Source organism: Ochotona princeps, chromosome X (assembly GCF_030435755.1).
Source record: "Ochotona princeps isolate mOchPri1 chromosome X, mOchPri1.hap1, whole genome shotgun sequence".
Lineage (NCBI taxonomy): Eukaryota > Metazoa > Chordata > Mammalia > Lagomorpha > Ochotonidae > Ochotona > Ochotona princeps.
In genome coordinates, this window is record NC_080865.1 from 9375755 (window position 1) to 9439050 (window position 63296).

The 63296-nt window shown below is 46.0% G+C and overlaps 2 protein-coding genes and 1 pseudogene across 6 annotated transcripts; 1 reads left to right on the forward strand and 2 right to left on the reverse strand.

Annotated features, from left to right (window-relative positions):
- Nucleotides 1–6282: 6282 nt before the first annotated feature.
- Nucleotides 6283–8756, reverse strand: LOC101531102 (sperm acrosome-associated protein 5). Its single transcript, XM_004587886.3, has 4 exons — nucleotides 8552–8756; nucleotides 7989–8147; nucleotides 6533–6611; nucleotides 6283–6444 (listed from the first exon to the last, which is right to left on the reverse strand). The coding sequence occupies exons 1-4, from the start codon at nucleotides 8694–8696 to the stop codon at nucleotides 6345–6347; spliced, it is 483 nt and encodes a 160-aa protein (XP_004587943.2). The 5' UTR covers nucleotides 8697–8756; the 3' UTR covers nucleotides 6283–6344.
- Nucleotides 8757–9385: 629 nt separating this feature from the next.
- Nucleotides 9386–9576, reverse strand: LOC101530859 (DNA-directed RNA polymerases I, II, and III subunit RPABC4-like; annotated as a pseudogene).
- A 4098-nt stretch (nucleotides 9577–13674) lies between these two features.
- On the forward strand, nucleotides 13675–47245 carry ZNF182 (zinc finger protein 182). Of its 5 annotated transcripts, none has more exons than XM_058658510.1 (6): nucleotides 13675–13791; nucleotides 14025–14209; nucleotides 15628–15686; nucleotides 42918–43044; nucleotides 43294–43386; nucleotides 45532–47245. In XM_058658510.1, exons 3-6 carry the CDS (start codon nucleotides 15672–15674, stop codon nucleotides 47163–47165), a joined length of 1869 nt encoding a protein of 622 aa, XP_058514493.1. In that variant the 5' UTR covers nucleotides 13675–13791; nucleotides 14025–14209; nucleotides 15628–15671; the 3' UTR covers nucleotides 47166–47245. The 5 variants fall into 5 exon arrangements, with proteins under 5 accessions (XP_058514493.1, XP_058514494.1, XP_058514495.1 ...); XM_058658511.1 differs by lacking the exon at nucleotides 13675–13791 and adding an exon at nucleotides 40412–40543 and having other exon boundaries at nucleotides 13895–14209; XM_058658512.1 differs by lacking the exon at nucleotides 13675–13791 and adding an exon at nucleotides 40451–40543 and having other exon boundaries at nucleotides 13895–14209.
- Nucleotides 47246–63296: the final 16051 nt, after the last annotated feature.

The following is a 63296-nucleotide window of genomic DNA, read 5'->3' on the forward strand; positions in this document are numbered from 1 at the left end:
GGCCAGATCATCTTTGGTGGGCTAGGAAGTTAAAGTGTAAGATAGTCTGTGAATCACATGGTTCTAAGGAGGGACTACAAAGAAAGATCATCTGCCTACTGAGCATATTGCTGGGGTGCAAAGACAGAAAGGGAAGGTGGAGGAAGGCAATCTAGCGGGTATCAGGAGGGATAGGTGGCAGCAAACGAAGGTGGTGGCTATCTCAGCAGGTGTCAGGAAGCAGAGGTGGCAGGGACATGATCATCTGGACCAAAAACAGGCTCAAATGTAAGATGCTCTGAGGTTAGAAGGCTGATCTTCTCCCTCGGGAAGAGAATCTGACAGGTAGTCCAAAATTGGCAGAATGAAGGGTGATTATAGAGAAAGAACAATGTGTGACCACATGGAACCACAGACTGTTCTCCACCATGATTGATGAGGCTATCTAAGGGTTGGAGCATTAGGGGTCAAAGGCCCCATTTTGGGGTGGCTGACTATCATGCCTTGGTTTATATTATGGCCACACCGAACTGCAGAAATGGATGAATGTCTTCGATTTACTTTCTCTTTGTGGCTATGGAGTCTTAAGGTTATAGTTATATATGACTATGGAGTCATCTAAGGGGTGAGTCCTTAGGAGGTCACGAGGGCGAGTTTCCCATGAGGAAAGGGGCTCAGATGTGAGTCCTGGAGAGTCACAAAACGAAGAGAGGAGGCAGCCAGCGGCAGGCACCCCAAAATGTTCATCTCTAAGGACCTTGAGCTGGCACTAGGGTTTTTAGAAACTCAGCAAGGTTCAGCTGAACTTAGAAGAACAAACCTTGTTTCCCAGGACTGTGACCAGCGTGGCGCATTTGAGGAATGGCAAGAGGTGGGGCTTCCCACAGACAGGCTGTCTGGAGGCCCCCTTCATGGTTTAAATATTGGTCCAAAGAAGGCACAGAAAGGACCAACCAAAGGAACAAAAGATTTCCTTTTAGGGAGGACAGCACTGTGAAGTAGGCTTTCAACTCTCCCAGGCAGCAGGGGAGTGGGAGTTTGGAAGTGTGGGAGGGACTGCTTAAGTAAGACTCCAGCCTACCTAGCCAGTAGGCCTGAGGGGAGAGAGGGTGCTGGGGTGGTCAGCTTTGAAGCTACTGGCCAGAAAGAGGTGGATCTGAGAAAGAGGGTGCCAGCTTGTTGAGAAACCAGGTCACAATGAGGGGGTACAGGGAGAGAGGAGTTTCACCCCTAGCTACTGACCATGATGATAAGCAGGAACAGAAAGGGCAAAGCTAGTCATTTACAATGTATTGTGTTTGGGAGCTGCAGTGTTCTTGTCAGAGTGCTTGTAGAAGTTACTGCTGGGTCAGGTTATCTTACCATATTTGGGGTTAACTATTTGCACCTGCAGCCTTATGGACCTCCCCCCCAACAGCATTCTCTCCTCTCTTCTCCTCTCCTCTCCTCTCTTCTCCTTTCTTCTCCTCTCTTCTCCTTTCCTCTTCTCTTCTCTCCTCTCTTGACCTCCCCTCCCCTCAAAATATTATAGGGAAAGAGGCAGAAAGACAGAAAGAATGAGAGCTTCCACCCACTGTTTCTCTCCCTAAGTTGCCACAACAAATGGGATTTGGTCAGGCCAAACGGGAGCTGAAACTTTTAATTTGGGTCTCTCAAGTGGGTACAGCGGCCCAAGCACTTGGGCCATCCTCTGCTGCTTTTTCAGACATATTAGGAGGGAGCTAGAGCAACTGGAACTTGAACCAGTGTTCATACAGGATGGCAGTATCACAAGCGGCAACTTAAGCTACCACACTGCAGCATGGATCCTCCTGATAGGGTTGCTGGAAAGGAAAAGAAAAAGTCTACAAGGTGTAAAACTGCAGAAACCCTGAGAGAGGGAGAGATGTATACATTGGACTTTCAGATGTTGTTGCATGTGTCGAAAGTCTTGCCAGTCTTGGACCTGACTGCTATGCAAAAGAGCCTACTCTGAGCTCAGGCCTCTGATTGGCCCATGTTTGATGCTTCATTAGCATTTATCTCTGTGACTCAAACTTTGTCATTGAGAAACACCTAATAGCCTCTGGCTCAAGCCCTTTGCCGGCAACCCCTTTAGGGTCAGGAGCTTTCCCTTGATAGCGTCCTTTGCTTTGCTCGTTTGTCATTGTGCATGCCTCAGTCAGACAGAGGACCTGACCAGCAGCTGGGGTACAGCAGCTGTGACCCTGAGAGCTGCAACATTTCCAGTGAGTTTGGGAAATGCGCATTCTGCAGCATGTCTTGGGTAGCAGACGGAGCCCCAGCCTCCTCGGTATCCTCTGCTCCTTCCTTCCCTGGATTCCTGTGCTGGGTCCTCAGAGACAGAGGGGCCCTGCAGTGGGAGAGAGGTCACACGATGGCCTCACCTTCCTGCTCCTCCCCTGCCCTGGTGGCTCGCTCATCTTCATCCGCTCCTCTAGAGGACGCCAGGCCTCCCTAGGGTCCTCTCCCACCTGGTCTCTGGGGAGCTGTGCTCTGCCTCCTCTCTGGAAAGAGTCTTGGTGAGGAGTAGCTGAAACAGGTGTCTGCCTGTACCCCATGGTTGGGTTCAGTAGGATGTTCTCTCTGCCGGAATCTCAGAAGTGGGAAATGGCCGCTTCCCCGTCTCTGTTGAGTCACTCCCATTAGCACTTCAGCCACCTTATAGTGCAAATCTGGGGCTTTGATGCCATCCTATGGAGCCAGGAGAATACTGCCATGTGTCACAGCAGATCCAACTTTGGCCCCAACAGGAGCACAAGCTGGTAGTCATAGCATCCCCTGCAACTGTGCATAGAGACCCCATGGCAGCCCTACTGCTGCCCTTGCCCTGTTGTCATCTTTACCTGCTATGCTTGTCTCAGAGTGCCCCCATAACGAGCCCAGGCTCATGACTGCTTCCACCGTAGCTGCTCCTGCGGTCAGGATGGCCTTCCAGAGGCCGGTGTGTCTGTATGCAGGCACGTTGTCTTCACTGTGTCCAGTGTCTGCCTGCTGGTGCTTCAGGGGAAAGGCTGACTCCCTTCCTCACGCACCTTAGCCCCTGTGACTGCACAGGTCAGCTCTTTTGGCTCGGGTTCACTCAGATACTAGGTTTCCTGGCTGGCCATGCTAGTGCAGCACAAGAAGAGGAGGATGTCATACATAATACAGCATAGAGCAACCGCAGCAGTGCTGAACAACCTCACCTGAAGGCGATGCAGTTTTGAGCCTTACCTTCTGTAGCTATCTGGCAGGAATATGGAAATTTGCTATCCTACTGACTGGGCACATTCTTGGCATTTTCATGATCATTTCTGCAATTCCTCTTTGCCACTTGTGCAAACTTTGATCATTTCGGCCCCATGAAGGTAAGACCTATGACCACAAGGTGGCAGCAGCACACTCTGTTTTATTATATGATGCTCTCACAGGTTTGCATGCAGAGGTCTGAACTATCATTTGACTCATTATGACTTCCAAAGGCCCTGTGTCCAAATACTATCATGTTGGATGCTAGGCTTCAACATATGAAGTTGGCTGGTGGGGAATGTGCTCAGAATTGAGTCCATAGGAGTTCACAACGCATTTTTAAAATTCTGAAGTCAAAAGAGGAGACAGAAGGGGCTACAGTTAGGTGAATAGAGAGAGGCAGAACTTTCAGAAAGAAAAATTGAGTGTAAAAAACTGTGTGCCAGGCTGTTCCTTGGAAAAGCCACTAGGAACCCATAGGGGCTCACTTCTGAAAAAGTAGACAGATATTAGCAAAGGTCCAAGCCAGCAGAAGTTTAGCGCTTCCCTTAGCTGAGGAAAGCATGTGGCTTAAAGCGAGAGAGTCCCGTTTTGTTTGTTTGTAAAAAATCAAGAAGAGTTGGCGACAGCTAGTCAAACAGATGATTAACTGTTAACTCTTAGGATTGACATCTTGGCCAAAAAAAAAAAAAAAAACCCTCCCCATTTGCCAGGTTAAAACTATATCCAAGTTAGCCAACTTTTTTGTCTTTTGCTCTGTCAATAAATCTGCATTTATTCCTTTCTTCCTTTCTGTATCCTTCATTCTTCATCATTGTTGGACAAGACCCCGACTGGGTACCCACATCAGAATTCCTGAGTCATTAAGGCCTGTCTCCATCCTTCTTCATGACTCAAGCCTGATTCTTTCATTGACTCACCTTTGTAAAATCTCAGGTCCCCTTCTTAAGCAAACCAGGGGGGTTTGCAGTTTTTCAGGGGTGAACCCACATATCCCCACACAGAATTTGCTCCCAGATCCAGTTCTCTCATGAGCTGATTAGTGTCGTGGCCCCGCGTTACATAGTCCATACCCTGTCCCAACACTCACTGGTGGGTACTGTGGTATAGCCCTGCCAGGTAGGCCTGCAGCCCTAGCTTTTGTGTGCACTAATGGACAATGGTCAATACCAACAAGCTTAGCTGAGGTCTCCCACGTGGATGGGTGTACTGGTTTGGCCCTGAAAGGTCCTCCAGTTTCTGTCCTCCAAACTGCCCAGTCTCAGTCTCCTCATTTACCCGCAAGTGCAGTAGCCCTGTGGGTGAAAGTCCCCCCAGAAGTCATTTCTCACCTGTACCATTCTTCCTCAGTGGTCCTCCCTCCCACATACAATCTCCCCTTAGCAATCCACAGCCTCCTTGCCTGTGAGTGAGCGTGTTCCTAAACCCGGTCTTCTGTCAGTGTGTGGTACCGGTCTGGGGCCCTGCCTGCCTGCCCAGGTCCCATGCACACTCACATGCGGGTCCCTAGACTCTGTCTGCCAGCATGCTGGCACCTGCCTCCCACCTCTCTCTTTAAAAAAAAAATATATATATATATATATATATATATATGTATATATATGTATATAAAACTATGCTGGCACACTGGTATAGTTAACACAAATTGGCCATTAACCAGGCCCAAAATGCCCATCATCTATTAGCTGTTTTTCTCCCAGCACTCTAACACTTGCCTAGGTACAAGGCAACCTAGACATTTGCCTACAGCTAGGGAACAATTCATGTTTTGTTTTTGTTTTTGCAGATATGTTTTCTTTTTATTTGAAAAGCAGAGTTGCAGAGTGAAGGAAAGAGAAAGCGAGAGCATGAGCCTGCACTTGATAGTTCACTTCCCAAATGGCTTCAACAGCCAGAAATGAGCTGATCCAAAGCCAGGAGCCAGGAGCGTCTTCCAGGTTTCCCACATGGATGCAGGGGCCCAAGGACCTGAACCATCCTACATTGCTTTCCCAGGCTACAAGCAGACAGCTGGGTTGGAATTAGAGCAACCAAAACACAAGCCAGAGCCCATATTGGATGCTAATACCAAAGGTGGATGATTAGTGTATTATGCCATGGTACCAGCCCACTTCATTTTTTTTTTAAGATTTGTTGATTTCTATTGGAAAGTCAGATATACAGAGAGGAGGAGAGACAGAGAAGATCTTTTGTCTGCTGAGTGACTTTTCAAGTGACCACGACAGCCAGAGCTGAGCTGATCCGAAGCCAGGAACCAGGAGCTTCTACTGGGTCTTCCACACACAGGTGCAGGGTCCCAAGGCTTTGGGCCATCCTCGACTGCTTTCCCAGGCCACAAGTAGGGAGCTGGATGGGAAGTGGAGCTGCCAGGACATGAATCAGTGAGCATATGGTATCCCAGCACATGCAAGGCGAGGACTTTGTTTTACAAGTGTTAATTTATTTAATCCCACTGAGAAGTTTGCATCATTATAGCCCTTATTTTATGGTTGAGGAAACTACGAAACAAGAGCAGTTAAGTGTGTGAAGAGAACATAGCTAGTAAGTAATGGAGGTGGTATCTGAACCAAGGTGAATCTATTCTCTCTTTTTATTTATTTATTTATTTTTTGAAAGTCAGATTTACACAGAGAAGGAGAGACAAAGATCTTCCATCTGCTGGTTCACTCCCCAAGTGGCTGCAATGACCGGAGCTGAGCTGATCTGAAGCCAGGAGCCAGGAGTTTCTTCTGGGTCTCACATGCAGGTGCAGGATTCCAAGGCTTTTGGGCTGTCCTCAACTGCCTCCCAGGCCTCAAGCAGGGAGCTGAAGGGAAGTGGATCACCCAGGATTCGAACCAGTACCCTTATGGGATCCCAGGCACATGCAAGGCAACAACTTTAGCCACTAGGCTACTGCACTGGGCCTGAATCTATACTCTTAATCATTATACTCTGCTCCTCTTCTCCCCTTGAAATGACTGGGCATCTTTTGATTAAAGCTTTGAATATATGGAGGAAGTGATTGGGGTATCTCTAGGCTTCAGAAATGAAAATTACGCATCAGACCAATTTTAAGTTTGTTTTTCTATGCCATCCTTTATTATTTCACAAAAGAAAAAGAAAAGGAATATCTATATTCCTGGTAGTTGGAGTCATGGATGAATTCTCCTTGGGTCAGTTTTCACAAGCACGCTACACCCCTTGATCCATTCAGATAAATCATGGCCAGCGCAGTGATGGTTCCAAGAATCCCTAGGAAGGAAGAGAGGGAAGATGATGTAGGCAGGTTAGTAAGATTCTCCCTGGATGCCTAATGTCCAGGCCATTCCTGGGAACTTACCAGGCACGCATGCCGTTCCGTGTGGACACAACCCGCTTGGCACACAAGATGTCATCTAGAATGTGGCGATTGAGCAGATCTAAAGGGAAGAGAGGGACATGGTGATCTGGTGCACTGGGGACAGGATGAGAGTGTAGGGAGGACCCAAGTGTTATAGATTTCTGGAGGGCCTGAATAATCTCAACCTTACTTTGGCCAATTGTGAGCAGCCTTGACTGTTGTGTCAGCTGATAATCAATCACCCCAAGTGCTATGTTGGCTAATTCTATGCAAACATAACTCATGCCGACTGGTCCTGTTTGATTTTGACTGAATAACCCCAACCACCATATTGGTTGATCCTGGACCTTGTCAAGCTCTACACTGGCCAGCTTTGGATTACTTCAGTTGTCATTATGTCTGGTTGTAAATGATCTCAACCTTAATGCTGGTTAATCTGACATCATCTACCATGATGCCTGATTGGAAAGATACTCAACTACTATGTTAATTCAGTCTTGATGACCTAAAATACAAATGTTGTCAGGTCTTGGATAACATTAGTCTTGATGTAGGCCACTATTGTTCAAACTTAACCACTGACCACCATTGGTGACTTTAATTACCATTTTGCTATTTACTAAGGGTTTTAACCAGTTTGATGACCAATCCTGGACAATCTCAACTTCCATGTAGATTGACCCAGAACCTCAACTTTCATTTTAGCTAATCCTGGACTATTTCATTTCCATGTTGAAAATTAGCCACCCTAACTAGCTAATCATTATAGCTAGTCTCGAAAAGAAAGTCATTAATGATGCAATCCTGTCTTAGAGAATGTCAGTGCCTGTGGTGGCCAGTACTGAATGACCTCAGCCTCCATTTTGTCCAGTCCTGGGTGAACTCTTGCATCATGTTCACAGGATTTGGGCAACATCCATGTCTATTTGGGCTGGCCCCAAATAATCTCAATTTCCATTTTGGCCTGTCTTGGACAAACTTCTCTACCATTTTGGACATTCCTGAACAACTTCAATTGGCATTGTTTTGTCTTCAAACAAAACAGCACCACACTCTTGCCTGGAAGGTTCTATCATTTCTGCAAGGAGATGCTTTACTTGTATTCCTACAGTCAGAATTCTGCCTGTCTTAGAACTTGGACAAACTCACTCCAAATCAGGACAGTCCCTGATACTGCACATGCATCTAAGTTTCCTGTTTCCTGAGTCTCAGATAACTGTAGCTTCCATTCTGTTTCAGGTCTGGAGGCCTGAGCTTTCCTGACTTGCACAACATCCCAGTGTAGTCTGGGTAAAGATGTAGGGTGGTATCTCTAATAGTCCAAACAATTTTCATCTTTTCTCTGTCACTTTTTTTCTGCTGTGGCAGGAAATGCTGACTTAAACTATCTTGGTCTCTATGTTTGGGAGAGTGGGGGAGACAGGCAAAATTTTCTTGTGTCCCAGTGCTGTATTACCACGACAGTCCATGTGGCAGAGATTCTCAGTGGGTGTGACCCCGTTGTTACACCACCAGGCAGAATTCAGTTGGAAAATGCCATATTCGCTGCTGCCATCAGGATTGTGATCCACGAAAGAGGTGTCATATCCACTCTCATAGTGTGCCATGCACAGCCCTGGGGAAGGAAGAGGAGAGACAAGAGGTAGACTTAGGGTCTTAGGAATAGGAAATGGATGATGGGTGCTAGGATGATTGTCATCTCAGCTGTAAGGGTGATGATTTTGGTTTTGTGATGACATGTTGGTGATTCTGGTGAGGTATAGGGATGGTGATGGTGTTCATTGTAGTATTATCAGTGTTGATACAGATGATAGTGATGGTGTTGTTGATGGAGATGGAGGTAATGATTGTGAAGGCAAGGATGGTGATAATGAAATTATTTAAGACATTCATCATAGGAAATTGCCCGAGAGGATCATTCCCTGGCCCGGAGAAGTAAAAAATGACAAGGTGAGGGGGCTGGGGCTATGCCTGGGGATAGTGGACTAGCTTGGGGACTTGGGGTAAGTGGAATCTCACAGTCTCCAATGCCGTAGCCTCTGTAGCCATTGAGGCCTGCCTTCTGCAACTTCATTGCCAGCTCGCAGCGTTCATAGATCTTGGCATCCGCCATAGAAATCATCACTGTGGCCAAAATGAACATCACAGAGCCCCAGGCCTGCATGGTGCTCTCCAGAGCCGTCTCCCCTGTCTCCTTGGCCAGAGTCACCCTACACTGTTCAGAGCTAGGGCATTCTAGAACTCTGGGCCCTATGAAGGATGGATTCTGGAACACAGAAGAGGTCTGGGCACCTCACTGCTTTCTAGTGCCAGCTCTGTTAGAGACAAACAGACACATACCAGGAAATGAAAAGATATTGACATATACACATAGATGGAAGGAGACAAAGTTAGGGAGAAACCCCTAAATGTCAAAGAGATGCAGGGAGATGGGCTGGGGACACAGGAAAGGACAAATAATTGTCAGGTCTTAGGCCTAACACTGAGCCTATGTTATCTGATTTTTTTTTAAAGATTCATCTATTTTTTTCCAAGTAACTGATTTTATTAGGCTTTCAGAGGGTTCTGCACATATGCATGTTTCCCAAGGACCCCAGGTGGTTCTAGGTTGTGATTGTAAGCAGAGTGTAAGAAAGTAATTTTAACATACCTCACAAAAAATTAAATTATAAGTTATGTATTTGAATGATTTCCTTATATTAAAAGATACCTAAATATAATGTGGTTTTTAAATGAAATCATATACAGGTAAAAAAAATCACATGCAGTTCAAAAAGATAAGTATGCTACATTAAAAGCTATACAACAAGGAGAAACATGTACAGCAAATCCAAGTACAAATAGGACATTCCTATCAACTGCCAGGTTTTATCAAGCATCTAAAACCACCAATCTTTTTGTCCTCTTCTTGTTCATGATTCTGTATCCACACTCCCTGCATCTGATTGGCTCCCTGGATTTTATCTCATTTTCCGTGTGATATTCTCCACAAATGTAAATGATTGGCTGCTGCTTGGGGGTTGAACGTCCTTCTGGGTGCCCATTGTCCCTGTGGGACAAGAATTAACCCGGCATCTCACATAGGACTCACCGCGTCTCAAGGTCCTGCTCCCCTTCCAAGATTCATCTATTTTTGTTTGGAAGGCGGAGTTATAGAGAGGAGAGGCACAGCGAGAGATCTTGCATCTGCTGTTTCACTTCCAAGATGGCCATAACAGGTGAAACAGCCAATCTGAAACCAGGAGCCAAGAAACTCTCCCAGGTGTCCCACATGAATGTAGGGACCCGAGGACTTGGGCCATCTTCCACTGGTTTCCCAGGCCATAAGCAGGGAACTGGGTTGAAAGTGGAGCAAGCAGGACTTGAATCAGCGCCCATATGGAGTGTCAGCACCACAGGCAGAAGCTTAGATTGTTATGACATGGCATTCCCCCACCCGCTCCACTCCGAAAATTGTTGCTACTATTCTGCTTGGTTGTATCTGCTCCCACTATGTCCCTCGTTAGTTCCATTCCTCCCTTAGACAGAGCGCTAAGTGCTGTTCACTGCCTGGTGCCTACTAACACCTCTGATTCCTCACGTTTTGCGGATGATGACCACTTTGGCTTTTTCCTTGACTCCTCGGTTCTTCATTTATTTAATTTCTTGGTTTGTTTGTATTCCTCTCACAGAATACTTGCAACCGCCAAATTTAGAAAGAATACAGTGTATTTTCTCATGGTTCAAGGAACTGGGAAGTCCAAGATCAAGTTATCTAGCCCCCACTGGGGACTTTATTCTGCATCATCACATGACAGAAGGCAGAAGGGCAAGAGTGAGCCCATTCTCACAAGCCCTTCTTTCCTGTGGCAGCATTACTCCCTTTCCATGAGGATGGGATCTTCATGGTTTAAGAAGCCTGCAACAAAGGCTCTGGATCCAGATGTTTGTTGCACTGGGGGCTAAGTTTCCAATCCCTTAATTTTGAGGGGGATGCATTTAAATCACGGTACCTCCTTGGCACCCTGTTGCTTCTCTGTACTTGCTGTGCTCTCCCACCGCAATTTGCATGTTCTGTCCACACGTTGGCCCACACTACACATTATAAATGGCACTACATATGTGTACTCATCTTCATTCTCATTCTGCCTTTTGTCTCCCTGTTCACTTATACTGCCTCTCATTCATTTCTATTCACTCATAATGGGTCTCATGCTACCACAATTCCCTTACCCCCTGCTTATCCTTAGCTCAACCCTCTCACAATATTTTTCTTCCTCACCTCTCTTCACTGTCATTCAAACTCATTTCCAATATTCACCTCTACTTCCTGACACTCTGTCAAGTGACTCTTAGTCACTCTCACGTGGACCATGCTACAGCTCTGTTCATTGACTTGGCCTTACGATCTCCCCATTCACTCCCTTTCTACCTCTTCTTCATCTCTATCTTTGTTGCCATTCCTGATTGCCATCATCTCCAGAATCCTATTCTGTATCACTTCCAGATACTAGTTAAGGTTACCCACATACATACTCAATCTGTGTTTGGCCACCTCCATTATTTCCATTATTTCTCAATTCTCTCTCTCTCTTTCTCTCTCTCTCCCTTATATGACATCATTCATTTAAATTCATCCCCCAATGCAATCTCTGTTTTTCTCACTTCCCACTCGTAAGTACTTTGGATCCACATCCAGTTGTTGTCCCATAGGACACCCATTCAATTCACAGTTTGCTTTGAGTTAGTCATTTTTTTACTCACATTAGGGCCCATGTTTCCCCACTTTACTCACCTTGGGCCACCTTCCCTGTTTTCCTCTCAAGACCAACACCTACTCAGCTTTTGCTGGCCATTGACATACACACTTGCCAGCTTAGTTGCATCTGTTGATTCACACTGGGATCCATACACTGCTGGATCCTTGGATCACTACCCTGCGTTGTCCCTACTAAATCCCACTCTGTCCCTGTTCACCTCTACTCATTCTCCTCCCTGACAGTTCTGCTCCACCTTGACCTGGTTAATCTGGCCCAATTCATGTTTATCTCTATACTGCGAGCTGCACACCCTGTTCTTCACTCTATGTCCCACATAACTCCCATTCACTCCTGTTTTTCCCCTAAAGTCACCCCCTCACAACTCCTGTTTTGCCTCATAAATCACCATTCATTCACCTCAAGTCCATTCACATTTACTTCATTCATATTCAATGCCTTATTCATTCAAAGTTAGCTCCCACTTTTACCTTTTTTCACTTAGATTGTGCCTCATTTCACCATTATCTCCTCAGGCTCATCAGTAACCTAGAATGAGTTGAAACTTTAATGTCTGATCACTTACTCTGCCTCACATCCTTTTCACGTTCATTCACCTCCAGTCCATTGCCATGTGCCTCTCGTCGCCTCCATTCATTATCCGTTTGCCTTTCATTCACCATTATTTCCTGTGTGACCCATGTGCCCCTGTTTACCACCACATCTGTGCTTCATAGACCAACAGAACAAGAATAAACAGTGGCAGCAGGAGGACCAAGATGGATTTTTTTTTCTTCAAGGCAGGCACTTCAGGCTCAGTCTGGTGACTCCAAGGTCAGTTTCATGCTGTGTGTGTATGGTGTGATCAGCTTCCTGAAGGGACTGATGGTAGAGGATTTGTAGGACAAGAGTGTTGAAGTAGTGGCTTCACAGGGGGAAAGCTAGCCTCACATGGCTTGTGCATGTGCTTTGTGGGCTCTGGCATACTTTCTGCATCACTGGCTCAAGATCATTTCCAAAGCTGATAATCACTGCTCTCTACTTTCACCAACCCTAAAGGATTCCCCCTTCTGCATAGGTAGGAGTATATGTGTGTGCAAAGAGGTTGGGGCAAATAAAGGTCTATTTTCACATCCTAATTCATTGAGAAAGCAGATAGTTTTCAGTGAGGAACAGGAGGTGCTGATCCTTTCGAAAGCAAAGGATATGAGTCTCTCTCCCTGCTTGTTTGCTTTCTTTGGCTTGCCTTCTAGGAGGTCCCATTTTTTGGTTAGTTTTAATGATTCTAGAATGAGGCTGCTCAGATACTTTCTGGAAACGATGTGTGATGTTGAATACACAAGAGTATTGTGTGGAAATTATGGATCAAACCTTGAGAACCTGTGTGTGACTTTGGGCAAATTATTGACTTCTCTGGAACTCAGTTTCCTTATCTGAGACGTGATGGTCATAGCACTGATGTGGTGACGTTTGAAGCAAGGCATGTCATGTGTTTCACTTGTGCCTGTTGACAGGAGCCTCCTCCCTGGTCTCCCCCTCCCCCACACTACGCCTTGTCCTATGTAGCCTGTTTTCCACAAAGTACCCTACAAATCATCTCTTCAGATTTTCTTTTCCCTCGTTATTAAAATTTCAAAAAAAAAGACTTGCAATGTTAATCATCACCGTTGCAATCAACAGTTACATAGCACCCACTATGTGCTAGGCATAGTTCTAAATCCTTTACACTAATCAAATCACTTGTTATGACAACTCTAGTGAGGTGTGGGCACTGTCATTCTTCATTTATAGAGGAGGAAACTTGGCACAGAGAAGGTGGGAAGTACCCTATATTACACAGCTGATACGGAGGTTGGGGTTTGAACTCAAGCTGTCTCCCTCATGCTTGTTTGGGTTTATTTTCTGATTTGCTATATTCCTAATATCCAGGATACTGTCTGGCATACAGGAAATACTTACATAACCTTTGTAGAAGTCATACTTTAGCGGGGGCAAGATAGATAATTAATAAGTCAAATATGTGTGTTTTAATGTTAGCATATAACGCTAGATTGCCTCATACTGGCCTGTTAAAAATATGATCCTTGTTATAGCCTCCTATTATGATGGCCAGAATGAAATAAGAGTTTCTTCCTTGTCAGAGGTGCCAGGGCACCTAGCTGTGTTGTAAAAGTGGAAGCGTTTGAAACGCCGGCCCCTAGAGAACGAAGTGAACACCTGTTCTGCACTGCCGCCCTCTAGCGGCAGAAATAAAATGGTCACGACTATTTCGGCTCCAAACAGTGACGTCACCGTCACGGACATCTTTCGTCTGCGCCTGCGCTACGGCCCCTTCACCTTTGTGGCCCTAGGTTGACTCGGCGTAGGCGGCCTGAAAGGCGCTTCTGAGCGTGCGCAGAACCGGTTGCCGCCGCGCTTTAATGGGCGGTGCTAGCGTCTCTAGGACCGGAAGTGCTTGCCTGAGCCAGTTCTAACGGTCTTGTTCAGCAGCGAGCGAAAACCTGTTATCAAGAAAGAGTGGAGGTTGAGGGGGCAAGGCCTGGGATTTGTGGGCTTGAATGACGGAGAGTTTGCGGGAGTGGGAGGTTGGGTGGACGGGGCGTGTCTGAAAGTCTTTGGTCGGGGGGTGGAAGGTTGAATAATGGGGGACCGAGAGGTCCCTAAATGAGGGTCTCCGGCAATTGCTGGAAAAAGTTATGGGGCAGATGAAGACTGGGTAAGACTCTTTAAACTTTGACGTTCACACGTTTTTCCAGCACCGTGACCAACACAACAAGTTCACGGGCACCCCATAGACCCTTCTTTAAATGAAACACGCCTCGCCCAGCCTCCCTCCCGTTCCCGAAGTCCGAAGTTCGCAGGGTCGTGGAAATGTTCCCGGTGAACTTGATCTACTCCTGAAGGCGTCTTTCCGGCTCCCGAGCCAGACGGTCCCGGTGAGGTGAGGAGAAGGAAGAAGAGACACCTGAGCAGGCACCTGTCTACAGGCCTCGCCCAGACTTTGGAACCTGGGGAGGGTGGGAAGGCGCCTTTTGGAAGGGTGCACGGGGCGGGGGAGGGACTCTAAACGTCATGAAAATGATGCTTTTAATGGTCCATGTTTTGGCGTGCAAAAAAAACAGATTATAGATTAATTAGAAAATCGTAAGGGAAATTGACTTTTCCCCCTTCACATTTTTTTAGACATTTTTTAGTGTGCATAAAAGTGCGTCTTTTAAAACGTTTAGCACATCATTTTTTTGTGTTTTTTTTTTTTAAGATTTATTTTTTATTTGAAAGGCTGAGTTTGAGGCCAGAGCTGTGCGATCCAAGAGCTTCGCTGCCGTCTCCTCTGTGGGAACAGGGATCCAAGCATTTGGTCTATCTTCTATTGCTTTTCCAGGCACACTATCAGAGAGCTGGATCAGAAGTTTAGCACCTCGGACTCAATCTGGTGCCCATATGAGATGCCAGCATTAAAGGTGGTGGTTTTACCCACAATGCCACAGTGCCAGCCCCAGAATTTGAGTTTCCATGGCTTGCTTTAGGGGTAAAAGCAGATCATGGAAAGATAGTAGCATTGCAGGTGCCAGCCCCCCAGCACATTGTTGTTGTTGTTTAATCATAAAGTGCATGAATACTAAGTGCGTGGTTCCACCTTGCCTCTTTAGGAGTCGCGTGGTGTTTTCTCCCTTACATTTCTTTATGAATCTTTTTTTGTGGGTCATTTGGGGCCGTTTATGTCTTGTGGCATTAAAATCAAGGCTGGGATAAAAGCATCTACAGGGAAAGTATATAGCATGATAAGCAATTTTCTTAAATAAGGTTACAAGAAACACACTTTCTATGTCAGTACTAGTTACATAGCATGCATATCCTTGTGTTTTCTTTCTCTTTTTTGAGATTTATATATTTTTATTTGAAAGATTTTAGAGAGAGAGAGAAAGATCTTCCATCCAGTAGTTCACTTACTCACCAAGTAGCCACAACAGCTAGAGTGAGCCGATCTGAAGCCAGGAGCCAGTAACTTCTTCCAGGTCTCCCACATGGGTGCAGGGTCCCAAGACTTTGGGCCATCCTCCACTGCTTTCCCAGGCCATGGGCAGGGAGCTGGACATAAACTAGCACCCTGTGGGATGCCGACATTTACAGAAGGTTTTTCCTGTTTGAGCCATTGTGCTACCCCCTATCATTGTGTGTTCAGTGTTAATGTAAGGAAAGCAGTCATGGCTACACGGGCTGTTGGGAAGATTGCAGGTTGCCCAGACTTCCCACAGGGCAGCCCTGTGGCCAGCTCATGTGAGGGATTTCAAATCAGGGAATTCTTGGCACTGAGGGCCTGTTGGGGCCCACTGATATCTTCTTGTCCATTTGTTCCAGCTTAGCCTTCGCATATCCCTGGCTTTTCCAAAGAAGAGCAGGAAATGGCCAAACCCCAGGTAAGTGTGTGTTGCCTGTCTGTGACGGTGGATGTGATGAGATACATCACTATGTAAAAGAAAAAAATCATTTGCAAAGTAGGCTCAGGGTCAGGGTAAATGAGATGGTGGAACAAGACTAATTTAGAATGTGGATACCTGGAGGAGGTTGGGTGTAGCAGGGCTTTGGGGCTGCAGTTGGCTAAACCTGTGACAGGATGCAAATGCTGTGAGTTAAATGTGCATTTGATACGCCAAAGCTGCACACTCTAGCACAGCAGCATAACATACAGCAGAGGGCCAGTGGTTTGCCTTGCATCCCACTTCCCTGTGCCCAGCACCGCCAGAGAGGATCCTAATGCATGTTGGGGTCCTGGAAAAAGACTCATATTCAAAAATGAAGGTATGAATGTGTGTGCCTTCTGCACTATGATAAAGGTGACAGATTTGAAGTTGAACTATTGTTAAGTCAGGCATGATCTTATTAATATTCAACTGCTGGCTCCTCTGTGAATCCCTGGCAGTTGAGGGGAGGTCAAGGTTTTCTGGAATTGCATACGTGCTGGCTCTTCATGTGGATGGTGCAATTGTTTTTTCAGCTTCAGCCTTGTGATAAACGCAGTTCCTGTTTTCCCACAGATAACATTCTGCAGCATTCCTCAGGGAGCTGCGGACATCAGGTCAAAATGTAGTTGCAGAACAAAATCTCTTAGGGAATCTTCTTGTGTTTCAATTGATTGCCTCAGTTCAACTTTCAGTTTTCAACTGATTTTCTCAGTTGGACTTTTCAATTCTCTCTTGGCCAAGAAACAAAGTCCCACAGACACCTATACCTCTCCATCTTTTTTCTTTCCCTTAAAAAGGTTGTGTTATTAGTTTGCATACAGTAAAAGTGATTTGCTGTTGTGCCTGTTGGTATGTTGACACAGGTAGACGATGTAACTAATCTAAAGGATGGTTTTATCATCATAAAAACAAGTTCATGGTACCCTGTTTTTAAGATTTATTTTTACTTGAAACTCAGAATTACAGAGAGAGGGAGAAAGAGCTCTTCCATCTGCTGGTTCACTCCCCAAGTGGTTACAGTGGCCAGCATTGACCTGGTCTAAAGGCAGAAGTCAGGAGCTTTTTCTGGGTCTCCCACTTGGGTGCAGGGTCCCAAGGCCTTGGGCCGTCCTCGACTACTTTCAGGGCCACAAGGAGGGAGCTGGATCAGAAGTAGAGCAGCTGAGACACGAACTGATGCCCACATGCAGTGCTTGCTCCACAAGAAGATTGACTTGCTACCATTGGCCCTATGGTAGCCTTTTGTAGTCGTGTCCTCCCCCACCTGTGACCTCAGGCAACCACACATCTGTTCCGGGTTAAGAATGTCATGTAATTGGGGTTTCTTTTAGAATGAAGACTTCCTCTTGGCATGATTCACTTATAGGCAGTTGTAACAATAACACACAGAGATTCTGCGTGACCTTTCCCCAGTTTCCACCAATGATAATATCTTGCATAACTGAAAACAGTGTCACAATCAGGACATTGACATTGATAAGGCCAAGTGCAGACTAGTTGCATCACCTCATCGATACTGCAGGTTGGCCTTTAATAGCCGCATTCACTGTCTGCTCCCCCATACTCATTCCTAGACTCTTGGAAACTAGTAATTCTCCCTTTTGGGAATGTCATTTCAGGACTGTAATAAAAAATGAATAAGATTTTTAAAGTATGTAATCTAGATGAGATCACAGTATCTATCTAGTTTTTGCTTCTGGATTTTTTGTCACTTAGCAGAGTTCCCTGGAGATTGATTCAAATTGTGTGTTAATTTTTTGACAGTAACATTTATTTAATTTTTAATGTTACATAGATGAGGGGTTTACAGACCAAGGCCAACCACCAAGTAGGGTGGAGATGGGTCGGAGGAGGTGGGTAGGGAAAAGATCCCGCCCTCCTGTGACCACGGTAGTGGTGGTGGTGGTGGTGGAGGAGGAGGAGGAGGTGTTGCGCCACTGCTTGCTGCTAGTTCACATCAGTGCTAGGGGAAAGAGATAGTTCAACTGATGTTGTCTCAGGGACTCTGATGGGGGGAAGAATGTCTTAAGGTTGTTCCTTGCATAGTCTCAGTTGTTCTGAGATGTTGTTGACTTTGTTACGCTAGGTGTGAGATACCACATCAAATGCCTATTAGTTGTCCATGTCTATTTCAGCATTTCCACAACCTTGGGTACTTTCTGGAGAACTTGTTGTGTAGTGTTGTTCATCTGCTTTTCTTTACACCATTTGATGAGGTACTTGAGGTCTTCTGTTGAATTAGAGGGGCTGGCTGTTTAGTCTTGTGTGTGTATTTGGGTATGTGATTTATCTTTCCATGGGAGTTAGCAACGGTGATATGAGTTCAGTTTATTTCCTATTTTGTTTTTATTCAAAAATTAAGATAAATTATTACAGACTGAGAGAGCAAGACAGAGAGAGAGGTGGAGGGTACATAAGGATGGGTGAAGGAAGGGACAAAGTTAGAAGCTGGGAGCCCAATCCAGGCCTCCCAGATTGGGGGAATGAACCCACCCACTTGAGCCATCACTGCTGCCTCCTAGAGTATGCATGAGGAGGAAGCTGGAATCGGGAGATGGGGCCGGGGTGCAACGAGTCATCTCACGTGGGAGAAAGGTGTCCTAACTGCTCTCTTCATTGCTAGGGTCAATGTCCATGCCAATGTTTTCTAACAGTTTTTAAAAAGGATTTATTTTTTTGAAAGGCAGATTTACAGAGACAAATGGCTGCAATGATCCAAGCTAAGCTGATCTGAAGCCAGGAGCCCAAGAGCTTCTTCAAGGTCTCCCACACGGGTGCAGGGTCCCAAGGCTTTGGGCCGTCCTCGACTGCTTTTCCAGGCCACAAGCAGAGTTGGATGGGAAGTGGGGCTGCCAGGACATGAACTGCCATCCATATGGGATGCCAACACTTGCAGGTGGCAGATTAGCACCGACCAGCTCCTACTTTTTTAACAAATTAAAAACATTGTTTTGGTTAACATTTAATGTGCATTTTTAAAAAGATTTATCTATTTTTATTGGAAAGACAAATTTACAGAGAAAGGAGATAGAAAGAAAGCTCTTCCAACTGCTGGTTGATTCAGCAAGGGCTGGAGCTGAGCAGATCCAATGCCAGGAGCCAGGAGCTTCTTCTGGGTCTCCCATGTGGGTGCAGGGTCCCAAGGTTTTGGGCCATCCTCGACTGCTTTTCCAGGCCACAAACAGGGAGCTGGATGGGAAGTGGAGCAGCTGGGATACAAACCGGTGCCTATATGGGATTCCAGAGGATGTGAGGTGAGCATTTTAGCCACTAGGCCATCACACCGGGCCCGTTTTAGGTGCATTTTTATGAGGCACAGTATACGTATGCAATGTGTTTCAGCATATGTATATAATGTAAAGTGATTTAATTAGACAACTACCTTTTATATATGTGTGGAGTCTCCCCCTTACTTTTGTCTTCCAGCTCTTTCAGTGTTATATGGAGCACATGGCATGTTATTGGGAATTCTAGCCATCCAATCGCCCCACTGTGTTACTGCTATTATGTTTTTGTACACATGATCCAGCCTTCTCTCCTTCCTCTTCCCCCAACCCTCCCCAACCTCCAGTAATCAGTGTTCTAAGTTAAAATTGACATTTTAGAATTTCCATGCATGACAGAATGTGCAGCGTTTGCCTTTGTTTCTAGCTTATTGTATTTAACATTCGTGACCTCTAGCCTTACTCCTCTTGTCAGAAATGTCGGGGTTTTCAATGGCTAAAAATATTCCATTGTGTAATATATAGCACACTAGGCTGTTAGGGAAAGTGTTGCAGTGCGTACAAGAGTGCAGGTGCCTCTTTCCTATGCTTGCTTCATCTTGCCAGATCCATGCGTAGCTGGGTCATTAGATAAATCTGCTCGTAGGTTTTTGAGGAACCTTCGTATTCTCTAGCAGCTGTATTAATTTGTGTTGCTCTCAGCAATGTGTTAGGGTTCTCTTTTCCTTACAGGTTGACAGCATTTGTTTCTGGTTTGTCTTTTTCATAACAGCCAGTTTAACTGGAATGAAATGATTAGTTTGGTGGTTTGTATTCCAGATGTAAGATGGAAAATGTGGCAACATTTGGTTGTAAATGATAGAATTTTTGAAGGCTGCATCATTGCATTTCCATTCATACTCCATTTTTTCAATATGAACACTTAGGTTGATTTCATAGCTTGACTGATGCATATTATTATGCAGCAGTAAACATAAGAGAGCTGGTATCTGTGATATACTTGTTTCATAACCTTTGCATATATGTTCAGTAGTAGGATTGCTGAATGATGCAGTAATTCTATTTTTAGTTTTTCAAGGACCTTCTATAATGTTTTCTGTAATGGCTGTTAATTTCTGTTCCCATCGATAGTGTATGAAACTTACCTTTTATCCTCATCCTTGTTGATTTTTTTAAACTATTTTTGTAATTTGAAAGGCAGATTTTACACAGAGAGAAGGAGAGATAGAGAGAAGCTCTTCCATCCACTGGTTCACTCCCCAAATGGCTACAACAGCCAGAGGTGAGCTGAGCTGATCTGAAGCCAGGAGCTTCTTCCAGGTCTCCCATGTGGATGTAGGGTCCCAAGAACTTGGGCCGTCCTTTGCTGCTTTCCTGGGCCGCAGGCAGGGAGCTGGATCAGAAGTGGAGCAGCTGGAACAAACTGGTGCTCACACGGGATGCTGGTGTCCCAGGGAAGAGGATTACCCTGCAGCACTGTCATGCCGGCCCCTGATGCTTTTATCTTGCTGCTAATATCCATTCTGACAGGTATGAGGTGACAGCTCACTGTAACTTTAATTTGTACTTTCCTCTTATTAGTTTTAGGTGCTTTTTTTTCGTACACTTGTTAGCTCTTGTTTCAAGAAATCTCTGCTTAGGTGCTGACATGTGCTACAGTGGGTCAAGCTTTCGCTTACAGTGCCAACATGTCATATTTGAATGCTGATTTGAGTTGCTGCTGCGGATTCTTTCCCCAAATGCCTGCAACAGCCAGGGACAAGCTAAAGCCATGAGCATAGAACTCAGTCTAGGTTTCCGTATCGGTGCCAAGGACCCAGATTCTCGAGCTATCAGTTACTGACTCCCGGAGTGCCTTTAGCAGGAAGCTGGAATTGGGAGAAGAGCTAGGATGCAAACTCTGGTAATCTAGTGTGGGAAGCAGGCATCCTAACCAGTACCTTAATTGCTGTGCCAAATGCTCACCCTGCCCATTCTTTTGAGTTGTCTTCTTTATATGTTTTTTGTTTGTTTTTTAAAGATTTATTTATTTTTATTACAAAGTCAGATATACAGAGAGGAGGAGAGACAGAGGAAGATCTTCCATCCGGTGTGATTCACTCCCCAAGTGACCGCAACAGCCGGTGCTACGCTGATCCAAAGCCAGGAGGCAGAAACTTCCTCCAGATCTTCCACGTGGGTGCAGGGTCCCAAGGCTTTGGGTTGTCCTGGACTGCTTTCCCAGGCCACAAGCAGGGAACTGGATGGGAAGTGGAGCTGCCGGGATCAGAACCGGCATCCATATGGGATTCTGGCATACTCAAGGTGAGGACTTTAGCCACCAGGCCACACCGCCGGGCCTGAGTTGTCTTTCTTATATGTTTTAAATATTAATTCTTTATCAGAAGTATGGCTTGCAAATATTTTCTACCAACCTGTAGGCTGCCTCTTAACTGTTTATTATTTCTTTTGATATGCAGAACCTTTTTAAAAAAAATACTTATTTCTATTGGAAAGGCAGGTTTACAGAGAGGAGAGACAGAGATCTTCCATCTGCTGAGTAACTGCCCAAATGGCCGCAGTGACCAGAGCTGGGCTGATACAACGCCAGGAGCCTGGATCTTCTGTGTCTCCCATGTGGGTTCAGGATCCCAAGGCATTGGGCATCCTCTGCTGCTTTCTCTGGCTGTAAGTAGGAAGCTAGATGGGAAGTGGAACAGCTGGGAATTATACCAGCTCCCATATGGGATGCTGGCATTACAGGTAGAGGGTTAAGCCACTATGCCACGGTTTTGGCCCCTGCAGAACCTTTTTAATTTGATGTAATTCTATTTGTGTGCTTAAAACCATCACTGCCCAGATCAATGTCATATGCTTCCCCCTCGTTTTTTGTTTGCTGTTTTTTCCTAGCTTTGCCACTTCTTTGTTCTGTTCTGGTGATTTTTATATATCTGTCACCAATGCCATGTTTTCTTGATTATTGCAGCTTTACATACTGAGTCATAAAATTGAGCAGTGTGAGTTTTTTCTACCTCTATTCTCCTTTTCCTAAAATTGTCTGGCTATTTTGCTTTGCTTTTGTTCTTCTGGGTAAATTCTAGAAAAATCTTGTCATTGTAGCTTAAAATTCTTCTACTAGGATTTTGATAGAAATTGAGTTAAACCTATAGCAGAATCTAGAAGAATTGAAATCTTTGCTATGTTGAGTCTGTATTTCAGTTTTTAAATTTCTTATTTACTTCATCAGCATCAGGTAATTTGCAGTGTACAGATCCTGTGTGCCTAAGAAAGTGCTGTATTTACTGTAGTACTCCTTCTGTTAGCCAAGAAATGGAAACACCGAAGTGTCCGTCGGCTGATCAGTGGATAAAGAAATTGCAGTAACTATATATGTTGGAATACTATTCGGCCATGAAAATGATGAAAACCTGATAGTTGTGATGACATGACATGGATGGAACTGGAAGTTATTAGTGTAAGTGAAATGAGCGGAGCACAAAAAGACAAGTACTGGATGATATCATTTGTATAGAATCTTTTTTTAAAATTGTTATTTTGTTAATCTTTATGTAGTTGATTAGGGCACAGAGAGTCAAGGGCTATAGGAAAGTGGTTAAGACCATTGTTTCCACATTCTCTGTCTCTCTCTCTCTGTCTCTCTCTTTTTTCTGTATCTAGGTTAAGGAAGGAGACAAAGGGAGAAGCCCCACCTATCCTCCCACCCATCCCAGGGTCCCCGATATGGGGCATGCTCTGAGGGCACTGTTCAAGTGGTTTTGATAGTTCAGCAGTTCTGAATTGCTGCCAGTCTCGCCATTCCAAGCACGATGAAATCTCTCCAGAATCCACTGGCTGACATAGTCCACCTTAGAGTCTGTCCATATTTTCACTGCTAACACATGGCTGGGGTAGATGATGGATTTGTTCTGTCCTCCATCCTCTGTTGTGGTACCAGGTGTCCTCTGCAGGTTCCAGTGGACTGCCATATCCTCCATGTGCACCTGGATATGCTGCCCACTGCTCTGACTGAGCCTCTGAGGAAGCTCAGCTTTGACACATGCACTTCATGGTCAGACCATGGAACCTACACTTCTCTTCATGGCTCGGGTTCTGAGATCAGCAGTTCAGTTGGAGGGATCCCCAAAGAAACTTGTCTGAGGTGATTGCAGCCCTGATTCTTGTATGTGCCTGCCTATACAGGGCCTGGCACAGTCTGTCGCCCCAATCAGCTTATGCACATGCTGTTGGTGTCAATTGCTGGGTCAGTTCTGTCTCCAGCCCTGTCTTCCACATGAACTCATGGGTGTTGGAGCCCAACCCAATCCTACCCACTGCACACTCGGACCCAACGCAAACCAGTGGGAGCTGCAGCCTAGTCAGAGCAACCTGCAATAACCCCCCCAAGCCCACCCCCTGCTCTGGTTCCTGTGCTTGCCAGTATGTACAATAGATTGGTCCAGTCTGTCCCACATCCCGTTCGGCTCTCTTACATGTCAGTGGGCATTGACGCCTAGTTCAACCCAACCAGCCTTGTATAGAATCTTAAGAAAAAGAAGATTTTGTGGAAGTTCAGAGTAGAATGGTGGTTATCAAAGACTGAAGAGACTGGGGAGAGGGCGAGACGGGGTTGTACTAAGCTGTGGTTAGGCAAGAGAGAGAGGTTCTGGGATTCTCTTGGTATAGTTGAATGACTATCAATACTATTAATGTACTGTGTGAATCTGTTTTTGAAAGAAAGGATTTTCAATGTTTCTACTATTAAAAATACTTGAGATAGATATGATTTGAATATTATATAATGTATACATGCATTAAAACATCAGATGATACCCCATACACATATGTGCAATGTTATGTATAGTTTGAAATGTAAACAGGAAAATACCACAGACTAGCTGGCTTGAAGTACAAGGACAGCAGGTCTTAATTGCTTCTTTAAAGTATTTCTCTCCAGATGGCAGTCACCTTGCAGGTTAGGACTTTAACATGAGCAATGAGGAGGGCATATTTCTGCCTGTGAGGATGTGTTTTGTTAGGCTACCCTGTGATTCCTTTCTAAGGCTGTAGTTTGTGAATGGTTTGGTTTTCAAAATTTCACTTTCCAGTATTCATTTCCAGTCCTTGCGATTTTCTCTACTAAACCCATTATGTCTTTTTTTTTTAAGATTTTATTATTATTATTGGAAAGCCGGATATACAGAGAGGAGGAGAGACAGAGAGGAAGATCCTCCATCTGATGATTCACTCCCCAAGTGAGCCGCAACGGGCCGGTACGCGCCAATCCGATGCCGGGACCAGGAACCTCTTCCGGGTCTCCCACGCGGGTGCAGGGTGCCAAAGCCCTGGGCCGTCCTCCACTGCTTTCCCAGGCCACAAGCAGGGAGCTGGATGGGAAGTGGAGCTGCTGGGATTAGAACCGGCGCCCATATGGGATCCCGGGGCTTTCAAGGCGAGGACTTTAGCCGCTAGGCCACGGCTGCCGGGCCCAAACCCATTATGTCTTTAATGATTGACAGATTCTTCCTTTCCGGGCGGTGTGCCCGCTTCTGCTTTCCTGTGTCATTACATTGGTAAACACCGCCAGTGTGATGTCACGTGTCAGTGGTGAGTGTGTGTATCCAGCCACGTGTTGATTTTGCTTTGAGAGGGTAAGATATCCACATTTTGACCATTCAGTTTGGTGTTTGTTTTGTTTTGTTTTCTAGAAATAGCTTCAGAAAGTTGTCATCTTGTTCTAGTTTCCCTGAGACTTCTTAACATGAACAACTGTTGAAGCTTTCAAATGCCTTTTTTTGGTATCAGCTGACATGATCGTATGCTAATTCTCTAGATTAGATAGGTTACCCTGTTTGAATTTCAAGTAAAGAACTAGCCTTGCATTCCTGAAATTAACCCTACTTGTATATTATGCTTTCTCTGTGTTGGTGGATTTGATTGGCTAATATTTTGGTGAAGACCTTGCACCTGTCTATGCATATGGGTAGTTTTCTTACACTGTCTCTCAGCTGTGGTTTTAAGTATTAAGTATTAAGGTAATGAGTCATAAAATGCATAAGAAAACACTTTCTATTCTATCGTTTGGGGAGATAGTGGGTAGAACTGGTATCGTTTCTTCATTGTTCTGAGCCTTCAGTTTTTTTTTTTTTTTTTGAAGGAGGATTGATTTCATTGATTTTTTTCTCTGTTTTTCTATTTTGAATATTTTTACTATTTATTTGTTTGAAAGGCAGACTTAGATAGACAGAGAGAAAGAGATCTTCCATCCTCTGGCTAACTCCCCAAATGACTGCAGTGGCCAGGACTGGGCCAGGTCAAAGCCAGGGGCCTGGAATTCCAGCTGGGTCTTCTATATGAGTGGTTGAGTCCCAAGCCCTTAGGCTAGCCTCCACTGCTTTCTCCCAGGTATTTAAGCAAGAAGCTGGTTCAGAAATGAAAAAAAAAAAACCAGACTTGAACGGGCATTTATGGGATGCCAATGTCACAGCTGGTTGCTTAACCTGCAGTGCTACAATGCTGACCCAGAGTTTACTGGTTCTTACTGATTTATCTGTAAGATTTATTTATTTATTTATTTATTTATTTAAGATTTATTTTATTATTATTTTTCTTTATTGGAAAGGCCGATATACAGAGAGGAGAGACAGAGAGGAAGATCTTCCGTCAGATGGTTCACTCCCCAAGTGAGCCGCAACAGCTGGAGCCGAGCCAATCCAAAGCCAGGAGCCAGGAACTTCCTCCAGGTCTCCCACGTGGGTGCAGGGTCCCAAGGCTTTGGGCCCTCCTCGACTGCTTTCCCAGGCCACAAGCCGGGAGCTGGATGGGAAGTGGAGCTGCCGGGATTAGAACTGGCGCACATATGGGAATCCTGGTGCGTGCAAGGCAAGGACTTTAGCCACTACGCCATCGCGCCGGGCCCGATTTATTTCTTTTAAAGACAGAGTTGGGATGTCCAGGATGAGATTTTTTCTTTGTCTGAAGTTTACTTTGGTTGTTATTAACATAACTCCACTTTTCCTTTAGTGAATATTTCAGTGGTATATCACAGACCATAGAGCTCAAACAACAGAGATGTATTTGTTACAGTTTTGAAGGCTGGGAAGTCCCAGATGAAGACACCAGCTGCTTGGATTGTTGGGAAGGGCACTCTTTGTGCCTTGCAGATGGCCAGCTCTTGCTTTTCTTCTGGAGGGAGAGGGTTTTTTTTTCCCTCCTTACTATGTGGTAAGTTCCTCAACATGTTTTAGTTGTCTTGTGTTTTATATACTTGAAAAACCACACTAGGAAAATGTTATAGCTTTCTTTGAAAAATACTGTTTATTGGAAAGGCAGGGTGACATAGAGAGAGGGACATATACACACACACATTGATCTTCCATCTGCTGGTTCACTCTCCTGATGCCCGCAACAATTGGGGCTGGGCCAAACCACCGGTAGCCAGGACGTCTACGTGAGTCTCCCACATGAGTGCTAGGAACCCAGGTACCTGGGCCATATTGGCTTCCTGGGTGCATTAACTAGGAAACTGAATCAGAACAGCTCAGTAGTAGGGACTGTAACCAGGCTCTCTGTTGTGTGGAATGTGGGTGTCCCAAACATCAGCCTACCCCCTTGCAACACAGTGCCTGCTTCAATGTTATAATGTTTACTTCCAACTGTCAAAGATATTTTAAAGATGGGGCCAGCGCTATAGCATAGTAGTTAAAGTCCTTGCCTTGAACACGCCGGCATCCCATATGGGCGCTGGTTCTAATCCTGGCAGCCCTGCTTCCCATCCAGCTCCCTACCTGTGTGCCTGGGAAAGCAGTTGAGGATGGCTCAGTGCTTTGGGACCCTGCACCCGTGTGAGAGACCTGGAGGAAGTTCCTGGCTCCTGGCTTTGGATTGGCTCAGCTCCAGCTTTTGCGGCTGCTTGGGGAGTGAACCATCTGACGGAAGATCTTCCTCTCTGTCTGTCCTCTTCTCTGTATATCTGCCTTTCCAATAAAAATAAATAAATCTTTTTAAAAAAGATATTTTAAAGAACTTAAGATGGACCACTGCCATGGTACATCAGGCTAATCCTCTACCTGCAAGAGCTGCCACCCCAAATGCTTCATTTCCTTCCTAGTTCTCTGCTTGTGGCCTGGGAAAAGCAGGAGAGAATGGGTCAAGTCCTTGGGCCCCTGCACCCACATGGGAAACCCAGGAGAAGCTTGGCTTCTGGCTTCAGTTTGACCCAATTCCAGCAGTTGTAGCCATTTGGGAAGTGCATCAGTGGATGGAAGATCTTTCTCTGTTTCTTCTCTCTGTAAATCTGCCTTTGATATAAAAATATATTTTTTTTTTTTAAAAGAGAAGAACTTAAGAGTAAGGGCTGTTTGGTGTGGTAGGTTAAACTGCTACTTGCCATGTCAATATCCCATATTGCAATACTAGTTTGATGCCAGAGACCAACTCTAGCCAAGTTTGGAGCTCAGGAAGGGTGTGTGGAGCCGGCGAAAAGATAAGACACGAAAACTGTCACCTGGTGCCCTCCTGTAACAGCTCAAGAAGCTGTCTTTTTTATTTACTCAGACATATCACAAGCATCTGCACACACATTTGATTGTCCTGTTTTTACTTCAAGAGTAAGTGGGTATGCGGACATTTGTTCATTCTGTTTGTACTTCAGGGCTAAGCAGGTGCCCCTAAAGATAATTCTGCAAAATACTGTATTCATATTCTTCAAAGCAAGCCATTATTCATTCTTCAGTAGTACCAAACGAGCGACAGCCAGGACTCCAAGGCCAAGGCACGTGCGATTACCTGCTAATCAGTAATACATTCCTACCACATTTCTATTTCTACAGTTTACCCATCATTTAATGGGAAAAATATGTCACAAGGGAAAAAACATAAAGATCCAAGGCAAAGCAACTAAAACAGCTACATTTTCTATGCTCCAAAGAAATTGCAAAGACAGGCTAGCCTTTAAGGTCACAGTAACTGTATTTATCGCCATAGCAGTTTCAGCTCACACTCCCATCACTTCCATTAGTTTGTAGGATTCTTATCAGGCCCTTTCCCAGAAGGTGTGCTACATGTCTGGGCCAGATTCCAGGGCAATGGTTAGGCACACAATAAGGTGTCCAGAAACGGCATGGACTTAATTGTGCTCCTGTGTGTAAATTGCTGCAGGCCCACTCACCAAGACGTTAACAGAGACAATAACTCCCAAGCTCACATCGGTTGCAAAAACCATCCCATAGGGGCAGACAACAATGCCTCAATATATTGATTACGGAATTCTTAGTGGGGTGGTTGAGCATCTATGCAAAAGGGGATGAGACTGCATCAAGGTGGTTGGAGAGACATCTGCCCTGCCAAACAGCTGGAAGCTTCTCTGGGCCTTGCCAAACAGGGAAGCTATTCTCTTCACACCTTCATGTCATCCACACCCACAGTATGGACCCCAGCAATTTTTTTCTTAAAGATTTATTCTTATTTGAACCTCAGTTACAGAAAGGAGGAGAAGCAGATCTTCCATTCACTGGTTCACTCCCCAAATGACCATAGTGGCCAGAGCTGGGCCAATCTGAAGCCAGGAGCCAGGAGCTTCTTCCAGATCTTCCACATAGGTGCAGGGAACCAAGGACTGGAGCCATTCTCTACTGCTTTTCCAGGCCACAAGCAGGGAGCTGGATCAGAAGTGAAGCGGCCAGGACATGAACCAGTGTCTAGAGCCTGGCGCAGTAGCTTAGTGGCTAAATCCTCACTTTGCTTGTGCCAGGATCCCATATTGACACAGGTTCTTGTCTTGGCTGCTTCACTTCCCATCCAGTTCCCTGCTTGTTGCCTGTGAAAACAGTAGAGGATGGTTCAAAGCCCTGGCCCTGCAGCCATGTGGGAGACCCAGAAGGAGCTCCTTGCTCTTGGCTTTGGATCAGCTCAGCTCTGGCCATTGTAGTCACTTGGGGAGTGAATCATCAAATGAAAGCTCTTCCTGTCTCTCCTCTCTGTATATCTGACTTTGCAGTAAAAATAAATAAATCTTTGTTTAAAAAAAAAACAAGTAGAGCAGTCAGGCTAGAATAAGTGCCCATATGGGATACTGGCACTAGCATGCCATAGGCACTAGCAGGTGGAGGATTAACCTTAAGAAGAAAAGAAAAACAGAAAGACCAAAAGAGCTTTCCCATCCATTAATTCCCTCCCCAAATGGCCAGAATGGCTGCAGCTAGGCCAGACGGAAGCCAGGAGCCAGGAGCTTCATCCAGGTCTCCCACATGAGTGCAGGGCCCCTAGGACTTGGGCCGTCTTCTGGTGCTTTCCCAGGTACATAAAACAGGGAGCTGCATGGGAAGTGGAGCAGTCGGTACTCCATCTGGAGCTCACATACAGGGTGCCAGCATTATAAAGTGCAGCTGTTTTGGGAATGCTCCTTATGGGCTTAAGAAGATGTATATTCCAAATATTTATGTCCATAAGGTCTACTTTATTGAATATGGAGTTTAGGTTTTCTATATTCTTAATTTTGGTCAGCTTTACCTTGTGCTGAAAATAGTGTCTCCTATTGTTAGTGTTTGTTTTCTCCTTGCGTCTCCTGTACTTTTTGCTTTATGTAGATGTTTTCTTGTAATTTGTTCCATAGATATCTATAACTACATCTTGTTACAAAATTGACAGCAAGACATATCTCTTATTGTGGATTCTATAATAAAAATGTGACTTTTATATTTAATTATAATTTCGCTATTTGGTTTGAATTACGATGTTAGAATAATACTCTGCTTTCTTGTTTCCAGTTGTCAGGAATACTGCTACCTACTTATTTTTGGTCTTCCAGAATTACTTTCAGGTGTGTCTCTTATATACAGAATTAAGCTGGATCTTATGAGCCAATCGGAAAATCTTTTCCTTCTAATACATCTTCTTAAAGCTTCATTGTATTTATTGATTTGGCTTATGTTTGGTCTGTACTCTAACATGTGTTATAATTGTTGCATGTATTCTATTATGTTCACTTCTGCCAGCAACTACCTAGAGTTGGGCTCAATGTCACTGTTCACACTCCTGCATTAAATATTTCAGATACCAGTTGCTAGCTTAAGGACTCCCAAAGCACCCTCACCTCCGACCAGCTGCCTACAAGTTTCAGGGTTCTCAGAGTCTCTTCAGATTTGATCATGTGGTAGAATGAGTCATAGACTCAGAAAGGCACTATGTGTATGATTACGGTTTGACTATACTGAAAGGATACAAGGAAAACCAGCCAAAGGGAGGGCTGCCTAAGCTGAGGTCTGGGAGGATTCCAGCTGTGAAGCTGTTCACCTTCATTCCGCTGTCCCAGACCACATTAAGACTTGACAATATGTGAAATATTGCTGACTAGGGGAATTAACCAGGCTTTTGATGTCCAGAGGGGGTTTTTGGTTTGTTTTTGAGGTCTCATTATATGTGTGTGATTGATTCATTGACCATAAGGATGGACGCAATCTTCAGCCCCCCTCCCTTCCCTAGAGCTTGGCCTGGGCAGTACGTGTTCAGAACCCTGAACCCTCTGGGAATTGAATGTTCCCTCCATGGCCTGTGTTGGGATTTAACGGCCTTGTGAAAATGCTCAGAAGTTTGACCTTTACAAGGTGAGGCTGGCTCCGCCTTCAGGAGTGGGATTGGCACCAGCACTGTTTTAAAAGGGTGAATTTGACCCCTTTCCATGTTTTGTTTTTGTCCCTTGTCGGCTGCCAGCCACATAATCCTTGACTTCTCAGCCTCAAGAATTGTGAACAGTAATTTTTTTATATTTAAAAATTTTTGGAAGATTTTATTTATTTTTATTGCAAAGTCAGATGTACAGAGAGGACAAGAGACAAAGATAAAGATCTTTTGTCCACTGATTGACTCCCCAAGTGGTCATAACGGCCAGAGCTGAGCCGATCCAAAGCCCGGAGCCAAGAGCCTCCTCCAGGGCTCCCACGTGGGTGCAGGGTCCCAAGGCTTTGGGCGTCCTCTGCTATTTTCCCAGGCCACAAGCAGGGAGCTGGAGGGAAAGTGGGGCTGCCGGGACCAGAACTGGCAACCATATGGGGGATCCTAGTGCGTTCAAGGCAGTAACTTTAGCTGCTAGGCTACTGCACCAGGCCCGTGAGCAGTAAATTTTTAGTCATTATAAATGATTCACTCTGAGGTATTCAGAGAAGAAAAATAGATTAAGACACTCTAATCACATACTAGCATTTGCTGCTTTCGTCAGCTTCATTCTGAATCATTTCCTTAGCTTATGCAATCTAGGAGCCCACCATGAGTCACTTCATTAGCAAAAATGCTAAGAGCGCACTATGAATGACTTTGGTGGTTGAGATTTTTCTTCTTTTTCTATGCACTTATAAATATAGACATTCCCTGTTAATAGTGCTTTCACTTTATCCTGTATGTTTGATTTGTTAAGTTTCATTTTCATTTGTCTCAAGGTAGTTTCTAATTTCTCTTGTGGTTATTATGTAGAAGTATATTGTCTAAAGAACTATTAGAGCCAGACTGATCCACCAAACAAACCAGGACCCAGAAGCTCGAGAGGACTAGTAGGGAGATAGTGGGCACCTCCTTCGTAGTTTCTTTTAGGATCCCCGCAATCGAGCTTTCGGTCTCTGGAAGATAAACATCAAATGACAGAGGACAGAACAAGTCAATCGACCACCTCAGCTGTGTGTTGACAATGAAAAAATCGGGCAACTGGAGACTATATGATGGACAGTGTCAATCAGTGGATTCTCCAATGACCGCATCGTGCCTAAAGTGGTGAGACTGGCAAAAATACAGTTCTGTAGAACTATCAAAACCACTTTGCCGGCTCTGCCTTTAGACCAGAGATGGTCTCCCCAATAAACTGATGGACATTTTTGGACAAAAAAAAAAAAGTATATTGTCTAATTCTCACCTGTTTTGCCAGTCTCATTATTTCTAGTTTCATTCCATTGTGATTGGAAATTAGATATTTTTAGAAAATATTTATCTACAGGTCCAGCGTTTTGGCTCAGTAGGTTAAGCCGCTACCTGCAGTGCCAGCATCCTATATGGGTAGTTGTTCAAGTCCCGGCTGTTCCACTTTCCAGTTCAGCTCCCTGCTAATGTACCTGGGAAAGCAGTGAATGATGGCTCAAGTGTTGTACGCCTCCATCCATGTGGGAGACTAGGGTGATGTTCCAGTCTGTCTCCTGGCTATGGCCTGAGCCATCCCTGAGCCATTTGAGGAGGCAATCAGTGGATGTGAGAGTTCTTAATGCAGTATTTCTGTCTCTCTGCTTTTCAAATAAATGTCTCCCGCTCTACCTCCTTCTCCATCGTCTATCCTCCCCCTCCTTCCCTCCTTCTAACATCCCTCTCCGTTACTACCTTCCTCCCCTCTCCAGTCTCCTCCCTCCTTCTATAGTCCACTCCCTCCCTCCCTCCTTAGTTTCTTCCCCCTTCCCTCCCTCACCATCTCTGACCTGCATTCCCCCTCTCTGAGCTCTGCTTTCTCTTAAACCAATATTCCTATGTGGGATTTCAGCACTGCCAGCAGCCACTTAAGCTGCTGAATTGCAATGCTAACTTCTGGGAAACATTTGGCATGCTTTTAGCCCTTCTAAATTTATTGACTTGTTTTTATGGCATAGCATATGGTCTATCCTGAAAAATGTTCCATGTGTACTTGAGAAGAACATGTGTTTTTCTATATTGGGTGAGGTGTTCTATATTTGTTAGGTCTTCTTGGTTTTCATTTCTTTCTTTGATCAAATTGTCCTTCATGTTTTTTGGGGGGAGGCCTCTTGTTTAGAGCATATATTCAAATTCATTATATCTTCTGATTATTTGGCTCTTTATCAATGGATAATGTCATTCTCTCTTGTAAGAGATTTTGGGTTGAAAATTGTTTTGTGTGATACTAGTCTATACATCCCAGCTCTCTTTTGGTCGTCATTTCCATGGAATATCTTTCCATCCATATATATATTTCATTCATATATCCTTTATATGTAAAATATATATGTGTGTATTCATTTATTTTAGTTCTGTTGACTCTGAGATTTCCTCTTACCCTTTCCTCCCTGACTTCCCCTATATTATTACGATAGTATAATCCTTCAAAAACAGTCATAAGTTCATCATTCTGCTATTTAAGCATATCCTGATGTTGTAAGTATAGTCAAAATATAGTTAACAGTTTTATTGGGAGTCCATCTTTGATTTGGTAGTAGAGATGCATACTGTATTCTATCCTTCACATCTGGATATGATAGTCTCCATTACACAGTTACTATACATCCCCTGAAATGAAGAGCCATAAAGCAAAATCAACAACAGGGAGAAAAACAGAAAATTTACAACACCATGAAGTTAAATAACATGCTACCGAATGACCGATATGTCGCTGAAGAAATGAAAAATAAAGAAAACTTCTTGAAGCAAATGTTGCTGTGAATGACCTATGATTCGGTGAATAAATTAATAAGAAAATATTTGAAAGAAAATATTTGAAGAAATGAAAATAAAATCAAAAATATCAAAACCCATGAGATGTAGCGAAAACAGTACTGAAGTGTACTTAATTTCTAATATATCAGCTTTCATTTGATTCACTGCTGCTATTTCCTGTGACATATTCCTTGAATTCCTTGGACTCCTCTATGGTTTCTTGCTGTTGTTATGAAGCTTTATAACAAGTTTTTGAAATGCTTTATCCCCCATTTCCTTGGTGTCTTCCTCAGTTAACTCTGAGGTTGGCAGAGGCTTTTGCTCCTTCACAGGGAAGTCATCAGTGATATTTATTGTACCTCTGTCTCTCCTTTTGCTCTTGGTCATCACTATTCTGGTTAGCAGATTTCTCTCTTTGGGGCAGGTTTCTAAGCTGTGTTGCCCACTGGCCTACAGCTCCATTCTACTGGTTGTGTTCAGTACCTGGTTCTGTTTGCAGTCATTTTTGACATTCCCTCCAGCAAGTTTCATTCGCAGATTCTTGTTTTAGGCTTCCACCATGGTCTCCGTAGCCCCAGCTCCTGACTCACCACTTTCCACCCCTTGTGATCCTGTGCTGCAGCTGCACTATTGCCTGCACGGCCCTTCTCCCACTCCTGGTTCAAGCAGTGCCTGGAGTTAGGGAGACACCAGCCGTCCTTAATTGTTGGGTTGTCAGTGGTGCTGGTCATGCTGAAACCTGCTGGCCATTAGGTCTGAAAGCCACCTGGACCTATTTTGGGTGGAACTTGTAGGATCCCAAGTTGGTACTATTTTACCTGTGAGACGAGTGCAATCCCTTGAGCTAAGAGTGAGTTCTTTCTTGGTTCCGGGCCTGTGCAGCTCACTGTTGTTCCTTCATCCCCAGCCTTTTCCTCACTACACAGAATGGCACCTGATCTGGCATTGGTTGGGGTCTGGGCCCACTGGCTGGTAGGTCTGAAGGCCACTTGAACCCATTTTGAGTGGAACTTGTAGGTCGCTGTGGTACCAGTGCCGTGCATTGTGCCAGACATGGGTTCTATCCCAGCTTAGCACATGTGCAGCTCACTGTTGTTCCTCCAGCACCCTCCCACGCCCCCAGCCTTTCCCTCAGTATACAAATGACATGCTGATGTGGCACTGGTGGGGGTCTGGGCTTGCTCATCATTAGGTCTGTAGGCCACCCGGACCTATCTTGGTTGGGACCTGTAGGATGCCAAGTCGGTACTGTTTTCTCTGTGGGACCAGTGCAATGTATCGAGCCAGGAATGAGCTCTTCTGGCTTAGCACATGCACAGCTTGCTGTGTTCCTCCAGCCCTACAGCCTTTTTCAGTACACAAAGTGGCGCTCAATGTGCCACCGGTCGGGTTCTGATCTGTGAAATCCACCCTGTTCCTGCACCTCCTGCTTGGACTGCCACTCTGCTTCTGCTCATTCTTGAATCAAGCAAATTAGTAGGACGGGCAGTTCTATGCCTGGGCTCACCTCCTGAGCTCCTGGTGAACTTCCCTCCCACCTGGCACCTGGTGGAGCTCTGATTGCTGATTGCCAGCCGCCACTGGGGTATCTGGTCACTGCAACATCGTTCCACTGTCTGCTGCTCCCCTGTGTGCATAGATCTGTCCTTCTGCTGTCAGCTTGTCCTTTCCTGTTTCCTGAGATTGTGATGTCTCTGCTTCACCCTGCCTAATGACTCTCTGTTTTAACATCTCCTTTCCCTATGCTACCATCTTGTTTCTCTGTTTTTTTTTTTTTTTTTTCACTTTCATCCTGATTGTGGTTTTAGATCTTTGATGCTGTGGGCTAAAACACAAACAAAACCCAGTAACCACAGAAGCCAAACATCTCTTTTAGTCTTTGAAAATTGGCTGAATGCTGGAGCCTGGATATTCCAGGACTCAGTCACTCTTGTATCCAGCCACAGGTCAGCCCAAGGTGAAAGGTTGTAGTCATCTTGGGTTTGTGACTTCATGTTTTATACTGAATGTATATGTGGTTTCTAAATGTTTCTGTCCATAGTGCTTTAATGTGTCTGGATGGCATCACTCACTGGAGGCTGCAGGTTGTTTTATCTTGCAACCTTTTAGAGCAGTACCTGCCGCTTTTCCAGCCTGAGTTCCAAGGTAGGCAAAACAGAGAATAGCATTTTGTTTTCGACTTTCCAGTAGCCCAGCAAATTAGAACAGACACACATTATTAATAATTTTCTTTCATTTACTTATTTTTAAGTGTTTGCTACATAGGTGGGGGGAGTCTCAAACCCATGCAGGAATCTGGCCAGGATTGCAGGGGGAGGTGAGTGACAAAAAAGATCCCACTCTCCCCCGTGTGACCACAGAGAGCAGGGAGATGCTTCACTGCTCCTTGCTGCCAAATCACATCAGTAGCGAGGGACCGAGCCCCTGGTTGCATACCAGGACCCTGTTGGGGGAAGGAATTTCCTGAGGGTGTTACTTGAGTAGTCCTGATTGCTTTGAGATGGTGTTGGGTTTGTGTGCCAAGCAGGCACACATTAATTTATGAAGATCTCTGCTCTTCCGGGGACCAGGGACCAGGTTCGCACATGAGGAACATGAGCTGTGGCCGTGCATTGGAACGGTGGAGCAGGGGCACACACAAAAGCCTCAGAGCTTTCATTTTTCCATCACTTTAAAAAAAATGTGTGTGTACCTGTTGCTACAAACCTTTGTTTTCCAGAGTTCTGGCAAAGTTGCTTCTCACACTTTCTTTGTTTTTCAGGTTTCTGTTATTGGAGATGCCTGCTCTCCCATTTCCCTGTGCGTTGATGTTTTTGTTACCTGAAATGTTTTCGCGTTTTCCATTATCATAGAAAATCTTTGCATAACTTCAGCCTGTAATTGCTTCTTCTGAGCGCTGGGGTTTGGGGTGGCTCACAGGATTCTTAGTTCAGGAACACCACTTTTGGACAACGAAGCGGACTGTGGCTTTGTGAATGGATGGCTGTTTCTTGGGGCATTGTGGATCACAGATACGGATACTCTGATTTTTTTTAATCATTCCTGCCATATATGACCCTGGGTTTCTCCCTTCACCCCCCCCCCAGACTTTAAATGATGCTTTCTCATTCCTTTTTTTTTAATTATTATTGATAGTTTTTAATATGCCTTCATGACTGAATGCACATTATATTTCAAAGCAATTTTTTTTCAGTTTTAATATATTTTTATTTTGAGTTTTGAATTGTGTGGTACAATTTCGTATAGGCTGAGATTCCTGCCCAAACTCCCACCTCCCACCAGATTATTCCCATTTTGTTACAATAGTGTAGTCCTTCATAAGGAATCATAATTCTGTCAGTCTCTTATTTAAGTGTACCCCAGCATTGTTGGTACAGACAATATCAGACAGTCCAGCATCCCATTGTCTACACATGTCCAACAGTTTCATTGGGATCCATCTTTCGTCTGGAAGCAGGGATGCATGTTCCATTATACTCCCATATCTGTACATGATAGACCCCAGTACTCCATCACTGTACATTTCCATAAGTGGGAAGCCATGAAGCAAAGTCAAGAACTGGTATGAGTTAGAACAGCCACAACAGCAACAACATCAACAACAAATTACAGCACCATGAAAAAAATGCACCGCTGAGTAAACAACACATGGGTGACAAAAAGGAAACATAAAAGTCTCTTGGGAAAAACGATGCTGTTGTATAATCCATGAGCCAGTGATGAATTCGACAAGAGAAAAGAAATTATTTGGAGTAAACCAAACTGAAATTTAAAAAAATCAAAACACATGGGATACAGCCAAAAAAGTAAACAAACAATAAAAAAAATAGTATGGATTGGATTGTTGAAGTTACACTTTCCATGTTGATTTCTGCTTCCTCATTCCTTTTTAGTGTTTCTCTCTCAAAAGTGATGCTCTTTATTGTGACTGCCACCTTGGGCCCTGCACACCTTTCCCGTACCTGGTACTCTGATATGTTAGCCAGTGTTTCAGTAGGTGTATTCATATGAGAGACTTTCTCAGCATGGTTACAGCTCACCTTCATGCTCCCCACTGCCATCTTCTGTCATCTTCACTGGCTTTTCAAGCCCTCCTCAGGGTCCAGAAAGGTTTATGGTGGAAGTTTAGAAGACAGTTGGGCTGGAGTTTGGTTCTTTTTTCCCTTATAGATAATTATGTGAATACAGTTTTGTGTTTGCCTAATATATAAATATTCATGCATTTAAATTCATGTTGCATATAAATAGAAAATATATTTGAGTACGTTTTCTTCCACTGTGACTCAAGTGACAATAGTCATTTTCTAGTATAAATTGTACATCCTGAAGGTGTAGTTGGTATTTTTTTTCTCCTTATGTTGATCTGTATAGTTTTTGGAGGGTAGATGAAAAGATTTGTATGGATAAAATGATTCTTGGTTACCCAGAAGTTATTTAAAATAAAATTTGAAAGGTACAGCTACAGGGAGGTGGCAAGTAGAGAGATGGGGAGAGGAGAGGTAAAAGGAAAGAGGGAGAAAGAAAGAGAATATATCTTTCATCTGCTGGTTCACTCCCCAAATGCCTGCAAGACCCAGAACTTTATCTAGGTCTCCTGCATGGGTGGCAGGGCCCCAAGCACTGGAGCCATCTTCTGTTGCTTTCCTTGATGAATGAGTTGGGAGCTGAGCTAGTTAGAAGTAGAACAGCCTCTAGACTTGAATTGGTACTCTCAGTAAGGAATGCGGGTGGCACAAGTAATAGCTTAATGTGCTGTGCCACCATGCTGGTGCCTTTCTTTCTGTGTCTCCCTCCCTTAACAAAAAATAAGATATAATTTGTATGTAGTAAAATAGAGCCATTTGAATGTTTGGGCCTGCTAGTTTTGATCAACTCATACAGCTATGTAATTATTACCACATCATGTGGGTGACCCCTTATAATGAAGCCTTTGCTGTACTCCAGCCCAAAGCAGTCACTGAAGAATTTTTGGTCCTTAGTTTTGCCTTTCCCATGATCTAGTAGAAATACAGTCATGTGGTAGGCAGCCCTTTGTGTCTGGCACATGCCGTTTGAGGTGAATCTCTCTTGGAGTAGGTATTATTAGTTCCTTCATTTTTAATCCTGAGTTGTGGTACAGTGAATGGTTTCCAAGTTCTTTGGATATTCACTGGCTAACAGGGTATTCAGGTTGTCTTTAGGTTATGGTGATTAAAAATAGGGCTGCTGTATAAGTGTTTGTGCATAGGTTTTAAGGTTTACATAAGTTTTCATTTCCTGCAGCAAATATTTGTATATCTTGGATTGGCATTGCACGTGCTTTATGGTAGTATGTTATGGTTCATAAACAACTGAAAAAGTCAGTTTCGCATTCCTACCTATGATAGCCAAAGTCCTGTTGCAGGTTGTATAAGGCCTGTGGAATTGTTTGCTCTGGTCCTGCCAAGGCAACAGCAGGCATGACTTGAAATTCAGTACGTCTGTAGAAGGCTAATTTTTAAGTTGATCACTTTCTGTTTTTTAAAGATTTTTTAAAAATGTGTTTGAAAGGCTGAGATACAGAAAGAAAAGACGGGGTGAGAAAATCTTCATCTCCTGGATCACTGCCCAAATAGCCGCAACAGCCAGAGCCAGGCTGATACAAAGCCAGGAGCTAGGAGTTTTTTCCCAGGCCTTCCGCATGGGTACAAGGTCCCAAGTACTTGGACCATCTTCTGCTACTTTTACAGGCACATTAGCAAGGAACTGGATCGGAAGTAGGGCAGCCAGGACATGAGCCAGTACCCATATAGAATGTCAGTGCTGCAGGTAGAGGCCGAGACAGCTGTGCCACTGTGCAAGTGCCAAGTTGATTTTTTTTATGGCCTGCAAATGATGTTACAAATATCCACATAGCCCTTGGTAGAAGCAAGCTTCCCCACACCTGCTCTGCAGCCTCATCAGTAGTTGGTATCTTCACACACCACCCAACCCCAGTTCCAACAGGTGTGGCAGTGGGTCTCACTCTGGTTTTTTGTAGTCCATTTCTGAGTACTAATGTTGAGCGTCTCCTTATTTGCCATTTGTATGTCTTTTTCAGTGAAATACCTCTTTGGCCCATTGTTTAAACTTTGAGTCCTTTTAATTAGCCTAAGTTCTTTGCCCAGTATTTGATTTTAGTATATTTTCTTCCATTGTTTTTTTTTTTAATCTGTCAGCAGTATCTTGAGTTTGATGTCATGTCTAAGAAACACTTGTTTAAAAAAAATGTAAGGGCCCAGTGTGATAGCCTAGTAGCTGAAGTTCTTGCCTTGCACACACTAGGATCCTGTATGGGTGCCAGTTAGTGTCCTGGCAGCCCCGTTTCTCATCTGGCTCCCTGCTTGTGGCCTGGGGAAGCAGTCAAAGATGGCCCAAGCCCTTGGGACCCTGCACTTGCGTGGGAGACCCAGAAGAGACTCCTGGTTCCTGGCTCCTGGCTTCGGATTGGCACAGCTCCAGTTGTTGTGGCCACTTAGGGGAGTGAACCAGTAGATGGAAGGTCTTCCTCTATGTCTCTCCTCCTCTCTGTATATCTGGCTTTCCAATCAAAATAAATAAATCTTTAAAAAAATTGAAAAGGTTGGGGTTGGCAAGGTGGCCCAATGGCTAGACCCTCATCTTGTACGTGCCAGGGTCACATGTGGGCTTTGATTCATGTACCGGCTTTTCTAATTTCCATCGAGCTCCCTGCGTGTGGCCTGGGAAATCAGTTGAGGACGGCCCAAAGCCTTGGGACCCTGAACCCCACATGGGAGACCCAGAAGAAGCTCCTGGTCCTGGCTTTGGATTGGATCGGATCCAGCCATTGTGGCCCCTTAGGGAGTGAGCCAGTGGATGGAAGATCTTTCTGTCTCTTCTCTCTGTAAATCTCCCTTTCCAGTAAAATAAATCTTTAAAAAATGTAAAAAGGTTAGAAAGAGTTCCTCCCATATTTTCTTCTAGAAATATTCTAAGTGTAGATTTTACACTTACTAGGTCTTTGGCCTTTTTAAGCTCACATATATTAGAGGTGTTGATTTAGGGTTTCTTTTTCTTTCTCGGCCTCTGGATATCCACTTGTTCCAGACGAACATTTTCCGTTGAATTGCCCCCATACTTTTGCAGAGCAGGTGGGGCATGTACAAACAAGACACTGTCCACCAGGGCAGCTTTCCTTGGGGGGCCAGCCCACAGTGAGCTTCTATTATCCCTTGCTGTGTAAGTAACAAGTCACTCCATGTACCTTGCATATGGATGTTCTGTCTTATTGGCATCACTGGTAACCAGTGCACAGTGAATCTGCTTTACAACTGTTGAGTGGTAGTTCATTCGTTGTCATTACCACACAGCTTTCCATTGAATGACTATGCCACAGGCTACCTATTCTATTGTTCACGGGTTGGTTTCCCCCTAGCCTCCATGATTTAGTGTTAGGAAGACATTACAACTTCTATAAACATCCTTGTACTTGTTTTCTAGAGTACATATGCATGCTTTTCTTGAAATTGTAAAAATGTACATAGGAGTTGAATCTCTTGGTGATGGTGTTTTGCAAATCATTAGCTTTAGTAAATAACCTGTTTTGCCAAAAAGAGTATTCCAGTTTATCTTCTTAATACCATTCACATTTCAATACAACATTCTGATATGTTAACTCTGCACAGTTGTAACCTTTCTGTTGGATGCGTAAGTGGTAATCTCGGTGTGGCTTAAATTTTTGTCTACCTGGGTGCTAAGGTGGTTGGGTGCATTTTATGTTTGTAGGCTGTTTGGTTTTCAGTGAGGTGTACCTATTGGCTTCTCTTGTCCAGTCTCCTTGGTCGTTGCTTTATATGGTCCACATCTGATGCCTTTAGTCCTTGTGACTGTGGCAGATGACGGCCCCATCTGTGGCCTGCCTTTTTCAGTGCCCTACTTTTACGTTCCTAACACAAGGATTTTGCTTTATGAGTGGTGCTTGTCATGTCTTGGCTTTGGAATTCTTTCCCTTTCCTAAGCTTTTGAAAACATTTTTTTTTCTCCATTGTGTTGACCCACTGAGCTCACAATTGAGGTTTCCCCAAAATCAGGTTGGGGAGTTCCTTGCAAAGGAGTGGGCCCTGTTGGGATTCCAAGGAAAATTGCTGAGAGCCAGGCTTCTCAGTCCAAAGCATTTATTACGGGAGCTTACTTAAGATAGCTGCAGGGCCCTCAGGACAGAGTGAGAGGAAGGGGTGTCCTTCAGGATGTAGAGCTTGATGAGAGAGTCTCAGGAATTTGGCTTAGGGCCAGGGCTGGTTTCTCTGTGCTTTGGGCTACAGCCTTAATGCTCAAGTCCCAAGCTTGAGTTCAAGGCTGCTGGGAACAACACAGCCCGCTGGGTTACAGAACACTTTAGTTACTGTGTTCTCACAAGGGCAAGAGACAAAGCAGCGGGAAATACCATTCCTTTATAGACTCTCATATTAGCCTATAGCTTATTCTCAGCTGTTTTTTTTAAACAAGTTTTTCAATAAATGTTTATTTCCATTTATTTTTTCATTATTTGTTTATTAAGAAGGTGTGGGGATTGCAGACCCACGTGAGCCACTGATGCAGATGGAGAGGGTGGGGTAGGGGGTGCAGAGAGGTGAGAGCAATGTTTCCACTCTCCCTCTGTGTCTGCAATCGTGAGGGGAAGGAGGGCAGGGTAGAAGGTGTGCTGCTCCTTGCTGTCATACTGCATTAGTGCCAGGAGATGGAGGTGGCCTCTTGATGGCCCCTCAGCGTCCCTGGTAGGGGAAAGAATGTCCTGGAAGTGTTGCTAGGGTGGTAGGTGGTGAGATTGCCAGAGTGAGGCAAATATGATTTCGTGCTTGTGCCCCTAAGCTTGCTGCCTAGTTGTCCTGATCCTGCCCCTCACGTAGTAGAGCCTTATTGTAGCTGATTTTTTTATATGATCAGAGAGAATACATTTAATTTCCCTCCATATAGATATCCAGTAACCCATCTGCATTAATTAAAAAGATCTTCCTAGTAGTTACTAAGCTGACTTGGTCATAAATCAGGTGCCTATGATATTTGGATTCTCTTTTTAGCTCCACTAGAATGTCTGACCTTGAGATAAATATCCTGTCATTTTAAACATCACATTATTTAATGGAATAGTTTTTCTACAATCATTTGTGATTCTTCCACAGAGTAGGTCACTGTCTTGATGTGAAATAGACATGCTGTATTAAGTGATTGTGGTGAACTGAAAACCCAGTCAGAAGTTTCCCTACATTCAATAGTCCTCATCACTCAGGGATGAGCATTGTTTAAAAAATATTTTATTTGAAAAAAAAAGCAGCGGCAAGACTGTCCATCTACTGGTTCACTCCCCAACTGGCCAACAACCAGTACTGTGGGCCAGACTGAAGCTGGGAGCCTGGAACTCTCTCTAGGTTTCCCAGGTGAGTGATGGGACTCAAGTAATTGGGCTATCATCCTGACTTCCCAAGTGCATTATCAGGGAGCCAAATCAAAAGTAGAGCACTTGGACTTGAACTCTTAATATAGGATGCCAGTGTTGCAAGTGGCAGCTTAATCAGCTGTGGTCATCATTTTGGATAAAAGAAATGTGCTGTTACAGGAACTTGTGACATTTGAGGACGTAGCTGTGGATTTCACGCAGGAGGAGTGGCAGTACCTGAACCCTCAACAGAGGACTCTGTACAGAGATGTGATGCTGGAGACCTACAGCCACCTGGTCTCCATGGGTAAGAATGGCTTCTTTGGGCAATTTCGCTGTTTAGGATGATTCTGTCCAGTAGAGGCTTTTTCTTTTTTCTTTTTCCTTTTTTCTCTCCTGACCAAGGTGTTTACAACCTGGAAACCCAGAGTGAAATGGTTGGCCTTTATCGTGTGCTGAGCAGTAGGTCCCTTGTGTTGCCCCCAGGACTGCAGGTTCCCTCTGTCTCCGAGATTCTAGAGACCAAAGAGGTATCTCTGTCATTTCTCATTTACAGGCCAGCAGGATCCCAAACCAGACCTCATTCTCAGGTTGGAAGCAAGAGAGCTGTGTCTAGCAGAAGGAAAAATCGCAATTTGGAGCTCTCTGGGTAAGTACGATTGACCTGGGCTCTGGAGAAATGCTGTCAGACATTAAGACTGATGTTCCTCCATGGACCACTCCCCCTTGGTTGAAACTTACCTACAAGACTCTGTGCAGTTCCTTTTGGCTCATGTGTAAATGCCAGCATCTCCTGCTAGGACTCGCATCTGTCACTGGCTTGTCTGAAGCCAGGCCCATGTTAATCACAGGCCTGGACTCTGATACTTAATTCCCAAGTGGACTATCCGAGTCCATTCTTCTGGCTCAGCCTTAGATACTTCAGTTTAGAACATATTTGCAGGTTTACCATTCTAAGATTAGATTTTATGTTTTAAAATTTTCTGTTGCTTAAAAAGTTGCTTTATTGAGATAATTCATAGGCCATAAAATGTTCTTTTTAAAAGTGGTTTTTAAATATATTCAGTTACGCAGCCATCATCTGCATAAGTAACTTGAACCCTTAGCAGGTGCTTGCCATCCCTTCTTCCTGCCATTCTCTGCCTGTCACTGATCTACTTTGTCTGTGTGATTTGGCCTGTTCTGGACATTTCACATCAATAGACTCAAATGTAAGCTTTTATTCCTGGTTTCTTTGTTTTCATGTTGTGGCATACATCAGGACTTCATTTCTTTTTTAAAGACGTAATTTATTTGAAAGGCAGAGTTAGGGGAAGAGAGATCTTCCATATATCCACAGGTTCACTCCACAAGCATCTGCAACAGGTGGGGCTGGGCCAGGCTAAAACCAGGAGCCCATGTGGATGGCAGAGGACCGAGCACTCTGGCCCTTTTCTGCTTTCCCAGACACATTAGCAGGGAATTATATCAGAAATAGAGCAGCTGGAATTCAAGCTGGTGCTCGCACGGCATGCTGGCATTGCACCTGGCTGCCCAGCTGACTGTCATATGTTGCCCCTTATAAGAGGATTTATGTGCCATGGAGTAGATAAATCACTGTGGGTTTTTTGGTTTTATCCATTCTGTTTTTGCTATTAGAAATAATACTCCTAGGAATATTCGAGGATAGGGTTTTTCTGGTTTCCTTTTACATATATATGGGGAGTCTGAAAAGTTCATGGAAAATATGAGGTATGAAAAAACTATGCATGGATTTTAGATTTTTTTGTACCAAAATAACTTATGTTTTAATTCCATTTTCCATTAACTGGCATACTTTCATAAACAGGGTTGGAATTGTTTTATCAGTGTGCTGTGTCTAATACTTTGAAGAACTGCCTGACTGTATGAATATCCTGTTCACATCCTAAAGGTTTTAGCAGTCATTGATTTTTCACCTGAATCAATTATTGTGAAGATGACTGATTCTTATGGTTTTTTTTCACATCCATTCCTATCATTATTCATTTAATGTCCTTATCTAGCAGGAATTCCTTCAGGCTAGTACCTCTGTCTTTTTGTCACATCCCTCTCATTCTTTTATCTCTGTGAGATTATGTGCATGTTGCAGTGGATGAAGCAAGTACCAGTGGTACTTCAGAAGTTAAAAATCAAGTTTTCAGAGGACTGAACTGCTTCTTGAAAGTTATCTAGATTCTAAATATAGCAAAATATGCAGGACAGGGCCATGTGGTGATGGAACATGACAGCTGGCTTGGAGTTAATAAAAGCCACAGTTTTAGTGGGCAGGAGCGGAAGAGGTGGTGTTAAAGTGCTGTGAATGAAAGCTTGCATAGTCATATAAATACACCCACATTAAGGAATAATTTTAGGTTTGTTTCTCTTTTTTTTTGTCACGCTTGTTTTTCTAGGTTTTTCTGGTTTTTTTTGTTTTTTTTTTTTTTTCACCGAGAAAGTGGATTCAGGGTTAGTTTAAGCCTTGAGCCCAGTTATGACACTGTTGCATTCCTATCTTGCTGGAAAGAGTGTAAGTCAGGTAGTTAAAAAGATTAAGAGAGGTAAGGTTCCCAGAGTTGGTGGAAGTCAGAGATGATGCAGAAGTAGGGTGAAGTTTCAGCATGAGATTTCAGCATGAAAGGCTGAGGTTTCAGCATGGGATTTTGGAGCTTTGAAAAAGACTGTCTCTGGGCATGCTGATGAGATGAAAGTGTCTTTCCATGTAGTAGGACATTTCTAAGAAACATATCAGAACGCCAGAGTGTAAAGATGTTTGCTTTCACTTTTTTTTTCCTAGAAGAGGTTGGCCAAGGTGATGAAGAGATCAGGAGGTGGCAGCAGGATTACCAAGATAAATGTGTGTTGATGCAGTTTGGATTCCCTGACAAGCAAACATTCACTGCAAGGAGTAGTCATGACTGTAATGAATTTGGTAACACGCTTTATCTGCATTCAAACATTGTTGCTTCAATACAAAGACCCAATAAATATGAATTATTTGGAGATAATATGATAGATAATTTGGGCTTATTTAGAAGCTCTGCTGAAAAGAAACTGGATAGTGGAGGATGTGCAAAATTATTCTTCCATGCTGAGTGTGAGAAAACAAATCCTGGAGTGAAACCCTATGGCTATAAAGAGTGCGGAAAAACCCTCAGACGAAAGAAAGGCCTTAGTCTACATCAGAGAATTAAAAATGGAGAGAAACCCTTTGAATGTTCTGCATGTGGGAAAACCTTCAGCAAGAAGTCCCACCTCATCGTACATTGGAGAACTCATACAGGGGAGAAGCCTTTCGAATGTACTGAGTGCGGGAAAGCCTTTAGCCAGAAGTCTCAGCTTATTATTCACCTTAGGACTCATACCGGAGAGAGGCCATTTGAGTGTCCTGAATGTGGGAAAGCTTTCCGGGAAAAGTCAACTGTCATCATCCATTACAGGACTCACACAGGCGAGAAACCTTATGAATGCAATGAATGTGGGAAAGCCTTCACTCAGAAGTCAAACCTCATTGTCCATCAGAAAACCCACACAGGGGAGAAAACCTACGGATGCACTAAGTGTGGGGAATCTTTCCTACAGAAGCTTGATCTAATTATACATCATAGTACTCACACAGGAAAGAAGCCCCATGAATGTAATGAGTGTAAGAAAACTTTTAGTGACAAGTCAACTCTGATCATACATCAAAGAACCCATACAGGGGAGAAGCCTCATAAGTGTAGTGAATGTGGGAAGTCATTCAATGAGAAGTCAACCCTCATCGTTCATCAGAGAACCCACACAGGAGAGAAACCCTATGAATGTGATGTGTGTGGAAAAACCTTCACCCAAAAGTCAAACCTTGGCGTACACCAGAGAACTCACTCAGGAGAGAAGCCCTTTGAATGTAACGAATGTGAGAAAGCCTTCTCCCAGAAATCCTATCTCATGCTGCATCAGAGGGGTCACACTGGAGAGAAGCCTTACGAGTGCAGTGAATGTGAGAAGGCTTTTTCCCAGAAGTCCTATCTCATTATACATCAAAGAACTCATACAGAAGAAAAGCCCTATAAATGTAATGAATGTGGTAAAGCCTTCAGAGAAAAGTCCAAGCTCATTATACATCAGCGAATTCACACAGGAGAGAAGCCCTATGAATGCCCTGTCTGTTGGAAAGCTTTTAGTCAGAAGTCACAGCTCATAATACACCAGAGAACGCACACAGGAGAAAAACCTTATGCGTGCACTGAATGTGGCAAAGCTTTCAGAGAGAAGTCAACATTCACCGTACATCAAAGAACTCATACTGGAGAGAAACCCTATAAGTGCACAGAATGTGGGAAAGCCTTTACCCAAAAATCAAACCTTATTGTTCATCAGAGAACTCACACTGGGAAAAAGGCCCATGGGAGAGGCCCCACCCGGAAGTCAAAGCTCACTGCACACTGAGGGAAAGTTGTATCGATTTAATTTGTGTCTTCAAAGTATGTTCTGACTGATGATGGTTTAAATATGGAGAGGGAAAGTCAGCTGTTTTTTCCTTACTCCAAAACTACAGAAGTGTGATCTCTAACAAAATTGGGCGGAGAGAAAACATGAACCCAAGGCTGCAGATGTGTGTGACAGCATGGGTAAGGACTCTTAGCTGAGGCTCAGGATACACTGTGAGGTACAGAACCCATAGACACAAAAGTTAACAGTGTGTTAGCAGCTCAGGGGTCTCCTGAACCCTTTAGGGGTCCAGGAGGAAGAGGTAGGGGCCTCAGCAACAAGTCACTGTGACAAGCCATATTTGTAGAGAGTAGTCTATGTTGATGGGAGAAACAGTTTTAGGGTGCTGGGGTAACCCTGTAGCCACCCCCTATTCACTGACAAGTGTGAGAGTGAAGGGACTTCCAAGTTTTTAGAAAATATATCCCTGGTTTCTTCCCCTACATGAACCTTGAGTGAATAGCCATGTCCAGGAAAAACTCTTCTCAAAGAGAATTCAAAAGCTGAAAAACCACAGTTGCAATTCTACGACTGTAATTCCACATACAAAAAGGTTAACATGCTGATGCACTGCCTGTGCAAATAAAAGGTTGGAAGCAGTCTGAGTGCCAACAGCAGGATTTTGGTTCCCTAAGTGATGTTGTATTCACATGGCAAGCTTCGAGGTAGACAAGAATGAGTAAAGAGAACTTGGATACCACTCCAATAGTCATGTTAGATAATCTCCCAAGTTACATTACTAGGTAGGAAAAGCAAGATGCAGGGTAGTTACTATGATAGGCTACCATTTGTACATTAAAAATGGAAAGCCGGTAAGTGTATAATTGAGTGTATGTGCGTTCATTACCTCTGGAAAGAGGCACAAGAACCTGGTGACCCTGATTTCCTGGGGCTATGACAGTGGGTAGCTGGGGGGATGGACTTGGGAGGGAGAAAGTTCTGTGTCCTTGCATAGATTTTGCAGATTACACTGTATGGATATACTACCTTCTTAAAAAATGAAACTTGGGGAAAAAACATACTGTATTACTGTTATTACAAAATCAAGCATCTAGATGTATGATTCAATAACAGTTCACATATGAATAGATAATGCTCAATCTAGAATCTGATCCGGTGTGTTTTTTCTTGTTTTTGTTTTTTAAACTAATAATCAAGCAGACAGAACAATAGACTCCATGAATTCCAAAGCTCATGGACATTATTGCCCAAGGTACCAAATAAAATGATTGTTAGGTTTACCTAATGTGATCCCAGCAGACCTAACATAATTAAGAGTTAGTATGCAAGGTGACATCTGTGAAAATATCTCATACTAAAATCTACCAGTGTCTTTCTGTATCTTATCAAAATGATTCATATTCCTTCTTTTGTATGCAGGAAGTGCACTTTCTATAAGGGGCACCTAAATATGAGGTCACAGAGAGGTTGAGTAACTTGCTCCTAAGGTCACTACAAAGTGATGCTTGTATTTTCCAACATGAGAGAGAAGTTAAAAGCCATGATCTGAATGAACATAACCAGAGACCCCTTCACCAGGTCATTTCCTGCTTGGGAATCAGTACTCCTGCCCCTCTTGTCAATGTGCTTTTTCGCTGGGGCTATATCTATAGAAGAGAACAACCCAAGCTACATAAAAAACTTGTTTGTGAAACAGGTTGGTGACAGAGACCTGAAACCTTAACTATCTTCCCAAGCTGCCAGCTTTCTCTGATTTTCTCTGCAAGGAAATAAGCTGTTGGCTCACTTTCTTGTGACAGACACATCGCATTCAGTGCATGTCTGAGGAAAGGAAATGAGTACAACAGCCTGCCCTGATGCAGTTTCTGGAATGATGCCTGAGGATGCTGAAGCCAAAACTGGAGAACCTTCCTGGACTACAAGCTCATTAAAATCAGTCCTGCAGTTTGGATGGGGCTGGTTAGATCTTACCATTTCCTGTGGCTCTTGGACTCCTGCTACCTGGGACACAAATGGCAACCCAGTGGGTCACTTGTGGGCATAAGAAGGTGAGACAAAAACCTACACTAGGCTACCACATCGGGCCCGAGGCCACATTTTCTATCTCCCTTATTCTTTCTGCGTTTACTAATTAGAACTATGCTGCAAAATATTCTGTAAGACTACTCTAAGAAATTTCCTCCATAATTGTATTAAATCATTTATAATGATTTGGGGGCATACATATGTATTCTATAGACTATATTCCATCAAGATTTTCTGCCATAGATTGCTTCAGCTGTGGACATTGCAAACTCTTTCAGGAAGCTTATGCTGCCCTGCATCTTTCTTAAGACTTTATTTTTGTAGAAAGGCAGATTTACAAAGAGCAGGAACAACAAAGAGAAAAAGATTTTTCATCTGCTGGTTCACTCTCCAAATCCATGTTACAGCTGCAGCTGAACCGATTTGAAGCTGGGAGACAGGAGATTTTCCCGGATCTCCCACGTGGTACAGGATCAAAAGGCTTTGGGCCATCCTCTGGCTGCCTTTCTTAGGACATCAGCAGCGAGCAGGATGAGAAGTGGAGCAGCTGGGGCATGAACCAGTGCCCATATGGGATGCCAGAACTGCAGGTGGTGGCTTAACTTGCTGTGCCACCTCATCTTCTTTTCTACACTATGCTATTAGATTCTGATCACTATAATTAAATTCCTAAGGCAGGCTAAATTTTTAAATTATTTTTAAAAATTTTTAAAGATTTTATTTTTTATTGGAAAGTCAGGTTTACATAGAGAAGCAGTGGTAGAAAGATCTTCCGTCTGTTGGCTCAGCTCTCTAAGTGCCCATAACAACCAGAGCTGAGCCAGTCCAAAGTCAGGAGCCACAAGCTTCTTCTCTGTCTCCCATATGGGTGCAGGGTCCCAAGGCTTTGGGCCATCCTCTGCTGCTTTCCCAGGACACAAGCAGGGAGCTGGATGGGAAGTGGAGCAGCCAGGATTAGAATCAGCACCCATACAGAATGCTGGCGCTTGCAGGTGGAGGGTTAGTCAGTCGAGTCATTGTGCTGGCCCAAGTCTTTATTATTTTAAAGATTTATTTAAGAGAAAGCCCATCTACTAGCTAATTCACCAGATACCCATAATAGTCCCTGCCTGCTGGGGCCCACCTGGGAGCCAAGAACTCCGCTTACACATCCCAGGGATTGTGTTAGCAGTGAGTTGGAGACGAGAGCCAAAACTGGAAATCAACTGCAGGTTGGGACATGAGTATCTCATTTTCAGATATTTTTGTGCCATTTTATGGATGCCCATGTGGAGCACAGATTAGGGTGGGAAGGGTCGAGGAATATGGGAAAGTGAGTGAATCGTTGTTTCCAGTTTTCTTTTTCTTCTTCCTGTCTCTGGGGGAAGGGGAGAGAGAAGGGGAGAAACCACACCCAGCAATCCAACAGCATCAGTACCCAAGCATTGGGGAGGGCCCCCCAATGTCATCCCAGGCTCCCCAATGTGAAGCATGTTCCAAGAGTACTGCTCAAATATTTTCAGTTGTTCTGAAATGCTGTTTTGTTGTTCCAAGGATGAGGAAATCCTTCCAAGATCCATTGGCTGACTTGGACCACCTTATTAAAGTCTCCATTCGCCCAGATACTTGCTGTCAATGCTTGGCTGAAAGAGTTGTCCAATTTGTTCAAGATAGGCCAACTTTACAAAGAAGTTTATTTTAGCTGATGATTTTAGAGATTCGTAGTCAAAAATCAGGCAGGTCACATTGGAGCAGCCTTGGTGATGATGTGTTTGCTGGCAGAGTCCAGAGGGTACAGAGCATCACATTACGAGAAACAGGGATAATGCCTCCAAATCCATAACCAGAACCAGCTCATTCTAAAACCTCATACAGGGCTGGGGGCTGGTGGAACGGAGTAGGCCTGTGAGCTCCCCCACATGTTGGAGGCAAAGACAGTTGGGGTGAGTGGGGTTAGGGCCTTAGGCTGGCATGGTGTGCTGGTGGACTGGCCTTGTGCTTGAGAACTTCTGTAGAGAGGGAGGCCTTATGAATTTGTTAACATGCTTGAGTTCCAGCTGAGTGGAGGAATGGGTTCCCAAGCTGGCATGTGTGCCAGAGACTGAGATCACAGGTGGGCAGGCAGGGCTTCAAGCCAGCACCCCACCCCACCAGAAGACTGGGCTGGGAAATCCATGTGTTTGGGGGCATGGGGGCTGTGGATTGATCAGGGAAGGAAGTAAAGGATGCGGCAGGGTGTGGGGCAGACAGCTGGGGGAGTAAGTTACAGGTGAGGAATGACTTTTGGGGGACTTCTGCCAACAAGGCCACTGTACTTACAGGTAAGCAAGAGTCTGAGGCCAAGTAGGTTGGAGGAGGGAAGCTGGGGAGCCTTTTCAGGTCAGATCAATGCACCTGCCCACATGGGAGACCTGAGCTGGGCTAGTTAACATTGATCACGACTGACCACCACCCACCGACACACGCTGAAATAGGGGCTGAGAACCTGCCTGGCAGGGCTAGATCACAGTACCTAACACTGAGTGTTGGAACAGGGGATGGGTAATGTTAGACTGGGCCATGGCACTAACCAGCACATGAGAGAACCAGGTCTGGGGGCAGATTCTGTGGGGGATATGTGGACTCATCCCTGTGGAACTACAACACCTGCTGCCTTGCTCAAGAGCTGGGGGTAGTGCCAGGCTAAGCTAGGCATAACTATGGAAACCTTCGACACTCATGGGTATTGGAGTTGGAGATAGGCTGGGCAGCACCCATAGGTGCACTTAAGAAAGAGTGTAGAGCAGGCCAGGCTGAAACATCTATCAGCTCAAAGGCAAGACACAGGGGGAAGACTGTCGGGTAAGGGCCTAACACCTACTGCCCGCTGTGAGATCTGTGTCTAGGAGTGGGCCTGATGGGGAAACTGGTGAACTCTGGTGGCTGTAACCCCTGCTGGTGTGCATGTGAGTCAGTGCTGGGTGTTGGTCAGGCTGGGCAAGAAAGTGAGAAAGTGAGGGCTGGTTCGGGTTGGAAGAGGGGGTGAAGGGAGTGGGGGAAGATCGAGCAGGGCTGGGCCAAGCCTTAGTACCCTGGATTGTGCAGGGACTAAGATCTATCTGTGGGCCATGCGGGCTAGGCTACCACACCCCCCAGTATGCATGAGCCAGGGATGGGGACAGACTGGGCAGGGCTAGGCTGTAGTACCTAGCAGTGAGAGTTGCGACTGGGGGTGTGCTGGGATAGGCCAGGCTTCAGCACCTGGTGGCAAAGGCCAAGCTTGGTGATGTGTTATGCCAGGCTGGGTCAGAGCGGCCACCAGAATGTGCAAAACCTGTGACTGAGAACAGGCCTGATCAAGGAGCTAAAGGGATGCCCCAACTGGAGTATGATTCCTACTGGTATGACAGTCAGGATTGGGCCAGCAAACTTTACTAGACATAGCTGCAGTATCCCTTGGCATAGTGTGGGCTGGGTCTGGGGTATACCACACTGGGGTTGACTCCAGCACCCATTCTTGTTCATGAGAGCCAGGGTGGGTACAAGACAGTCTGGGCTAGGTCTCAGCATCCACTGAACCATGCGAAAACTGGGTCAGGGGTGGACCAGGCATGACTGGGATGTAACACCCAACAGTAAGAGCTGGAATAGGAGTGTGCCAGTTGGGCAAGGCCTCTGTACCTGACAGAACAGGAGGTGGGCCAAGTCAGACTGGTCCAAAGCCCCACCAGTGTATGTGAGATTTGCCACTGGGAGGAGACCTGATAGAGGAGCTTGGGAAACTCCTTTTTCAGGACGCAGTCTCTGAAGATGAGCACAAGAACAAAGACTGGGAACAGCCCAGAACAGGCCAGGTCACAGCACCTGCCAGTATATATGTGGGTCAGGTTTGGAGGGTGGATCTGAGAACCAGGACAGGGTGCAGGACAGGCCAGTTGGGACACAACACCAGCCAGTTCACATAAGGGCCGGGACTGGGGGCAGTGCAGGATGGGCTAGGCTGCAACACCCACCAGCATGGGCTGGAACTAAGGCGAGGCAGGGCCACACTGGGCCATCCCGGGCTACAGCACCTGTGGCAAATGTCGAGGTGAGGCAGGCCATGCCAAACTGGGTCACAGCATCCACCAGCACATGCAAGACCCAGGAGTTGGCGGGGTAGTCTGGTAGGGGTGTAGTGGGGACACCTTGTTGGGTCACTGCTCCCACTGGTGGGCGTGAGAACTGGGACCTGGTATAGACCAGGCTAGGCAGGGCTACAACACCCATTGCCCTGCAGGTGAGCTGGATTAGGGGAAGAGCCAGGCTGGGCTAAGTCACTGTATCCACTGGTGCAGGCATGAGCCAGAATAAGTGCAGGCTGGTCAGCCTTTGCTGCAGCATCAGCTGGCAAGTGCTAGGAGTGGGAGCAAGTCCTGTCAAGTCAGACTGCAGAACTGCCAGTAAAGTGCAAGATCTGGGGCTGGGAGTGGACCTAGTAGGTAAACTGAACAACTCTCTGGTGGGCTGCAGCTCCTCCTAATGAGCAAGAGAACTAGGGGTAGGGGTGGACCTGGTTGGACAGGCAATAGCACCAGCCAGCTTAAGTATGGGCTGGATAGTGGGGTTGGTTGGCCTGAGTTAGGCTGCAGCATCAATTGCTGTGTATAAAAACCAAGTGGGGGGCCCGGCGGCATGGCCTAGCGGCTAAAGTCCTCGCCTTGAAAGCCCCGGGATCCCATATGGGCGCCAGTTCTAATCCCGGCAGCTCCACTTCCCATCCAGCTCCCTGCTTGTGGCCTGGGAAAGCAGCCGAGGACGGCCCAATGCATTGGGACCCTGCACCCGTGTGGGGGACCTGGAAGGAGCTCCTGTCTCCTGGCTTTGGATTGGCTCAGCTCCAGTTGTTGCTCTCACTTGGGGAGTGAACCATTGGACAGATCTTCCTCTCTGTCTCTCCTCTCTGTACATCTGCCTTTCCAATGGAAATAAATAAATCTTTAGAAAAATCTGGAAATGGAAAATCTAAAGTGGACTATGTCAGCCAATGGATCTTGGAAGGATTTCCTCATCCTTGGAACAACAAAACAACAGCATTTCAGAACAGTTGAAACCACCTGAGCAGTACCCTTGGAAAATGCTTCACACTGGGGAGCCTGGGATGACATTGGGGGGCCCTCCCCAATGCTTGGGTACTGATGCTGTTGGATTGCTGGGTGTGGTCTCTCCCCTTCCCCCAGATACAGGAAGAAAAAGAAAACTGGAAACAATGATTCACCCACTTTCCCGTTCCGTGACCGTTCCCACCCTAATCTGTGCTCCACATGGGCATGCATCCTTCTCAACTACGTAAACATTATCAAAACCAAAGTTTGAAAAAAAATGCAAAAGAAGGAACACAGTAAAAAAAAAAAACTCATGCAAACAAAGATGAAAGGAAACTTGCAGAATGTACATGATTATTCTTAAAAAGTGCTAAAGGCATTAAAAAAAAGAAATCCCAGTGATCAAAATTCCCAAAGTCTAAAATCTCCAAGAATATAATTATTGAAAAAAATTTAAAAATTTTAGAAGACATCTATTTACATTTAAACGGGAATTTACTTGAGAAACATGAAACAATAGAACATTTAATGGGCAACTTTACACATTAAAATAGACTATGTATATAAGCATAACAGATATACTAACAGGTAAACTGCACTAATAGGTCAAAAAGTAAACTGTACACACATGTAATAAATTGGTAACTACATGCCTCAGATTTTATACCTGTGGTATTCAAAAACTGTGATGGATAACTTCAGGCTTTAGGCAATATTCCACAAAAACTATGATGAACCACTACGGTATAAGCAGTTGCCCTACGAGACAAGGCCCCCAGAAATTATAACTTCCATAAATATGGATATGTAAAAGGCCAAGTCTTTACTTATGAAGGCAGTTTCAAAATTTTCATACACACACAGACACACAATGAGAACAACCTCAACTGTTATTGTGTTCTGCATTCATAGAGTTAAATTTGGGGGGAAAATCAGATGAATTACACCTCCATAAGACCGTTTAGATAATTTATACATTCAATGCTGGAAATGACATGACGATAAAATGCATAGCATAGAACAATGTAAAAACTCTTGAAGACAGCCATAAATCTGAATTCTCTGCCTGCAGTGCCAGAAACCCATGTGAGAACCAGTTTAAGTCCAAGCAGAAATACATATCAAATCAAGCTCACTGATGAAAGTCTACTAGGACAAGAATTGCAGGCACATGTCCAAGGGCCCTGCACACAGCAGCAAGAATTGGAAAGAACCCTAGGCTACTGACTTAGTAGTGGCCCAGTTCTGTCTATGCCTAGTGTTGCTGTGAAACAGAAAAACTGCCCTCGAGGGAGCAGTGACTGCAAAAAGCAGTGCCTAGGAAAGACGTGGAAACAGGGCAGTACGCTGCACGGGTGGGGAGGGAGCTGAGTGACGACGGGGAAACCCAGAAGGTGCGCAGCGATTCATCTCCGCAATCAGGACAAAACACAAGTGTGGCTGCAGTCCACCGACAACAGGGGAAGCCAGGACAAGTGACCCAGGGCTCAATCAAAGGAATCCAGACGAAATGCAAGCCTGGCTGGGGTCCAGCGAGCCACAAACCCAGGAGAGGTTACCCAGTGTCTTAGCACGGGAGGGAGGACAGACCACAGTTGTGGAGGCAGTCCACTGACAAGCGGAGCACTCAGGACAAGTTCCTGAACGCTTTCCCATAGAAACGCACAGCGGCGAAAGCAGGTTGTGGTTGCATCCTGTGGGACCCACGGTGGGGACTTGTGGCACCTGCTGCAGAGGCAGACCCACTGCGTGTCTATCCCTGCCTGGGTACCCGGCACTCTACTCAAATCCCTTGCATCTACAACCAGAATGCCAAATGTCGAAAGCAGCAGCAGTCATCGTGGACCACCCAAGACCAAGGTCGGTGTCATGCAGAGGGGGGACGGACCCAGCACACAAGGGTTCCCTTCAGTCCTCCTCCAGGTAGTCCTCCTCCAGGTAGTGCTCTATGAGGAAATTGGCAGTCAGCTCCTCGTCCTTGTCACAAGCTAGATACGTGCGTCTCACCAGTGCTTCAGGAAAGCCCAGGACCTTCAGCCTGTCGATAGCTTCTTGTTCCTGGGCTGTCAGCTCGCTGGAGCTCTGCTGGCCCCGAGCCAGGCCTGCAGGGCCAGAGCCAGTCTTGAGAAAGTCCAGCAGTTGTTTGCTAGAAGATGCCAAAGCCTCTGCCGCCGCTGCCCACGCAGCGTCTGCCGATGAGCCAGCAGCCCTGCGACCCGCGGCTGCAGGTGGCTGGTGCGCGGCCCACCCTTCTGTGTGTCCAGGGATGCCCACGAGAAGGTACTCCACAGCTCGGTGTGGGTTGTGGTAACTGGCTCTCAGGGCTGCCAGGACCTGCCGTCGCTCAAAGCCCATGGACACGAGGTCCGTGATGGCCTGCTCATAGGCTGGGCCTGAGGCCAGGGCACCTGCCGCGTGTTCCCACAGCATGGAGCCGGTCGAGGGTCCTGCGGCGGCGGCGGCGGCGGCGGCGGCCGCGTCGCTGGCTGCTGGGAAGGTGGCACCTGGCGCGGGTGCCGCCTGTGGTGCAGGTGGCTCAGGCGCAGGGGCAGCGAGTGCGGCGGGCTGGGCAGACGCTGTGTCGGAGGTGGCCGTCCAGGCAGGGCCAGGCGCTGGGGCCTGAGCTGCAGCTGCCGACGGGCAGGACGCCAGGGCAGCAGAGGGGGCAGGCTGTGACTGCCCGGCCCTGCCCATGGCCGTGCTGGTGGCCGTGTCTGTGCCCGTGCCCGTGCCCGTGAAGGTGTCCTTGGCCATGCCGGTGTCCGTGGCCCTGGGCACGGCCGGCCCTGCCGTGGCAGCCGCGGTGGGCTCGGCCAGCAGCACCTCTACCACTTTGTGCTCATCCAGGTGGTAGTCTTTGAGAGCAGCGCCGTCCTGGAGCACTTGGCCGGCATACAGCAGCCGTTGCTGCGCCACTGGAAAGGCATCCCCGCCCTGCTGCAGCTCGATTTTCTCTTTGAGGGCTCTCACCGTGTGCTCGGGGTCCACGTCGACCTGGAAGGTGAGCTGTGGGCCGGCCTGCAGGGTGAGGCGCATGGTGCGGGCCTGTGGCGCGGCCGGGCCTGGGCCGCGTGATGGCCGCCGGGGCGGGGCGCCTTGGCGGGGTGGCGCTGCTCCTGCTGCTGCTCCTGTGTCTCCCGCTGGCGCCCTTGGCCTGGGCCCCGGGGAAAGGCTGGGCTGGGGGTGCTCTGGCTCACCTCGAGCAGACGCCTCTCCACAGGCACCCGCGTTGATCCACTTGGCGGCCAACTGTGTCCCGCCCCGCACCAGCAGGCCCCAGAGGGAGCAGGAGGCGGAAGGCGGGAGGCGGGAGGCCCCAGAGGGTGCAGGAGGCAGAAGGCGGGAGGCCGAAGGCGGGAGGCAGGAGGCCCCAGAGGGTGCAGAAGGCGGGAGGCGGAAGGTGGAAGGCGGGAGGCGGAAGGTGGGAGGCCCCAGAGCGTGGCGGAAGGCGGGAGGCCCCAGAGGTTGCACGAGGCGGGAGGCGGGAGGCCCCAGAGGGTGCAGAAGGCGGAAGGAGGGAGGCGGAAGGCGGGAGGCGGGAGGCGGAAGGCGGGAGGCCCCAGAGGGTGCAGGAGGCAGAAGGCGGGAGGCGGGAGGCCCCAGAGGGTGCAGAAGGCGGGAGGCGGAAGGCGGAAGGTGGGAGGCCCCAGAGGGTGCAGAAGGCGGGAGGCGGAAGGCGGGAGGCCCCTGAGGGTGCAGAAGGCGGGAGGCGGGAGGCGGGAGGGCTCAGGCACCCCTCGCCCGCCCCCTCAGAAGCCCCTAGGCTGCCTGGGACAGAAGGAGGTGGCCGAGCAGGCCCCGCCCATGAGCCACCCACCAGGTTGGCTGCCTGTCCCTGAGTGCTGGGCGGGCGGCCAGGCGGCGCCCACCCCTGCCCACCCACGCGGCCCTCTGAGTTGAGGTGGGTCTCTGGCACTGACCTCACTGGCTTCTGCTCATGCGTGCATGAGCTCACCTTTGGAGAGCTTTCTGCCTTTTTATTGTCTACCTAATATTCCCCTGCACACCTAGATCCCACTTTGCTTTTCCACTGCTCCTGTTATTGAATTCTCCGATTTTTGTAAATATGCTCTTTTTGCTAGCACTGTGGCTTTATAGCCTCATGGTAATGCCATCCCTGATGCATGAATTCTCATCTTTGCTCCCCCAATGCTGAGCTAGCTCTCTACTTATGGCCTTGTAAATCAGGACCCAAGTTCTGCTGTACCTTTCATGCACACCGGTATGCATCCCTAGAGGAGCTCCTGGCCTTTGGCTTCAGGTTGCAATATGTCTGGGGCTTGTCAACATTTTGTTGGTGAAAGTCGATGAAAATTGTCTCCGTATGTATCTTTCCTTCTTTCTCTGTAACTCTTCCTTTCAAATAGAAATAAATCATTAAAAATGTTGACCGTTTTTTAAGATTTATGTATTTTTATTGGGAAGTTTGATATACAGAGAGGAGGAGAGACAGAGAGGAAGATCTTCCATCCAATAATTCACTCCCCAAGTAAACACAACTGCTGGAGCTGTGCCAATCTGAAGCCAGGAGCCAGGAGCCTCTTCTCGGTCTCCCATGTGCAGTGTCCAAGATGTAGGGCCATCCCTAACTGCTTTCCCAGGCCAGTCTCAGGGAGCTGGATGGGAAACGGGGCTGTCGGGATTAGAACCCGTGCCCACATGGTATTCCAATGTGTGCAAGGTGAGGACTTTAGCTGCTAGACTACTGAGATATGCCTAGTTGACAGGTTTGAGAAAACTAGCACTAAAGAACTCCTTAAAAACTAAAATGAAAATTCAGTATTTGAAAACCTACTTTTAGAAGTACACATTATGACCAATGGTGCAGTCTGTCCCACATCCCATTCAGCTGTTGTACACATTAATGTGTGTTGGAGCATAGCGCAACCCAACCAACCCTACTATCCAGCCCACACTTACGTTGGCACATGCCACTGCCTGTCCAGCTTGGTCCACCCCCAGCCCTGATTCCTAATTTCACTGTGAGAGCTCAATTCCATCAGAGAGCTGCCTACAATTTTCCTAGCAGCTCCGCTCCCAGCCATGGTTCTTGCACTTTCCAGGTGGTTCTGTATTATAGCTTGACAGGACTTGCCTCTACTCCCAGCACTTGCCAGCTGATGCTGCAGCAAAGGCTGACCAGCCTGCACTTACTCTGGCTCATGCCTGCACCAGTGGATACAGTGACTTAGCCCAGCCTGGCTCTCCTCCTGACCCAGTTCACATGCAATTCAATGGGTGTTCTGCCCCCATTCCCTGCTCCCACACTCACCAGCAGCAGTGGCCAGCAGAGGAGCCCCTGCAGCTCAGTTTGCTCCCTATACTGAGTCATATGTGTACTGGTGGTAGCTGCAGTCCAGTATGGCATGGTTCACCTCACCTAGGCATTCACTAGCAGGTTCTGGAGCCTGGCTCGTCCTGGTCTGCTCTAGTTCCAGCTCATAGTGGTGGGTACTGTAGCCTAGCCCAGCCGAGACAGCTCCAGCCCAGACAGCCCACATTCCTGGCCCTAATGTGAACTAGCTGATGTTGTGGCCCTTCCCAGGTTATTCTGCACCTCACCCTGGTTCTCACATCTGCCATGGGTGTTATGAACTGGCCCAGCCTGTCCTGTCCCCAGACTTAACCCACACTTATGCTGGGGGGTACTGTAACCTGGCCTGGTCTAGGCTGCTCCCAGCCTTGGTGTTTGCACTCACCTGCAGGGACTGTGTCCTGACATCTTGAGGGAAACTTCCTACCAGCAGGCCTCAAGACCAGTGAGGGGTGAGGCAATGGTGTTCTACAGCCACAAGATCTACCATGGACAGACTGGTGAGGCATGTCCACTTATTGTAAAGTGAGCACAAACTTATATAGACTAGGAAAGAGGCAGGTAGAAGGGCAGTCCCCAATAATCTTCCCATCCAACAATGATATTGTAACTGGCCAGAAGGATGTCCATCTCTTGGGACTTCCCAACCAAGTCACAGGCCACATTCTTCACGCACTGCTGGAAGCTGTGCCTCAAGTCACGGGCGAGTAAGCTGTGAGTCACGCCCACCAGAAAGCAGGCAGAGACCCAGGGGCAGTCTCTCACACTGACAGAGGATTTCCCCAAGCTCTTCTATCAGGTCACCTCCCAGTGGCAGAACACATACACCGATGGTCCCTTGGCCCAATCTGACTTGGCCCACCTCCAGACCTGACAGGAACAGTGGCCTTGCCCAACTGGTGCACACCAGTTCTGGCTCTTACTGTTGGGTGCTAAAGCCCAGCCATGCTTGTTCCACCTTCAGACCCAGCTCTTGCATGCTTCAGCATTTGTAGAGACCTAGCCCAGCCTGTCCTACATATATCCTGGCTCTTGTAAGCACCAGTGGGTGCTGCAGCCTAGCCTGGTCTGGCATGCCCCAGACCCAGTGCACATCCACTGTGAGGTATACTAGTCATGTAAGCCCAGTTTGCTGCCCCCATTCCAGCTCTCACACTCACTGGTAGGAACTGCAACCCAGCCGGGTTGTCCTCTTAACTCCCTCAACAAGCTTGCTCCATGCCACAGATCTTGCACATGCCAATGGTTGCTCTGAACCAGCCCAGCATAGCCCATCAACCAGCATGGCCTTTGCCATCAGATGCTGCAGCCTGGAGTCTCCTGGCCAGTTCCAAGTCCCTAGTCCCAACTCTCAATGGTGCGTGCTGCAGCCTAAACCTGCCCAGCCTGCCCCCAACCCTGGCTTTCATGTAAACCAGTAGGTGTGATAGCATATGCCAGTTTACTTTGGTTTGGCCGGGTTCTGCCTGGTCCACACCCTGCAGAGCCAACCCACACACCTGCCAACAAGTGAAGCAGCCCTACCCAGCCTGACCAACACCCAGCACTGACTCATATGCTCACCAGGGAGAGGTACAGCTCACCAGGGGAGTTCCCTATGTCCTCCCACCAGGTCCCTCCCAGACCCAGACCTCATGCATGTCGGTGTGTGCTAGGCCCTTACCTGGCAGTCTGCCCCCGCCAGTGTCAGCCTTTGTGTGTGCTGGTGGAGGTTGCAGCCTGGCCCACCCCCACCTAATTCTTGGGTGTGCCTGTGGGTGCTACAGCCTGGACCCGCTCAGCCTATTTCCAACTCCAGTACTCATGAGTGTTCTTGAGGTTCATGATAATGCCTAGCTCAACTCATCACCACCCCAACCCTCGAGCAAACGAGCTGATAAAGTAGTCCTACAGAGGTGAGTCCAAGATCCCCCACAGATTCTGCTCCCAAACCCAATTCTCTCATGAGCTGGTTAGTGTCATGACTCAGCTTAACATGCCCACTCCTTGCTCCCATACCCTGGTTAGTACTGTGGTCAAGCCCTGCCAGGCAGGTTCCCCAGTCATGGCTTTGGCATTCATCAGCATGAGTTGGCTGATACCAACAATCCCAGCTCAGGTCTCCCACATGGACAAATATATTGGTTTGGCCCCCAAAAGTCCTCCAGTTTCCCTCCTCTAAAACACCCAGTCTCAGCCCCTGCAAGTGCAGCGTCCAGGTTAGTGCAGTCCCCCGGAAGTCAGTCCTCACCTGTTGTGTTCTCCCTCAGCAGTCTTCTCTTACATACATCTGCAGACCCTGCTTCCATGAGCAATCCACAGCCCGTCTTCTCACCCCGCACCCAGTCCTCTGGCAGTGCGCCGTGCCTGTGTGGAGCCCTGCCTGCCTGCCAAGGCCCACACAAACTCGCACATGGGTTCCCAAACCCTATCTGTTGGCATGCTGGCATCTGTCCCGCACATACCTTAAAAAAAAAAAAAAAAGGAAAATAGAATAGGCAACTATGCTGACATACTGGTATAATTAAAACACATCTGGCATTAACCAGTCACAGGATGCCTACAAACCACTGGCTCATTTTCTCCCAGCAATGTAACACTTGTCTAGGTACAATGCTACCTGAGCAGTAGCCTACAGCTGAGGGTCAACTGATTTTTTTAAAAATAAAAGTGCCAGGGCAATTCAATGGATTTTTTTCAATTAATGGTGCTGGGACAATTGGACAGGTGTATTAAAAACGAACCTAAATCTTTTGAAAGAATTTATATTATACTCAAAATTGGGCCCGGCGCCGTGGCCTAGTGGCTGAAGTCCTCGCCTTGAACGTGCTGGGATCCCATATTGGCGCCGGTTCTAATCCTGGCGAGCCCGTTTCCTTTCCAGCTCCCTGCTTGTAGCCTGGGAAAGCAGTTGAGGACGGCCCAAAGCCTTGGGACCCTGCACCCGCGTGGGAGACCTGGAAGAAGCTCCAGGCTCCTGGCTTCGGATCAGCGCCGCACCGGCCATCGTGGTCACTTGGGGAGTGAATCATCGGATGGAAGATCTTCCTCTCTGTCTCTCCTCTCTGTATATCTGACTTTGTAATGAAAATAAAATAAATCTTTAAGAAAAAAGAATTTATATTATGCTCAAAATTAAGATAGACCATAGAGCCAAATGTAAAAGCCAACATTATAGAACTTCTGGAAGAGTAGGATAAATCTTAATGATCTTGAGTTTTACATGATTTATTGACCACAACATAAAAGGCATAAACTCACAAAATAAAAACAAATTGGACTTACTAAAACAAAACGCTTGTATTATTCTGTTTTTTAAATAAAAATACAAACCTGGGAGAAAATGCTAGTAAATAAATATATCTAAAAATGCAAGTATATGTAGGATTTATAAGGACTTCTTACAGTTCAAAAATAAAAACCAAACCCATTTAAAATGAGTAAAATGGGCCAGTGCAATCACTCAACTGGCTAATCTTTCATCTTCAAATGCCAGTGTCTTATATGGGCACTGATTCATGCCCTGCCTGCTCCACTTCTGATCCTGCCCCTGTTTATGGCTGGGAAAGCAGTGGAGGATGGCCCAACTCCTTGGGCCCCTGCACAAATGTGGGCGACCTGAAAGACCTTCTGGCTCCAGGCTTCGGATCAGTTCAGCTCAGCTCCGGCCGTTGTGGCCACTTACAGAGTGAACCAGAAAATGGAAGATCTTTCTCTGGCTTTCCTGCTCTCTCTAAATATGCCTTTCCAATAAAAAGAAACAAATAA

Excerpts from the sequence above, each read along its gene's own strand:
- LOC101531102 (XM_004587886.3), bottom strand. The coding sequence starts at position 8,696 with ATGCAGGCCTGGGGCTCTGTGATGTTCATTTTGGCCACAGTGATGATT. Across the intron at positions 6,612-7,988 it reads CTGCCACATGGACTGTCGTG|ATCTGCTCAATCGCCACATT; the intron begins GTAATACAGCAC and ends TCTTCCCTTTAG. Across the intron at positions 6,445-6,532 it reads CGGAACGGCATGCGTGCCTG|GGATTCTTGGAACCATCACT; the intron begins GTAAGTTCCCAG and ends CTTCCTTCCTAG.
- ZNF182 (XM_058658510.1), top strand. Across the intron at positions 43,045-43,293 it reads CAGCCACCTGGTCTCCATGG|GCCAGCAGGATCCCAAACCA; the intron begins GTAAGAATGGCT and ends TCTCATTTACAG. Across the intron at positions 43,387-45,531 it reads CGCAATTTGGAGCTCTCTGG|AAGAGGTTGGCCAAGGTGAT; the intron begins GTAAGTACGATT and ends TTTTTTTCCTAG.